General features: G+C 39.3%; 1 protein-coding gene across 6 annotated transcripts; it reads left to right on the top strand.

Annotated features, from left to right (window-relative positions):
* Positions 1-9,265: 9,265 nt before the first annotated feature.
* Positions 9,266-38,651, top strand: LOC121369005. Of its 6 annotated transcripts, XR_005957544.1 has the most exons (4): positions 13,418-13,597; positions 34,540-36,304; positions 36,354-36,420; positions 36,470-37,497. XR_005957544.1 is itself a non-coding variant. In XM_041493832.1 (3 exons), exon 2 carries the CDS (start codon positions 34,618-34,620, stop codon positions 35,830-35,832), a length of 1,215 nt encoding a protein of 404 aa, XP_041349766.1. In that variant the 5' UTR covers positions 13,413-13,597; positions 34,540-34,617; the 3' UTR covers positions 35,833-35,849; positions 38,347-38,651. The 6 variants fall into 6 exon arrangements, 4 of the variants coding, with proteins under 4 accessions (XP_041349742.1, XP_041349766.1, XP_041349733.1 ...); XM_041493832.1 differs by lacking the exons at positions 36,354-36,420; positions 36,470-37,497 and adding an exon at positions 38,347-38,651 and having other exon boundaries at positions 13,413-13,597; positions 34,540-35,849; XR_005957543.1 differs by having other exon boundaries at positions 36,354-37,497.
* Positions 38,652-62,500: the final 23,849 nt, after the last annotated feature.

Raw genomic sequence — 62,500 nt, 5'->3', positions numbered from 1 at the left:
ACTGCATCCTGGCATATATCAACATATACATCATGGATATAAACACTGGATCCTGGCATATATCAACATATACATCATGGAAGTAAATACTGCATCCTGGCATATATCAACATATTCATCATGGATATAAACACTGCATCCTGGCATATATCAACCTGTACATCATGGATATAAACACTGCATCCTGGCATATATCAACATATACATCATGGATATAAACACTGCATCCTGGCATATATCAACATATACATCATGGATATAAACACTGCATCCTGGCATATATCAACATATACATCATGGAAGTAAATACTGCATCCTGGCATATATCAACATATTCATCATGGATATAAACACTGCATCCTGGCATATATCAACATATACATCATGGATATAAACACTGCATCCTGGCATATATCAACATATACATCATGGAAGTAAATACTGCATCCTGGCATATATCAACATATTCATCATGGATATAAACACTGCATCCTGGCATATATCAACATATACATGATGGATATAAACACTGCATCCTGGCATATATCAACATATACATGATGGATATAAAGACTGCATCCTGGCATATATCAACATATACATGATGGATATAAAGACTGCATCCTGGCATATATCAACATATACATCATGGATATAAACACTACATCCTGGCATATATCAACATATACATCATGGATATAAACACTACATCCTGGCATATATCAACATATACATCATGGATGTAAACACTGCATCCTGGCATATATCAACATATTCATCATGGAAGTAAACACTGCATCCTGGCATATATCAACATATTCATCATGGAAGTAAATACTGCATCCTGGCATATATCAACATATTCATCATGGAAGTAAATACTGCATCCTGGCATATATCAACATATACACCATGGAAGTAAACGCATTCTGGCATGTGTTAATATATACATCATGGATATAAACACTGCATCCTGGCATATATATATATATATATATATATTACATACACGTTGGTGAGAACAAGATGCGTTATTTTATGGTTGTTTAAACATGTACAACTGCCATACATCCAATGCAAAACTACACGACGTTGTTTTAAAACTTATCAAACTCGCTTTCGCTCGTTTAAAACAACTCATTGTGACATGAAAGGTATCTAACGGTCACAAATAAATATCCAGGCATATTCCAACATATATATATATATATATATATATATATATATATATATATATATATATATATATATATATATCCAGGCATATACATCACATATACATCATATATATATATATATATATATATATATATATATATATATATATATATATATATATATATATATATACACACACACACACACACACACACACACACACACACACAGTCAGTGTTCTAGCTAGGATTTTGATGGGGCAGGGCGCTAATTTAATTGTAGGGCATTTTTAACGCGAAAATCTTATTTTGGAGGCAAGTTCTGGATATGATCGAATTTTTTACATTCATAAATATCATATATGTAGGAATATCTATGCTGGTTTTAATTTACAAAACGTTTTTGGAGGAAGGGGGACAATAAATTTCTAAACCCAAATTTTTTATTCTTAAATTTGGATGTTTGATGAAACAGTACATTCATCGCCGTATGCAGGGTGTGTACTACCAAATCAAATCCCATAGACGACAATACTAACATATGTGGCTAAAACTCCTACCTGCAACGTATCAATCGACATAAACGCCACGGATATAAATACTACCACCCCTCACCCTTAAAGTGAATCACAAAAAGTGGGTGTCAAGCTGCTCATTTCTGAGATAACGGGTAGCGTCTATGACTACCCTAGTTCCGCACAAAATTTTAGTACTTTTTTTACAGGTACCCCATACATGTTCCAAGCACAAGACTACTTGACACAGTGGTACTAGATGAAATAAAATTGCATATATTTTTAGCCCGGATGAAACTATTTTTTTTACAACCAACACACTCACATTTATAACCAATCACAGGACTTCTCTATCAAAAGTTGAGTGCACCTCGAACTTTGACCCAGCCGGAAGTTATTTGGTTTAGTACTACCTGCAATATTATTGTATTAATGTACTAAATATAGACACTATTACAAAGATATCGTTCCAGCCAGTGCAACACGACTGGAATGCCGTGGTATGTGCTATCTTGTCTGTGGGATGGTGTATATAAACGATGAAACTAATGGAAAAAAGTAGCCGGTTTTTCTCTAAGACTAAATTTAAAAATAACGAAATGTTTGACATCCAATAGCCGATTATTAATAAATCAATATGCTCTAGTGGTGTCGTTAAATAAAATCAAACTTTAACTTTTAAAATGTTTTACAAAAGGTTGGATCACCTAAAAAATCATATTCTTTTTTGATTATATATAGTATTTATACCATTTAATATCATGCCCAAATGTAATTTAAAATAAATAAATGAAATAATTAAAAGAAATCAAGAAATGAAAAAAAGAGAATGATTAGAAATAAATAAAAAGAAATAAAGAAACAAAAAAATTTAAAAAATTGACATAAGGATATATTTGTAACAAGTTGCTCACTGCATTTAAAAACGGCTATTATTGCATGTCAAGGTCTAGATAGATTTCATTAAATAGCTTTTGTAGACATGCTTTTAACAAAACACAGTTATGCCTTCATAGACCAAATAACCAGTGTTGCTAGTTTACTCTGTGCCATATTATAAAGATGCAATCAATGTGTCATTGATAAGGACTACTGACATCAGTTAAAACTATATGTATCTTGGTCTGGGTATTTGCAAAGGCAACAATTACTTTAAAAAATTTACTTATCAAAATAAATTTCGCATTTGACGTTCTGTCGAAGTTTATCATGATGGTCTACTTTCAACTAGGTGTTTGCTAGGTGGTGTGTGATTATGTGCGTGACGGTGTGAGGATTACTTCGCATTCAAGCTTTGTATGCTCGTCTGCAGTCATATCGACTAACAATAGAAACGAAAAAAAACATATCGCGTTACTGCTGTCGGCTTTCACAACTGTGGCCAAACAATGTATTGTGAAACGTTTTTTCGTTGGGAATTCAGACTCGTAACAACACTGTACACGCTTTGAGAGGATGATGGTAACTAGTTTAACGTGCCCATATACCACTAGGGTTTCGAACACGCCCATCCCGAATTCGACCTTCGATAAGATCGGTGGCCTGACTCGGGATGGAGTGGGGGGGGGGGGGAGGAGGGGGGGTTGAAAATGGGCAGAATTTTGAAAATAGCAATTAGTAAAAAAGTTAATAGAATAAATAAAAAAAATAAAAAGGTTACAAGCCAAAAATAAAAAGAATTGACTGCTCGGCCGAATATTTATATAATTTGGAGCATTTTAGAAGGACAGTCCAAAATTAAATAAGAGAAAGAATAGAGGATCGGACTATTTAATAATATTTAAAAATAAAGAAGTAATTTCGACATAAAATGTTGAACGCAGATCTAAAAGTTTAAAGTCCAATCGATATGTCCACGCGAGTGGCCTCGTTAAGGCCGTTTGGGTGCACAGCTTGTAGGGACGAGATGGGTTGCATCCCGTCAAGAAAACCCCTAGATTGACAGTCGATAGACGTTGAAGGTGTAGTGCTGTGCTGAAATACAGATCTTAAGAAGCCGGATCCGTCTGAACGAGAGAGAGTATCAGACTAGGGTATAGTCCAGTCGTCATGGTTTGGTATAGTGGTGCGGACGGGCCCGACTCCGGAGGATACGAGATGGTATCACAATAAAACTAGAAAAGAGTAGTAGGGGCCGACCCCGCTTCCTATTTCTTCTTAGAGTGGGGCGGTCAATCTTCCAGTGCTGCTAGGACAGGCTCGGACATGTAGAGACTAAACGCAAACAACCGTGGCGTTCTGCAGAATGGCCTTTATACGAGTCACGAAAAAACCCAAGTCGACAGTCAGATGGAGAAATGACGTGGAGGCAAGGAATCTCGCTAAAAAAGAATCCAACCTGGTGGTGCAGGCTGTCGAAACGAGAAGCGTTCCAGCGTTCAATCAGTTCCAATGGCCGCATACACCCCAGTACAAAACTTCATTTCGCTGACAAAAACAACGAAATGAAGGACCCCCAAGTCGAGCACACGAAAGCACGTGCAGTGTGCACACGCGAAACAGACACGTCTTACCGCGTGGAGCTCCAGACTGGGAATGGCTTTGAGCGGAAAGCAAGATTTTGTATTTTTGTTTGACAATGAATTAGGGCAGGGCGGCGATATTCAGGGGCGTAATGGTAACAAACTCGGCAGGGCGGCACAAAACGGGGGCAGGGCGCAGCGCCCCTCTATTTATTGCTAGATGGAACACTGAGATATATATATATATATATATATATATATATATATATATATATATATATGCATGTGTGTGTGCGTGCGTGCGTGCGAGCGTGCGTGTGTGTGAATATATACATGTGTGTGTGTGTGTCCGTAATCCGTAATCTGTCTACTCCGGACTCCGGATCAAAAATCAAGAACAAAAGAACCATTTATGTATTAATTACCTCTGTCTACACCGAATTGGGATTTGACTGAACGACGGGCTGCTTAATTAGTTGAACAATGATCGTCAATTGCCAAGTACTCAGGACACCGTCGCAAGATCTAATACAAAATGTAATCGCACTCATGTGAAGTTTACTCTTATTGCGATAGGCCGTTAGATCAATCGGATTAATGTGCGTGTGTGTGTGTGTGTGTGTGTGTGTGTGTGTGTGTGTGTGTGTGTGTGTTATTTCATTTATAATGGCGGAGCGACCCAAAAAACGGCAACGTATCGAACTTTCGTTAGAGACTAAAGAAAGAAATGTTTTATTTAACGACGCACTCAACACATTTTATTTACGGTTATATGGCGTCATACATATGGTTGAGGACCACACAGATTTTGATAGGAAACCCGCTGTCGCCACATAGGCTACTCTGTTATGGCAGGCAGCAAGGGATCTTTTATTTGCGCTTCCCACAGGCAGGATAGCACAAACCATGGCCTTTGTTGAACCAATTATGGATCACTGGTCGGTGCAAGTGGTTTACACCTACCCATTGAGCCTTGCGGAGCACTCACTCAGGGTTTGGAGTCGGTATCTGGATTAAAAATCCCATGCCTCGACTGGGATCCGAACCCAGTACCTACCAGCCTGTAGACCGATGGCCTAACCACGACGCCACCGAGGCCGGTACAACCTCTATAAAGTCGAGATATATGCTAACATTTCGTTATACAAAATTCATCAAGTTCTGTACAAATAATTCCACCACAAGAAAATATAATAGAGAGGTTTCGATCGCACACGGTTAGTATGACGACTACGAATAGGCGCTATGACGTCATTATTTTCTGCGCTTTTGTGACGTTTTCCTCTGAAACGCTAACTGTACACGTGCCATTTTCAGATATCGAGCTTGCTACACGTAAGTAAAAAGCGGATAAACAGTCCCTAAAAAAACCCCCATAATTATGTTAAGTATTTAATATTTCGAAAACCTCAGATCATGAAACTTGTTAATTTATGGTCTGTTTATTCTCTTGGTGTGGATATTTAATATATGTCTGATTGTTTTGATAGCCAACTTTGCCGTTCAACTTGGAACACTAAACGTGTACTCGTGTCAACTTGATGTTACTTGTTACTTTAGGAATAAAAGTTTTATTTATTTATTTATTTATTTATTTATTACTTAATTTAGTTTTATTTTATTTTTTGTTAACATGCTTGAAAATGTTCATTCCCCATCCATTTTTTCTTTTCTGTTTTGTGTGGGGGGGGGGGGGGTGTGTGTGTGTGTGTGTGTGTGTGTGTGTGTGTGTGTGTGCGTGTGTGTGTGCATGGGCGTACGACCCCCCCCCCCCCCCCCCCACCAAAATTCGGGCAAAACAGTGGGGGAAAATTCGGGCAAATTTCGGGAAATCAACCCCTCCAGCCCCCCCCCCCCCCCCCGAAATCAAAGAGTCCCCATACGCCCATGTGTGTGTGTGTGTGTGTTTTCGTTTCCAAAATAAAATACCCGTCTGTACAATTAAAGGGCCTAGTGAACAAAACAAAATATATGTATTTTGTAAATACAATAATTGTCACAGGGGCGTACGCCGTAGCGTGATCTGGAACTGGGGTGGGGGTGTTCGAATATGAACCGAGCGGACCCTTTTTCCTTTGGGCCACAATACATCATAAGTAACTACCCTTGGAATGGATTCATTAGAGAAAAGAATGTACTGTATATATCATGTGAATGTTTTAATTTTCAATTGCGAGACGAAGCAGCTCACCGGACACCGCCATTTTAATTTGCGCCCTCTACTAAACGTAGCCTAACTGTTAATGTCATCGAAACCTCTTACACTAACCGTGTAAACAGTTATGGATACGTCATCATACTTGTAACTAAATGTAGTCGTGATGCTAACCGTGTGTGATCAAAACGTCTCTACTCGCAGTTACGTATAACCCAGGTAACCCCTTTTCAGGTAAGTCTCTCTCTCTCTCCTGACTTGTGTACTGTCCTCTCCTCTGGACTGGACTGGACTGGACTGGACTGGACTAGTGATTAACGTGCCCAGTCAGAGCAAGCTGTTGTAGAGAACGCCTGTCTTGTGTACTGTCCTCTCCTCTCGACTGGACTGGACTGGACTGGACTAGTGATTAACGTGCCCAGTCAGAGCAAGCTGTTGTAGAGAACGCCTATCTTGTGTACTGTCCTCTCCTATCGACTGGACTGGACTGGACTGGACTAGTGATTAACGTGCCCAGTCAGAGCAAGCTGTTGTAGAGAACGCCTATCTTGTGTACTGTCCTCTCCTCTCGACTGGACTGGACTGGACTAGTGATTAACGTGCCCAGTCAGAGCAAGCTGTTGTAGAGAACGCCTATCTTGTGTACTGTCCTCTCCTCTCGACTGGACTGGACTGGACTGGACTAGTGATTAACGTGCACATTCAGAGCAAGCTGTTGTAGAGAACGCCTATCTTGTGTACTGTCCTCTCCTCTCGACTGGACTGGACTGGACTAGTGATTAACGTGCACATTCAGAGCAAGCTGTTGTAGAGAACGCCTATCTTGTGTACTGTCCTCTCCTCTCGACTGGACTGGACTGGACTAGTGATTAACGTGCACATTCAGAGCAAGCTGTTGTAGAGAACGCCTATCTTGTGTACTGTCCTCTCCTCTCGACTGGACTGGACTGGACTAGTGATTAACGTGCACATTCAGAGCAAGCTGTTGTAGAGAACGCCTATCTTGTGTACTGTCCTCTCCTCTCGACTGGACTGGACTGGACTAGTGATTAACGTGCACATTCAGAGCAAGCTGTTGTAGAGAACGCCTATCTTGTGTACTGTCCTCTCCTCTCGACTGGACTGGACTGGACTAGTGATTAACGTGCACATTCAGAGCAAGCTGTTGTAGAGAACGCCTATCTTGGGCACAGGTACCTGCCTCGGCCAGTTTCTTCGTCCAAAACAGGAAAAGGTTGGGGGAGGGTCGAGGAGGGACCGCCTGCACTGGCAGGTGCAAGGGAGCACCAGCAGCCCGACTGTGGTCGGTAGCAGGGTGTGTGGGGGTGCTATGGAATTTGGAATGTGCCGAAGGATTAAGTCCAAAGAGAAAGGGTGCGCGTTTTTGATGGAAGGAAATTAGGTGCAACAGGAACGGGCGATCTAGTGGAAAGGGTTAGGTGCTACGAGTAGATTTGGATATTAGTAGCCCGAGAGTAGCTCACGATTAAGACCTGGCCGGAGTCCTCTCTTCTATTCTGCATGCATCTTTATACCTTGTACTAAACCAACTTTTTTTCCATTGGATAGCTAATATCTGCAATGCAGCAAGAATTCCTCAAACAATACGCACGTGCAACATACCCTTCCTGATTAGTATGCCCATGCTTTAGTGAAATGTACATATTACACACACAGTAAAATAAAGATAGACTTGTCTCTTGTGTAAACATATACTCAACCGCAAATTGAACTAAATATATAATTACCAACCTTGACTTGTGACATATCTGTATTACATTGCATTACAATACAGTAAGTACATTATACTAAAAATTACATATCAAGTACATTTTCTTGTTTAGAATTTCGGAGGCGGAACGTATAGTAGCCCTGTGTTAAAGCGCTTGTCTGATGCCCGTCGGTGGACCCATTGGGCTATCCTTCGTTCCAACCAGTGCTCAGCCACTGGTGTAACAAACATCGTGGTGTGTACTATCCTGTCTGGAATGCTGCATATAAAAGATCCCTTGCTGCTAATCGTAAAGAGTAGGCCATGAAGTGGCGACAGCGGGTTTCCTCCCTCAATATATGTGTGGTCCTTAACCACCATGTCCGACGCAATACAACCATAATGAAATGTGTTGAGTGCATCGTTAAATGACTTAAAACATTTCTTCCTTCCTTCTTTCTGGTTTACAATGTTAGTATCTGCCTACGGTCATCCTAATGCTTGCAGTTGCTTCTAAGTCATTTTATTTGCAGCTAATCTATATTTTTCGTGCATAGTAGTTAGTAGTTAATCTCAAACGTGTTCAGCAATTACTGCCAGACTTGATCCATCTTAGTCAGTAGGGCGATCGCATCATGGGGCCGAATCATCTGCGTGGAGAGAGTCCACCTGCGCACGCGCCTGCATTGCTACTCATGAAAAAAATGTCGCGGGTTTAATCTCTAAGACTATATGTCCAATAACTGATGATTACTAAATAAGTGTGCTCTAGTGGTGTCGCTAAAACTTTTTTTTTTCTTTTTTACTTTTATTAAAACACAAAGGAATAGTGCTTATTAAATGGCAATTATTTCGACTTTTAAGTTTGACCCGGAACTCCGTGATTTAATACACCACAACCATACGGAATGGTTAACTGTGACCGATGTTTACCTCTTGGTGACAGCTGATGCTCTGTCGCTGCAGGTAGGAGAACGTTGCTTCACAACAACGACTGGGAATATGAGCACGCCAGATATCTCGTTAAACAAAGTCCTTTTCTCATACAGGTTTAATCAAATCTTGTTAATTTTCAGACACAATTAGTCGAGGATAGGCGACAAGGTCCGTGGAACGGGCTCTGCATCTGGTTACCAATAAAATCGATACCAATGCAAGCACGTGTCGACTGTAAATGAATTCAGCCCCAGGTTCAGCCTGCAAACGTTTCGCTAACGTTCGCAAACTATTTGGTTTATCGTGAAGCGCAGTCTGGCGGACGTTTTTCCGCTCGGTCTGGCTGAACGCAGCCCGGTTTGATTACATGTGCGCTGACTTACAAACATAGGCATACGTTCATTTTCTCGTTTTATCTTCTCTGACCTGTTACCTGTGCCGAGAGTCCTTAGGAAACACTTGATTACAGGTAAGTGTCCCCATCCATATTTTCCTTTTAAAGTTCATGAAAGTCTGTTGCGTTTAACGACATCACTAGAGCACATTGATTTATTAATCATCGGCTACTGGATGTCAAACATTTGGTAATTTAATCTTACAGAGGAACCCGCTACCTTTTTCCATTAGTAGCAAGATATTTATTTATATGCATCATCCCACAGACAGGATAACACATACCACAGCCTTTTATATGACAGTCGTGTTGCACTGGCTGGAACGAGAAATAGCCCAATAGGCCCACCGACGGGAATCGATCCCAGTTCCTTTTAAATACATAGTTGATTTTCGCTGTAGTACAAGGCGCACATTAAACGAATATCCCACACATTTTTTACGTCCGATTCGGATTAACTTTTGCTCGTTCTGGGAGAATCTTGAAGTAGAAATTTATACGTTCCGATGAGAGTTTCGATTTTGAGGTTGGTGTTTGTGTTCATGTGCACATAAAGAAAACCGATATTAAATAGTTGTTAAATGTAACATTAGCTATCTGTAGTGTACAGATCCCGATGAACGAGATAATAGGTGCATGGTCCTTATTTCATTTTCATTTTAACTTATTTTCGTGCCTATATCCAATTAAGATTCAAACACGCTGTCCTGAACACACACACACCTCAGCTATATGGGCTGTCTGTCCAGGACAGAGGGTTAGTGGTTAGTGAGAGAGAAGAGGGTGTAGTGGTCTTACACCTACCCAATGAATCGTTAAAACTCGCTCTGGGTGACAGCCGGTACCGGGCTGCGAACCCTGTACCTACCAGCCTTATGTCCGATGGCTTAACCACGACACCACCGAGACCGGTACTGGGCTGCGAACCCTGTACCTACCAGCCTTATGTCCGATGGCTTAACCACGACACCACCGAGGCCGGTACTGGGCTGCGAACCCTGTACCTACCAGCCTTATGTCCGATGGCTTAACCACGACACCACCGAGGCCGGTACTGGGCTGCGAACCCTGTACCTACCAGCTTTATGTCCGATGGCTTAAGCACGACACGACCGAGGCCGGTACTGGGCTGCGAACCCTGTACCTACCAGCCTTGTGTCCGATGGCTTAACCACGACACGGCCGACGCCTATGGTCCTTATTATTGCAATCCTTCATATGTTCATATAGTTGTAACCGACTGTGTAATCGAAAGTCGATCGGTTGGTGCCAACCAGTAATGACCGATCATTGATCACGAAATTCCAACCGATTCCCAACACTTTGTTTTCACTATTCGAGTCGTTTATTGATAATTGACATTACTTAGATTTTATTGTTCAGATTATTCATTTTCGTACATGTATCCGAAGTGTTTCTCATCATACTGGTGTTTCTCATCACACTGGTGTTTCTGATGCCACGAAATGTGGTTATGAGACCTACTGACTGCAGTTAGTTAAAGTTTGTTTTGTTTAACGACACCACTCTAGCACATTGATTAATTAATTAATTATCAGCTACAGGATAGCACATACCACAACCTTTGATATACACCAGTGGTAGTGCAATGGATGGAACGAGAAATAGCCCAATGGGCCCACCGACGGGGATCGATATCAAACCGACCGCGCATCAAGCTACCTACTGGGTTACGTCCCGCCTTAACCTGGTGATATATGCACCGTGTACACGTTTGGACTAATCCTATGACGTCATAGCCTGGCGTGTCTACACGTTTGGACTAATGTTATGACGTTATAGGCTGGCGTCGGCAATTAAATGTGCACTGTCTACACGTTTGGACTAATGTTATGACGTCATAGCCTGGCGTGTCTACACGTTTGGACTAATGTTATGACGTTATAGGCTGGCGTCGGCAATTAAATGTGCACTGTCTACACGTTTACACTAATGTTATGACGTTATAGCCTGGCGTGTCTACATGTTTGGACTAATGTTATGACGTTATAGGCTGGCGTCGGCAGTTAAATGTGCACTGTACACGTTTGGACTAATGTCATGACGTTATAGTCTGGCGTCAGCGGTTAACTGTGCACTGTCTACACGTTTGGACTAATGCCATGACGTTATAGTCTGGCGTCGGCGGTTAACTGTGCACTGTCTACACGTTTGGACTAATGTTATGACGTTATAGCCTGGCGTCGGCGGTTAACTGTGCACTGTCTACACGTTACTAATGTTATGACGTTATAGGCTGGCGTCGGCGGTTAACTGTGCACTGTCTACACGTTTGGACTAATGTTATGACGTTATAGCCTGGCGTCAGCGGTTAACTGTGCACTGTCTACACGTTTGGACTAATGTTATGACGTTATAGCCTGGCGTCAGCGGTCAACTGTGCACTGTCTACATGTTTACTCCGTTAGGATGTCACTTTAGTGAAGGAAGGAAATGTTTTTATTTAACGACGCACTCAACATATGTTATTAACGGTTATATGGCGTCAGACATATGGTTAAGAACCACACAGATATTGAGAGAAGAAACCCGCTGTCGCCACTTCATGAGCTACTCTTTTTCGATTAGCAGCAAGGAATCTTTTATATGCACCATGCCACAGATAGGATAACATATACCACGGCCTTTGATATACCAGTCGTGATGCACTGGATGGGGCGATAAATAGTCCAATGGGCCCACCGACGGTGATCGATCCTAGACCGACCGCGAAAACTTTACCACGGGGCTACGCCCCGCCCCCTCAGTTTAGTGATGCATGAAATGAAGTAATTTATACAGTGTATGTTTCACCAGTCTATTCCGCGAACTTTAACACCGGCGTTTGGTGGATATGTGTTGAGAAGCCATTTTCAAGGTTAATGCTTTTTTTTTAAATTTCATGTGAGATACGAGGTGTGGCAAAAAAGAAATGAGACTAATCGTTTAGCTTTGGCACTACCCACTATATGATCAAACTGCTTTTATGTTGTTTTATTACGGTCTTTCCTGGTTCCAAAAAGTGCTCAAGTGCTTGTTTCGGGTAAATATTAATTGTGTTACGTTCATTTTGATAAGACGTGTGTTATCGCCCTTGTCAGAAAATGAGTGAATGAATTTGGAACAGCGCATTAACATTAAATTTTTAGCTAAATCTAACAAAACTGCAACTGAAACATACAGTATGTTAAAAAAAAATTATGGTGATCAATGTCTCGTGCTCGGGTATTTCAGTGGCATAAAAGATTTTTGGATGGTTGAGAAGATGTGCACGATGACCAAAAATCAGGTCGACCAAAAACCACCTAAGCTGATGAAAACATTTTAAAAGTTCAAAAGCTAGTTTGTTCCCAAAACTGAAATGTTTCATGAAAGGAACCCATTTTGACAATGTGGAAGCCATAAAGAGACGTACGACAGAACAGTTAAAGGGCATCCCTGAAGAGGATTTCCAAAAATGTTTTGCTGCATGGAAGAAAAGAATGGAAAAGTGCATAACAGCCAATGGGGATTATTTTGAAGGAGATAATCTTTGATTTCTTCAGTTTTTAAATAACAAATGATTTATTGACATAGTCTCGTTTCTTTTTTGCCATACCTCGTATGTTCGACGGACGGTGAATGTTTGTGGAGCAATACCGTGCCTGTTTGGTTCACAGTATGTGTCGACACCAGCTTTGGAAACGATTTCCGTCTCTACCAATCAATTTGTTATTTTTGCACAGTCTAAGACGGGATTCGAACCCAAATTGCGTTGGGCATGGACGGTGCACTTTTAGTTTTGTACTAGAACAACTATTTGCTACACCAGATAAACGTGCATGTTAATACTCATAAAGTCCGAGTGTTGACGGTATGAAATCGAGATCGACTGAGATCGAGGGCACAAAACAAAGTTTCTAGGGAGCTCGGAAGTATGCTTCCCAGAAACATTTTAAAAATGAGATATCTTGAAGTGCAATTTACTGTATTCTACAAGTAATATAAATTTCTGCCATAAGATTTACGACCAATAATATTTTTGATTCACTATTATGTGAGCGCCTACAGCCCGCCGTGCCTGGTGTTTACATCTACAGAAAATAGTGCGTGACTCGTAACCTAGTTTTCGTCAGCGGATATTAATACTAAGTGTCATTCTTCTACAAACCTGTAACACATCTGGATAAATTTACAACAGAGTGAGACAAGCGTCTGTGATTTTGAAACGGGAAAATCTCTCCTAAAAAAAACTACTAGAGCTTGTCTTAACCGTTACTTCACAGAGGTACGTACGTTCGTTTTTAGAATTATGAAAAACGCCTTTGATGGTGCAGTCCTATTGTATATAAATAGATAAGCCCTTCCTCTCACTCGACTGGGCTTGGTCTAGCCCGAGTACTCTGACTGTAAGAGAGCTAGACGGACATTTGGACATAAACACGCTCTCATTACAGTCAGAGACCAACCTATGTCTTTTTTTTGGCAATTCCTGACTACCAAACGCAACACTCCGTCGCAACAATTACAAAGCTCGGCGATCTATTTCGAGACTGGGCGATTCCGCCTTGTGCAGCAGTTACAGGGGTCGTCTCATAAGAGGAGGCAGTACGTAGCACATACTTTTGCCGTATCCTGTCGATAACACCCCAAATGTATCCTTCAAATTCAAAATGGAATCAATAATGTGTAATTGTTTTGGTTTAATGACGTAATGAAATCCAAATTCATCCAAAACGGCATTAGCCAACTCTTCCATGTTGTAACTTCGCTTGATATGAGACGGCCCCTGTAACTGCTGCACAAGGCGGAATCGCCCAGTGCGCGATCACGTGGTCTACGTCTCGAAATAGATCGCCGAGCTTTGCAATTGTTGCGACGGAGTGTCACGAAGCGTAGCTGAATGTGGGTGCTGTCGGGTTTCTTTCTGTAGTAAGTGTATTAGTGATTAATATGTGGATTTTTATATATCACTTAACTCGAAAATGAGTGATGTAAAGGTATTTGACGTCAAACATAGGATTGTTGTGGTATTAGAGCGGGACTCGTTGCCTACCGTTTGGTAGTCAGGAATTGCCAAAAAAAGACATAGGTTGGTCTCTGACTGTAATGAGAGCGTGTTTATGTCCAAATGTCCGTCTAGCTCTCTTACAGTCAGAGTACTCGGGCTAGGCTTGGTCCAACAAGGTCACCGTTAATCGTCGCATGGTATGCTATTTACTATTCTCTCCACTGTACAAGTCAAAACGTAGCAGAGAAGTAAATTGACAAATCAGCATCGTGTAACCCATGAAGATAGTGCCTTTAAAATGCACCTCTTTTAGAATAAAATAATTTATGAGTTTATAAATAGGTAGGGCATTGGATGTTTGACAGGAATTGCACCTGGCTGAACAGTCGACAATTGTGTTGAATGAGATCTCACATACATTAGTTATTTGTGCATACCGAGTATGAATACATGGCCGGAGTGAAATGACTTCTTAGCAGCCGTGAAGCGACAATTCGGAGGGGGGAGGTGCCTCAAAAAATGAAATATCATTTCCAGATTTAAGCTGACATCACCTAGTTGAGATAATCTTGTTGCACAAAATAAGGACTGGCTATCATCAGTATATGTGTGATTCACATGGGAAAATTCTTTTTTAAATTTATGTTACTATGGGAACAGTGTGTTATTATTTACTATCCTACTACCAAACCCAGCCTCATGTTCACCGACAGCGAGCGACGCTAACGAACTATTTCACTAGTCTCTGGTGTAATCAGCTGTGGGCCCGTTGGGCTATTTCTCGTTCCAACCAGGACACCACGACTGGTGTAACAAAGACCGCTGCTGCTAAGTAGAAAGATTAGCCCATTGTTTGGCGGCAGCGGGTTTCCTCTCTCATTATCTATGCGGTCCCAGGCCCGTTGGAGGTTTTTTCTTTCTTCTGATATACTATAAAATTCAAACATACTTATCAAATAATGTCCATGAAGACACTAGGAACAAACTCAAACCTATTATGAGACAATCTCTAATTGTAATACCACTGTCTCGATTCCGGTCTGTTTTCATGACAACCAGTGTTCCACGACTGGTATATCAAAGTACATATAAAAGACTCCTGAATGTTGTTTTTTCGGTATAGGGGCAAAGGGTTTCCTCTCCTGCGCCGTTAATATAACCAAAACATTGTGTTGATTGGTGCGTCATCAAATCATTTCTTCTCCTAATCGTCGTCAGTATGACCGCGCTAAAGATTAAGCGCAATGCGTAACGACCAAATGACACTAGGAATCTAGTGCCAAGAAACGCTATATTCAGCAGTGTATTCTCTTTCGTTTTGTTGTTGTTTTGTTTGTTTGTTTGTTATTGTGACGGTACATGCTCTTAATTTCTTTTCGCTTGTGGCGATATTAATTGTTTTAGAAGGCCGTGTGCAGTTCCAAATGCACTTAGCCAGGTGGGCAACTTGTTACGTAATACTTCTGCGCGATGGTCGTCTAATACACACCCAGAGCAGGTGTGGAGGCCATGTGGCTAGTAGTTACGTAATATCTCCGGTAGTGCTGTTTATGGCCAGGGGATTTGTCGCGGATTGGCGACAGCCAGACTGACGATCAGAGAGAAATATACCGACTCTGGGAGAGGTGGAATATCAGATGATAGGGGGAGGACCGCCTTGTACCCCCAGGCGATATTCTGATTTTATAATAAATAGCTAGGGTTGAGAGATATCTGGGAGGAACCAAAAAGGAAGGCTTTCCGGGAACGTTGTCCGTTTGGACTTTGGTAAATATTTTATTTCTGCTCTGTTGTATAATCTTGATGTGATTGATGTGACTTTAAATATTTTAATACTGTATTATACCAATATTCTTTAGACAGTGTCTTTGGTCATCTGACGAAGTAAATCGTAGTCTTACTGGTCTATATTTATACGAGTATTTGGTAATATAAAGCTTAGCCAGTCATCCTAGAAGACCTAGGTAAACTGTAGGTTATTGTCTTTATTGTGATAGGTACCAGTATTAATTCTGTGTTACAAGGTTACTGAATGAGTAGTTAAGGGTTAATTAAAAATTAACCAGTTAGGAATAGTGTTGTAATTCCTTTATTAATTAAGTTCCCCTAGAAGTGTTTCTCAATTATCATACGTGTGGGCGTTGTGTCACGGTGAAGTGATTAGCATATTGTGTAAACTAGACACCTAGAGATTAACTAATTAAGTGATCAGTTCTGGGTTGTTATTATTGTTGTTATTAATTAACTACTGCGGCTGTACATTTGTCAGCGTAGGTTAATACAGATTCCAAAGTGTATTTTATTTTTGTTGTGTTTTCTAGTGAACTAAACGTGCTATAATAATATATACTTTATATAAGATCGTATCTCTGATCATACCTAGACGAGCCAAAGCGGTTTTGAACTGCCCGTTACAGAGAGATCTAATAGATATACAGTTAGGAGAGATATTTGGACAATCGTGTTTTATTCAGTTACGGGTATTATAGAATCCCCGTGACAGTTATTTATTATTATTTTGTTTTGTTTTGTATTTTACCAAACCAATAAGTAAATTGCTGTATTTAAAGCCTTTGAATGTTGAATGCGGCAGGTACAATTTAGTGACTAATATTGTACACTATCCCTGTTGGGAAAAATGACCATGTTTATATATAGTTGATGACACGAGGTGCTCGATAACTTGTCTTAATATTACACAATATTATTATATAACATTTAGTGAAATATCTTCAAATATCAGTGAAATAAAAATGTTATCAGTCACTCAGTGACCATAATGTTCACATTTTACAATCTGATTAAAATTAGCTCTACTGGGTCTACCCTGGTAGATCTAACAGCATTGCGTCGACTCCCATGTCCAGGTGGCATTTCATCTATAAATAACAATTCAAATATCGACCAATTACACTTCGCCGTTTATAGCGTTATTCGGGAGCATACAAATTCTAAAAATATCGGGCGAGACTATTTATGCAATAGGCGAACTTGTTGGTCTGTTTCAACATTGAAAAAACAGGGGCAAAAGTGCAGTAATAAACTCTGGATTGTATACTAGTATAAACAGATTTTATGGCTATACCATCACAGTTGTGTTTTTTTCGTCTTGGAACGAATTTTATATTAAATTTTATATTGAAATTAGTTTCCGGCATACCTCGTAATTCACCCGAATAATTTCGTATACCCTCGGCATAATCCCGAATGTTTTCAAATTCTTTTCAAATCACTGGCATGATTTTGCAAGTAACGTTTTGATTGGTCGAATGAAAGGTCAACTGGACATGAGCTCCAACGGGCTACTGTTAGATCCAATGTAATAGTGGAGCTAATTTTAATTAGATTGCACATTTTAGAGTGAAAATTTCAATATTTCACTCTAAAATGTGTTATCGTCACTGTAGAAAGCCGGAACTATTTTGCTGCTGGCATTTTAAAAATAAAGGTAAATTGCCAAAAGTTATATAATAAATAGAAAATTTCATGTTTTTGTCAAATATGATTTATATCTCATCTCGTGAAGTTTGCAATCATATCACACTCGTCGCGCAAGCGCCACTCGTGAGATATGATTGCAAACTTGAGATATAAATCATATTTGACAAAAAACATGAAATATCCTCTATATATAAAAACGTTTCATTGAGGTGAGTTACATCTGTCCAGGCGCGTGTGAAAGATTTTTAGTCGGGGACGGTGAGCGCAGTTTATAGCGAGGGGGAGGATCGAAACATGCTCCCCCCCCCCCCCCCCCCGGAAAATTGTTTGAAAACAAAAACGAAAATTTACTTGAGTATGGGGAGTTCAACCCCACAACCCCCTCCCCTAAACACGCGCCCGCTGTCTCCCTCCAGACGACGTTTCCCTTCCAAGTACAAAAACGTCACAGAAACAAAACGCTTCCAGAGACACCACAGCATCGTAAAGGTCTAAAATTAACGAGCTACTCTCGATTCGCTAATATCAAAACCTATATTAGCTCGGCCATTTACCTTTCGACCGACCGTTCAACATTGCGCCAAATTCCCTCAATCAAAATTGCGCATCCTTTTCTCTTTGGCATTTAACTGCTCCATTCAAATTCCACAGCACCCCCACCCGCCTGCTACCGATTTGATCGGGCTGCTGGTGCTCCCTTGCACCTGCCAGTGCAGGCGGTCCCTCCTCTCCCCTCCCAACACCTTTCCTGTCATGGACGGAGGAGCCGGCTAAGGCCGGCTCTTATGCCCACGACAGCCGTGCGCTACAACAGCTTGTTCTGAATGTGCACGTAAAACCCTATGACATGACATGACATAAAACGCTTCCAGTGAAACACAGCGGTAACCATTCCAGTATTGTGTTCAGTGGCGGCGGTCAGCGCTAAAAATAACAATGGAGCAATTCATATCCATGAGTAACAGTTTCAACTCATCTAAGTAATAATTATTGGCCTTATAAAACTCCAAAACAGCAACTAGTCACTGTCTGAAAACGGGAAGACCCTAATTTCGCTGTTCAGAAGCCAAGAAATCGCGTCTAAGGCTATCTAAATAATAATTTTAAAAAATTCTTCAGTTACAATACTATGCAAAATAATTGTTAAAATAATAAAAAAATATTGTTTAAAGATGGCTAAATTTGCCAAGAAATCACGTTTAAAACCATCGAACAAAAAACATTTCACTCTGACCACTGTCCCATCCCATACTTAACCAGTGATAGTTGGTGCATTTAAGGTAGGCTAAATATAAATAAAATAAAATAAAAATTTGGGTTAAAATACTATGCAAAATAATCCTTAAAATGGTTTTAAAATTGTGGTTTAAAAATTACTAATTTTGCGATTCAGATGCCAAGAAAAGGCATTTAAAGCCATCCAATTTTAAAAGTTTGCTGGGAAGCCCCCCCCCCCCCCCCCCCCCGCCCCAAACGGTCTCGGGTTTTTAAAAGCGACTCTGATCATTACCCCTCTCCACCCTCGACTTAAAAACGCTCCAACGGTATTGGGTCCTTATTCCTTAACCATATGTCCATACGACCGTGTTGAACGAGTCGTTATAAATGTATAAAACATTCATGTATTCTTCCGCGCACAAATCACTTTTATCGAACGGTTTATCCTGCTGGGTCTGGCTGAACTCGGCCGAGGCCAAAGCTCACTGTAATGCGTTACATCGTCATGTTGCAATCAATACGGCTTTCGTGTTTAGCAAAGAAGGATGTACGAGGATGTGTGTGTCTTTTGGTGGAAAATAACCCATGAGCCCACTGGTGGAGGAGGTGGTTGTGGTGGTGAGTAATTGAGTATACAGGCGCGTGAGCAAGGCATTTAGTTGGAGACTCTAGACGGTGGCGAGCGAAACTTATAGGGTGGTCGAGTCATGCTTTTTATATATTGAATAAAAAAGAGGAAAATGTGCTTGAGCAGGGGGTTGGGGAGGGAGGGTCGACCCCCGTACCCCTCCTGCACATGCGTCTGTTAAGCTGCTGGTGCTGCTCCTATTTTAGCTGCTCGTGTCTGCCTTGCTTCTTGAGGTTTAGTTCGTATACTATGTCGTGCCATTTCATTTATTTTCTCAAATTTTAACAGAGATGGATCTTGCAGACACCAATAATCGATTGGCTTCGTTTTCATATCAAGCCTGTAGGAACTGGAGGGGATTGCTGGTTGCGCCCCCCCCCCCCCCCCCCCCCTTCTCCCCACACTCGAGAACGAAAATATATGTTTTTTGTCCAACTTTATATGAATATATATATTTTTAATAAAAGTGGCTTGTGTACTCCACCTCTAGAGACTTTGTCCCTCTCGCTAGAGATCCCCCCCCCCCCCACCTCCCCACCACCATCACCACAATCACCACCACCACCACCACCACCACTCCTCCAGATATCGTTTATACGATCCTGCATATCCGTTGTAAAAGAAAACAAACTGTTGGTATTTTAATAATTTATTTTCAATCTCCTACAATACACTCGTGGGCTAGTGGTAACGTGCTCGGCTGATGTGTGGTCGGTCTGGGATCGATCCCCGTCGGTGGGCCCACTGGAACCACGACCGGTATATATATCAAAGACCGTGGTATATGGCTTTCCAGACGGTTCGACCTCTGGATGTTTCATCCACAGACGATTCGTCCACCGTACAATTCGTCCACTCACCTCGGGACAATTCGTTCACTCCATTACAACATTTAGGCCAATAAATGTAAAATTTGATTTCTTAGCCATTGAAATGGTTAATTATTTTCATTTTGTGTTAAACTACTAGTATATGAAACAAACTAAATTTTACTGGCACTATCAACTTGAAATAAGTCGATTTCTTTTGGGTGAAAACTTAATTCAAACTGTGAAACCGCATTAATAGTGTTGAGCGTGTATTGTTAATTCACATTAGAGGCCAGGTGTAAAGGGAATGGGTAAAAAGAAACAATAGGCTATACCAGACAAGTCGAAACGTCGAGATTATCTTTACTGATAACAAAACATCTTTCAATAAATACCATATACATTATTACAATCTGCACCTAACCTCTACTCAAATTTCTTCAACCCTGTACCTCTTTGTACAGTCATGAATTCTCTCTTCATCTCTTCAGCTATACTCTCCACAAACAATATATGTGTGTGTGTGTGTGTGTGTGTGTGTGTATGTCTGTCTGTCTGTGTGTGTGTGTGTGTGTGTGTGTGTGTGTGTGTGATTAATTTTGAGAGCTCGTTCAAAAATAGCGTCATAAATAAATTTGTGGACGAATCGTCTTGAGTTCAACAGTGGACGAATTTTTAGTGGATGAAACGTCCAGAGGATGAATCATCTGCATGCGGGTATGCACTGTCCTGTCTGTGGGATGGTGCATATAATAGATCCCTTGCTACTAATGGAAAAATGTTGCGGGTTTCCTCTCTAAGACTATATGTCGTATTTCCAAACGTTTAGACATGCAATAGCCTATGATTAATACACCAACGTGCTCTAGTGGTGGCATTAAACAAAGGTCCAACTAGTGCACCACAACTGAATAAAAGCCGTGGTATGTGTTTTCCTGTCTGTGAGATGGTGCATATAACGATCCCTTGCTGCATTAGGAACAATGTAACGAGTTTCCTCTGATGACTATGTGTCAGATTTATCAAATGTTACACATCCAATAGCCGACGATTAATTAATCGATGTGTTCTAGCGATATCGTTAAACAAAACAAACTTAAACAAAGGAAACTTCAACTTACAATTCATCCTGTTTACACACTGAGCGACAACAACAACAACAAAACACTTTATTACTCCATTGGTCATATTATATGACATGACGGAGAAAATATTTGTCATAGAAAAAAAAAATAATAATAATAATAATAATGTAACACTCGAGGGATATGGTAGTTTTCTGCAACACAGTATTTAAATTTTAAGAAGTTATTTTAAAAATGATTGTTACAAATTGAGATAGATTTCTTAATACTGGCAAACGTTAAACAGTTCGAGAACTTTTAAAATATTTGGCCTGAACAAAAAATTTGACTTAATATATTACTTAAAGATAAAAAGATAATGATATTCATCACCTAATTCATTTTGGTTACAAAAGGTACATTTTCTTTCTTCTCGTGGTCAATTTTCCCACCTGCCCTTTTCAACAAGGAGTTGATGCTTACCTAATCTCAGTGTTATAATAGGTATTGATTTTCGCTCAGGTAACAAGAATCACTTTTCCCATTACCACAGTTTTCGATGTATTTTTCGTGTTGGGGTGTCGTTAAACATTCATTCATTCATTCATAGGTAACAAGAGTAGGCACTTTTCTAAATTAATATTACATTTAATAATACGATAAAAGAGAGCTATATGGGGGAATTTGATACTATAGCGTGTCAATTTTGAACAAACTGATCAGATATTATTTGTTTGATAATCGATTTAAGGCGGTTTATATTAGGAACAGATTGAGATAACCATAAATAGTCCGAAATCCTCTTAGGAGGTTTTAATATATTTTAGCCATTCATAATCGTGGTTTTTCGAGTCAGATAAAAGTAAATTATACATAATTACTGACATTTTATGTTGTTTATCAAATACAAGTTAAGCCCAATATATTATAATTAGCTGTCTTATTATACCTGAAATAGGTTGTCTATCAAGTTTTCCATATAACATATAATGGGGTGTACTTCTTTTAACATTCAATATATATTTTAGAAAATCCGTCTGGACCTTTCTGTCATATCTAATTTACTAAAACCCCGTATTTAAGTAAGAATAGGAAGTATTGTTTGATCAGAAAGCAACAACTGGCAATCCAAAGGTAAATTCAAATTTCTTATTCTAACCTTAAGTAAATGTGTTGATTTGTTTGGGGTTTTTTTGTTTGTTTTTTTGCCTCATTCATTACGGCCGTTTTAGCAGTAAGACCTTTTTCTTAAATACAATACCTTAATATTTATACTGGTCGACTATACTGGTCACACTATTAAAGGAGGACATTATTATTATTATTATTATTATATAGTTTTACTTAATGTTAACAATTCATCATCTGGTATCTCTATTCCATTTTTATTTATTTTAAAGTTTACATTACATCTTTTAGATCCAAATACTACAATTTTTGTTTTGTCAACATTCAGTTTCAATTTCCATAATTTACAATACTTATTAAAATAATCTAGGTTTTTCTGTAAATCATCAACATTATCTGCAAATAGTAAGGTGTCATCAGCATAAAGGAGGACAATTATAGTTTTACTTAATGTTAACAATTCATCATCTGGTATCTCTATTCCAGTACATGTTTTTTTCAAACAAATATTTTTCAAAGTCATTTAAATACAGAGAAAAAAAGTATCTGTGATAAATTTTCTCCTTGTCTAACACCAATTTTGCAGTTATCAAACGGGGAATTTTGATAATTAAAATTAACACAGGACTTTATACCTTTATACATATTAAATATAAATTTAAAACATCTACCCATGATATTCAATTTGATTAATTTCTGCCATAATACTATACGCCAGACACAGTCAAATGCTTTAGAAAAATCTATAAAAATACAGTATATTTTATTCTTTGTTGCCTTTAAATACTCAATATGTATATACTGTGATTCTAATAATAAGGTTTTTTGTGTTTTTTGTGGGTGTGTGTTTTTTTTTTTTTTTTTTTTTTTTTTTTATTATTTATTCTATCATTTATTCTGAGGTAAATGTTTTTCCTAAACAACTTAACACTGTGATTGGCCAATCGGATTCAGGTATCATTGCATCACCTTTTTTATAAATAGGTTTGACCATGCTTAATAACCATTTTTCAGATATATTGCCCGTTTCAAAAATAACATTAAAAAGTTTGTGATAAACGGGCAAAAACAATATCTATAAATATTCTTAATATATTCATTAAGACGTACATGCCGGGTTATAGTGATACGATACTGGCAGTCAAACAGCTTTCAACAATAGCAGGTCATCTTACAAGATATGCTGTGACCCCAATTTATCTACGATTTGTTTACATTAGTCTGCATCCTCAATAGACTAGTTAAAGACGCTATGCACAGTTTATTATTGGTATACACGCGTGACGGTAATGTGTCACTGGCGATGACCGGGATCACGCTCACGGCCCACCGCCCACGCCAGGGATTACCACTTTCCCTCCATTTAATTACTTTTCACACCTCGACGGTCAGTGTTGTTTTAGGGCAGAGGTTGGTGCCGGCCACGCTGGAGTTTTAGAGTAAGGTGTTAAGAATGCATCCAGGGAAATATACATGTTCCTTCGCGAATACACTATCACACCCAGTATTTTTTACAGAATGTTTTAATACCTAGGGTGAAACACCCACCCCATCCCTTTCTTGTCCTGGACGGAGGAACCGGCTGAGGCCGACACCTGCGCCCAGAACAGGTGTGCGCTACAACAGCTTGCTCTGAATGTGCACGTTAAACAATCTGACCTGACCTGACCTAGAATTTTTGTTAGATCGGTGATTCACGTCTGGAACGCTCCAGGCAACGCATGTCTACTGAACAAGCTATATTTGTTCAGTTGAACAAGGTAAATACATTTTCACTGCTCTGTTATATGTAACCGTGTACGTATTTTGATTGTGACAACTAATATGTTTTAGTTTTGTGCTATATCCGTATTCATTTAGACAGTGTATCCGGTAATCGTACAACGTAAATTGTAGACTTCACTGTTCTAATGGTTTATAACGAATAATGTGGTAAGCTAATACACAACTGGTATTCTAGAGATCCTGGGTAAAATGTAAGTTATTATATTTATCAAATGATTGTAAAAGTATTAATTACTAAACAGACATGCAACACGGAAGTAAATATGGCGATCTCGCCACAGCGTGTCCCAACACAAAACTAGTAGTATATGTGGTATAGCCCTGTAGTTTTGGCACAAAAACATGCTGATAATGACAGTAGATATATAACTTTGCCTAACGATGAAAACAAGTCCTGGCGAACTCGCCCGGGGCGACTTCGCCAGGGCGTGATCGACACGGGGCGAGATCGCCAGGCTCCAGTTGACTTACCTTGTCAGCGTTTAACCTGTCACACGAGGGCGCGTGCTTGGGGTATCTATTATTATTATATTGCTTTTATTGGATGTAAGCCGTTATATGTTTTAGCGCAATATACCAATTGGACAGTGTATTGTTTTTATTTTTTGTTTAGTAAACTGAACTTGCTAAACATATAAATATAAGATCTTATCCCTGATACCCTTAGAGTCGAGCCAAGTCGGCTAGTAATCTATCCGAGACCGGGAGATATTATAATATGTAAACGTTTAGGAGAGATTTTGATAATCGTGTTCTATCCTGGATCGGTATTTCTATTTCGTATTGCCAGTATAACGAATCCGGGTCGTTTCGCCCTAAAACCATTTCGAACACTGCGTTGTTTCACCCTTAGTCCTATTCATCCAGGGTTGGTTCGCCCTAAATCTCATTCGTACAGAGTCGTTTCACCCCCCAAAATAAATATATTTATTATAGTTTTGAAGTTGGGTTTTTTCTGTTTATTCATAAACAACTATTAGGTAATTTTCTGTCTTTGGATATTAATGCCTTATAAGCTGTTTACTTTCTGTCGGCTGAAGGTAGTCGAAATCAACACACCGTATGAATACACGTAGTCAAAGCTCTTTAGAAAACATTTGCCGAATCACCGAAACCATGTTATCACAATGCTTTGAACGTATACGAAAAACCACCATCGACACTAAGACGCATTTTTTAAAAGTTTAAACATATACACCGTATATTAAACACGAATGCTTTAGATCATTTATTCTTCACCTGTTATCACACAAAAGAGTTGTGGGTAAATTTTAAAACCTGGTTTGTGATCAAAACGTGTACTACCGTGAATTTAGTAACTCAGTTAACCTCCAGCCTTCCCCTTATTGATAAGGATATATAGGGGAATGAATGAATGTTTAACGACACCCCAGCACAAAAATACACATCGGCTATTGGGTAGATATGATGGGAAAGGCTAGAGGAAAGTCTATGTAATGTTTTCGCAATCGTCGACAAGACAACCAAATGGTGGCCAGCTATTGTGTCTAAAATATCAATGTTTTTCTAAATCTGATGCCACAGAGCTATAGTTTGGTTATTGTTGAGTCCAGTCGTCACATTAAACTTAAATGTCGTTAAACAGTACCTGATGCCACAGAGCTATAGTTTGGGTATTGCTGAGTCCAGTCGTCACATTAAACTTAAATGTTGTTAACCAGTACCTGATGCCACAGAGCTATAGTTTGGGTATTGTTGAGTCCAGTCGTCACATTAAACTTAAATGTTGTTAACCAGTACCTGATGCCACAGAGCTATAGTTTGGGTATTGTTGAGTCCAGTCGTCACATTAAAGTTAAATGTTGTTAACCAGTACCTGATGCCACAGAGCTATAGTTTGGGTATTGTTGAGTCCAGTCGTCACATTAAAGTTAAATGTTGTTAACCAGTACCTGATGCCACAGAGCTATAGTTTGGTTATTGTTGAGTCCAGTCGTCACATTAAAGTAATGTTGTTAACCAGTACCTGATGCCACAGAGCTATAGTTTGGGTATTGTTGAGTCCAGTCGTCACATTAAAGTTAAATGTTGTTAACCAGTACCTGATGCCACAGAGCTATAGTTTGGGTATTGTTGAGTCCAGTCGTCACATTAAAGTTAAATGTTGTTAACCAGTACCTGATGCCACAGAGCTATAGTTTGGGTATTGTTGAGTCCAGTCGTCACATTAAAGTTAAATGTTGTTAACCAGTACCTGATGCCACAGAGCTATAGTTTGGGTATTGTTGAGTCCAGTCGTCAAATTAAAGTTAAATGTTGTTAACCAGTACCTGATGCCACAGAGCTATAGTTTGGGTATTGTTGAGTCCAGTCGTCACATTAAAGTTAAATGTTGTTAACCAGTACCTGATGCCACAGAGCTATAGTTTGGGTATTGTTGAGTCCAGTCGTCACATTAAACTTAAATGTTGTTAACCAGTACCTGATGCCACAGAGCTATAGTTTGGGTATTGTTGAGTCCAGTCGTCACATTAAAGTTAAATGTTGTTAACCAGTACCTGATGCCACAGAGCTATAGTTTGGGTATTGTTGAGTCCAGTCGTCACATTAAAGTTAAATGTTGTTAACCAGTACCTGATGCCACAGAGCTATAGTTTGGGTATTGTTGAGTCCAGTCGTCACATTAAAGTTAAATGTTGTTAACCAGTACCTGATGCCACAGAGCTATAGTTTGGTTATTGTTGAGTCCAGTCGTCACATTAAAGTTAAATGTTGTTAACCAGTACCTGATGCCACAGAGCTATAGTTTGGGTATTGTTGAGTCCAGTCGTCACATTAAAGTTAAATGTTGTTAACCAGTACCTGATGCCACAGAGCTATAGTTTGGGTATTGTTGAGTCCAGTCGTCACATTAAAGTTAAATGTTGTTAACCAGTACCTGATGCCACAGAGCTATAGTTTGGGTATTGTTGAGTCCAGTCGTCACATTAAAGTTAAATGTTGTTAACCAGTACCTGATGCCACAGAGCTATAGTTTGGGTATTGTTGAGTCCAGTCGTCACATTAAAGTTAAATGTTGTTAACCAGTACCTGATGCCACAGAGCTATAGTTTGGGTATTGTTGAGTCCAGTCGTCAAATTAAACTTAAATGTTGTTAACCAGTACCTGATGCCACAGAGCTATAGTTTGGGTATTGTTGAGTCCAGTCGTCACATTAAACTTAAATGTTGTTAACCAGTACCTGATGCCACAGAGCTATAGTTTGGGTATTGTTGAGTCCAGTCGTCACATTAAACTTAAATGTTGTTAACCAGTACCTGATGCCACAGAGCTATAGTTTGGGTATTGTTGAGTCCAGTCGTCACATTAAAGTTAAATGTTGTTAACCAGTACCTGATGCCACAGAGCTATAGTTTGGTTATTGTTGAGTCCAGTCGTCACATTAAAGTTAAATGTTGTTAACCAGTACCTGATGCCACAGAGCTATAGTTTGGTTATTGTTGAGTCCAGTCGTCACATTAAAGTTAAATGTTGTTAACCAGTACCTGATGCCACAGAGCTATAGTTTGGGTATTGTTGAGTCCAGTCGTCACATTAAAGTTAAATGTTGTTAACCAGTACCTGATGCCACAGAGCTATAGTTTGGGTATTGTTGAGTCCAGTCGTCACATTAAAGTTAAATGTTGTTAACCAGTACCTGATGCCACAGAGCTATAGTTTGGGTATTGTTGAGTCCAGTCGTCACATTAAAGTTAAATGTTGTTAACCAGTACCTGATGCCACAGAGCTATAGTTTGGGTATTGTTGAGTCCAGTCGTCAAATTAAACTTAAATGTTGTTAACCAGTACCTGATGCCACAGAGCTATAGTTTGGGTATTGTTGAGTCCAGTCGTCACATTAAACTTAAATGTTGTTAACCAGTACCTGATGCCACAGAGCTATAGTTTGGGTATTGTTGAGTCCAGTCGTCACATTAAACTTAAATGTTGTTAACCAGTACCTGATGCCACAGAGCTATAGTTTGGGTATTGTTGAGTCCAGTCGTCACATTAAAGTTAAATGTTGTTAACCAGTACCTGATGCCACAGAGCTATAGTTTGGTATTGTTGAGTCCAGTCGTCACATTAAAGTTAAATGTTGTTAACCAGTACCTGATGCCACAGAGCTATAGTTTGGTTATTGTTGAGTCCAGTCGTCACATTAAAGTTAAATGTTGTTAACCAGTACCTGATGCCACAGAGCTATAGTTTGGGTATTGTTGAGTCCAGTCGTCACATTAAAGTTAAATGTTGTTAACCAGTACCTGATGCCACAGAGCTATAGTTTGGGTATTGTTGAGTCCAGTCGTCACATTAAAGTTAAATGTTGTTAACCAGTACCTGATGCCACAGAGCTATAGTTTGGGTATTGTTGAGTCCAGTCGTCACATTAAAGTTAAATGTTGTTAACCAGTACCTGATGCCACAGAGCTATAGTTTGGGTATTGTTGAGTCCAGTCGTCACATTAAAGTTAAATGTTGTTAACCAGTACCTGATGCCACAGAGCTATAGTTTGGGTATTGTTGAGTCCAGTCGTCACATTAAAGTTAAATGTTGTTAACCAGTACCTGATGCCACAGAGCTATAGTTTGGGTATTGTTGAGTCCAGTCGTCACATTAAAGTTAAATGTTGTTAACCAGTACCTGATGCCACAGAGCTATAGTTTGGGTATTGTTGAGTCCAGTCGTCACATTAAAGTTAAATGTTGTTAACCAGTACCTGATGCCACAGAGCTATAGTTTGGGTATTGTTGAGTCCAGTCGTCACATTAAAGTTAAATGTTGTTAACCAGTACCTGATGCCACAGAGCTATAGTTTGGGTATTGTTGAGTCCAGTCGTCACATTAAAGTTAAATGTTGTTAACCAGTACCTGATGCCACAGAGCTATAGTTTGGGTATTGTTGAGTCCAGTCGTCACATTAAAGTTAAATGTTGTTAACCAGTACCTGATGCCACAGAGCTATAGTTTGGTTATTGTTGAGTCCAGTCGTCACATTAAAGTTAAATGTTGTTAACCAGTACCTGATGCCACAGAGCTATAGTTTGGGTATTGTTGAGTCCAGTCGTCACATTAAAGTTAAATGTTGTTAACCAGTACCTGATGCCACAGAGCTATAGTTTGGGTATTGTTGAGTCCAGTCGTCACATTAAAGTTAAATGTTGTTAACCAGTACCTGATGCCACAGAGCTATAGTTTGGGTATTGTTGAGTCCAGTCGTCACATTAAAGTTAAATGTTGTTAACCAGTACCTGATGCCACAGAGCTATAGTTTGGGTATTGTTGAGTCCAGTCGTCACATTAAACTTAAATGTTGTTAACCAGTACCTGATGCCACAGAGCTATAGTTTGGGTATTGTTGAGTCCAGTCGTCACATTAAAGTTAAATGTTGTTAACCAGTACCTGATGCCACAGAGCTATAGTTTGGGTATTGTTGAGTCCAGTCGTCACATTAAAGTTAAATGTTGTTAACCAGTACCTGATGCCACAGAGCTATAGTTTGGTTATTGTTGAGTCCAGTCGTCACATTAAAGTTAAATGTTGTTAACCAGTACCTGATGCCACAGAGCTATAGTTTGGGTATTGTTGAGTCCAGTCGTCACATTAAAGTTAAATGTTGTTAACCAGTACCTGATGCCACAGAGCTATAGTTTGGGTATTGTTGAGTCCAGTCGTCAAATTAAAGTTAAATGTTGTTAACCAGTACCTGATGCCACAGAGCTATAGTTTGGGTATTGTTGAGTCCAGTCGTCACATTAAAGTTAAATGTTGTTAACCAGTACCTGATGCCACAGAGCTATAGTTTGGGTATTGTTGAGTCCAGTCGTCACATTAAACTTAAATGTTGTTAACCAGTACCTGATGCCACAGAGCTATAGTTTGGGTATTGTTGAGTCCAGTCGTCACATTAAAGTTAAATGTTGTTAACCAGTACCTGATGCCACAGAGCTATAGTTTGGGTATTGTTGAGTCCAGTCGTCACATTAAACTTAAATGTTGTTAACCAGTACCTGATGCCACAGAGCTATAGTTTGGGTATTGTTGAGTCCAGTCGTCACATTAAAGTTAAATGTTGTTAACCAGTACCTGATGCCACAGAGCTATAGTTTGGTTATTGTTGAGTCCAGTCGTCACATTAAAGTTAAATGTTGTTAACCAGTACCTGATGCCACAGAGCTATAGTTTGGTTATTGTTGAGTCCAGTCGTCACATTAAAGTTAAATGTTGTTAACCAGTACCTGATGCCACAGAGCTATAGTTTGGGTATTGTTGAGTCCAGTCGTCACATTAAAGTTAAATGTTGTTAACCAGTACCTGATGCCACAGAGCTATAGTTTGGGTATTGTTGAGTCCAGTCGTCACATTAAAGTTAAATGTTGTTAACCAGTACCTGATGCCACAGAGCTATAGTTTGGGTATTGTTGAGTCCAGTCGTCACATTAAACTTAAATGTTGTTAACCAGTACCTGATGCCACAGAGCTATAGTTTGGGTATTGTTGAGTCCAGTCGTCACATTAAAGTTAAATGTTGTTAACCAGTACCTGATGCCACAGAGCTATAGTTTGGGTATTGTTGAGTCCAGTCGTCACATTAAAGTTAAATGTTGTTAACCAGTACCTGATGCCACAGAGCTATAGTTTGGGTATTGTTGAGTCCAGTCGTCACATTAAAGTTAAATGTTGTTAACCAGTACCTGATGCCACAGAGCTATAGTTTGGGTATTGTTGAGTCCAGTCGTCACATTAAAGTTAAATGTTGTTAACCAGTACCTGATGCCACAGAGCTATAGTTTGGGTATTGTTGAGTCCAGTCGTCACATTAAAGTTAAATGTTGTTAACCAGTACCTGATGCCACAGAGCTATAGTTTGGGTATTGTTGAGTCCAGTCGTCACATTAAACTTAAATGTTGTTAACCAGTACCTGATGCCACAGAGCTATAGTTTGGGTATTGTTGAGTCCAGTCGTCACATTAAACTTAAATGTTGTTAACCAGTACCTGATGCCACAGAGCTATAGTTTGGGTATTGTTGAGTCCAGTCGTCACATTAAAGTTAAATGTTGTTAACCAGTACCTGATGCCACAGAGCTATAGTTTGGTTATTGTTGAGTCCAGTCGTCACATTAAAGTTAAATGTTGTTAACCAGTACCTGATGCCACAGAGCTATAGTTTGGTTATTGTTGAGTCCAGTCGTCACATTAAAGTTAAATGTTGTTAACCAGTACCTGATGCCACAGAGCTATAGTTTGGTTATTGTTGAGTCCAGTCGTCACATTAAAGTTAAATGTTGTTAACCAGTACCTGATGCCACAGAGCTATAGTTTGGTTATTGTTGAGTCCAGTCGTCACATTAAAGTTAAATGTTGTTAACCAGTACCTGATGCCACAGAGCTATAGTTTGGGTATTGTTGAGTCCAGTCGTCACATTAAAGTTAATGTTGTTAACCAGTACCTGATGCCACAGAGCTATAGTTTGTGTATTGTTGAGTCCAGTCGTCACATTAAAGTTAAATGTTGTTAACCAGTACCTGATGCCACAGAGCTATAGTTTGGGTATTGTTGAGTCCAGTCGTCACATTAAAGTTAAATGTTGTTAACCAGTACCTGATGCCACAGAGCTATAGTTTGGGTATTGTTGAGTCCAGTCGTCACATTAAAGTTAAATGTTGTTAACCAGTACCTGATGCCACAGAGCTATAGTTTGGGTATTGTTGAGTCCAGTCGTCACATTAAAGTTAAATGTTGTTAACCAGTACCTGATGCCACAGAGCTATAGTTTGGGTATTGTTGAGTCCAGTCGTCAAATTAAACTTAAATGTTGTTAACCAGTACCTGATGCCACAGAGCTATAGTTTGGGTATTGTTGAGTCCAGTCGTCAAATTAAACTTAAATGTTGTTAACCAGTACCTGATGCCACAGAGCTATAGTTTGGGTATTGTTGAGTCCAGTCGTCACATTAAACTTAAATGTTGTTAACCAGTACCTGATGCCACAGAGCTATAGTTTGGGTATTGTTGAGTCCAGTCGTCACATTAAACTTAAATGTTGTTAACCAGTACCTGATGCCAGCTATAGTTTGGTTATTGTTGAGTCCAGTCGTCACGTTAAAGTTAAATGTTGTTAACCAGTACCTGATGCCACAGAGCTATAGTTTGGTTATTGTTGAGTCCAGTCGTCACATTAAAGTTAAATGTTGTTAACCAGTACCTGATGCCACAGAGCTATAGTTTGGTTATTGTTGAGTCCAGTCGTCACATTAAAGTTAAATGTTGTTAAACAGTACCTGATGCCACAGAGCTATAGTTTGGTTATTGTTGAGTCCAGTCGTCACATTAAAGTTAAATGTTGTTAACCAGTACCTGATGCCACAGAGCTATAGTTTGGTTATTGTTGAGTCCAGTCGTCACATTAAAGTTAAATGTTGTTAACCAGTACCTGATGCCACAGAGCTATAGTTTGGGTATTGTTGAGTCCAGTCGTCAAATTAAACTTAAATGTTGTTAACCAGTACCTGATGCCACAGAGCTATAGTTTGGGTATTGTTGAGTCCAGTCGTCACATTAAAGTTAAATGTTGTTAACCAGTACCTGATGCCACAGAGCTATAGTTTGGGTATTGTTGAGTCCAGTCGTCAAATTAAACTTAAATGTTGTTAACCAGTACCTGATGCCACAGAGCTATAGTTTGGTTATTGTTGAGACCAGTCGTCACATTAAAGTTAAATGTTGTTAACCAGTACCTGATGCCACAGAGCTATAGTTTGGTTATTGTTGAGCCCAGTCGTCACATTAAAGTTAAATGTTGTTAACCAGTACCTGATGCCACAGAGCTATAGTTTGGGTATTGTTGAGTCCAGTCGTCAAATTAAACTTAAATGTTGTTAACCAGTACCTGATGCCACAGAGCTATAGTTTGGTTGTTGTTGAGTCCAGTCGTCACATTAAACTTAAATGTTGTTAACCAGTACCAGCGCTGCACGAAGAAACCTGACGCCTCTATGCAAACTGATCCCGCACTATACTTTCTTGTAAAATGTATAATATTCTTAGCTCCTTACTCCTTATTCCTTCCTCTACCTTTTTTGTTGCTGTCCCCCTGTCCTAATTTTTCTTCTTTTTCTTCTTTTGTCGCAAGAAATGTTGTAATTGTGTGTGCAATTTGAATGATGGATTTGATGTAAATATGCTGGTATTTGGGTTTGTTTTCACATTCACGTAAAGAAAACCAGATGTCAGTGGTAAATCACAGAGGTCGGTGTGTACAGACATTTCATTTTGCCAAACAATTTATATTTTGTAGGCATACTTACATATTTATAAATAAAATAATATAATGTGCACATTGCGAGGAATGGTAAGTAGCAACGGATTACAATTGATAAAGTCAATGATAAATGGGTAATACATGAATAGTAATAGTATATAATATAGTAACACAAGTCATGTCTGTTCTACGAGTGGTAGCAGTGGTCAGATATTTACACAATTAAATGTTGATGGCAATTTGTAAAGAATTTTCTTTTTATTTTACAATAATGTTATTTGGGGTGGTATGGGATTAAAACTTAATAAATTAATGTTTTATATGAATTTTATCTTTATTGATTATGAAGTAACATGCCAATTCATTGGTTCCCTTTTCACGCAAACAGACATTAGTCTCAAAATTAATGTTTAAGTTTAAATGTATTAATATGTATGGGTGTGTTTCTGCACAGTAGTAGGCTAATAAAATAAATATAGAAAGAAAAATAAATATGTGAAGAAATCAAAACAAACATTTTACCAAAATATACAGTGTACTTTTTGTATCATATTACAAAGCATAAAGGCGTACTTATTGTTTATTATAGTAATCTTTGGACGGTGATGTTATCATGCAAGTCTTGGTGTAAAGACTTTAGATCTGTAGTTCGCGCCAACACATTAGATTCAGTTTCAGTGTGTTTCTTTTTTTAACTGGTATCATACTCGCCAGACCCTAAAATCCATGGTCGCCTATCGGACTATCTGTGTTACTTTTATTAGTCGCCTTTAGCCAGTAGAGGTCGCCACGGGCGATCGGGCGACTGCTAATTTTCATCAGTCTTATTAATAGTATTTTACTCACATGGTTTACCTTCTGTGCTCTATATTTTCAGGTCAACAAATTCTGCATTAAAAGAAAGTTGAAGATGAATACATACTCTTCCTGCAGACTCCATATTTAGCCAGACAAGATGCAGAGCAATATGCTTTGTCGCTGTTCGCGAAGAACAAAATGTATAACATTTGTCTTTTGTGTCGTAGTTTCATCATTTACGTTAATATGGAGGTTATTTGGAACCTGGCCGTTGTCCAAACAGCGATTCTATTACGAACCTGTGCGTCAAATTGTTACTAATGAGCCCACGAGTCACGTTATTAGAAATCAATCCAATCCTTACCAATATATGTTTGGTCCCGCGCTAGTGCCTAACATTCCAGAAGAGTATTTCCATTCGCATTTAAATGACAAATACATTATATACAGATGCGACGGCAATGGTTTGTGTGGTGGTTTGGCTGACAGAGAGGAAGGTATCGTGGCCGGGTTTTTAATATCGCAGATGGTGGGAAGAAAGTTTGGAATCAGGTTTACGGTACCCTGTGACATATCAACGTTTCTCCAACCGAATCTCGTCAACTGGACGGTGGACACCGGAAACTTCCGAAGTTTCACGATGAGACGAGTGGAAGTGATTGACCACGATGCGTGGAAGTTAAGAGAACAAATGATCAAGATGGATTTAAATGTGTCCTATCCAGAAGATGTTGTGTATTTTAAAGTCAATCAAGAATTCATACAGTACTTGTTGAAAAACAAACATTTCAAGACTCTGAAATGGGCCGTCAATTTAACAGTTCCAGAAATATACAATGTAATTTATCGAAGATTATTTCAACTAAGACCGCACTTAGACCAACAGTTCCACAAGTTTCAAATCCGCGCCAGAGCGAGGAACCGAAAGCTTGTGTGTACGCAGATCAGAGTTTGGAAGAACCCTACAATACCCAATGACTACGACCCTGGACAAAGGCTGGATCTAAACATCATTTGGGATTTTTTAAAACAATACAACGACAGTAGTAAATATAGTATATTTGTTTCCACAGACTCTGAGGACGTTCGAAAGACTGGCGTGAGACTATTTCCGGACGCCATAGTGGATATTGGCGGGAACATCGTCCATATTGAACGGTCTAGCGGCCAGCAAGTGTGTGGCGGGTTTGCTAAGGTCATACTGGATCAACTGGTTCTCTCCACGTGTGATGTTTTAATACTCACATCTAGTGGCATCGGCAGAATCGCGTCTTTCGTCAGAGGAACCAGCGACGAGCTGTACTGTACGTCCAAGGGCAAAGTAGAACGATGTTCTTTGTCTGATCCTGGATATATCCCATATGGGTGGTAGTTCACGTCATCTGAACTGTAGGTCTATATGTTCATCAGATCCTGGATATATTGTATATGGGTAGTAGTTCACGTCAGCTAAACTGTAGGTCTAAAGCTTCATTAGATCCTGAATATATCCCATATGGGCGGTAGTTCACGCCTGCTGATCTGTACATCTATAGGTTCATTAGATCCTGGCTATTTCCCATATGGGTGGTAGTTCACGTCAGCTAAACTGTATGTCTATATGTTCATTGGATCCTGGCTATATCCCATATGGTTGGTAGTTCACGTCTGTTAAACTGTAGGTCTATAGGTCCATTAGATCCTGGATATATCCCATATGGGTGGTAGTTCACGCCTGCTGAACTGTACGTCTATAGGTCCATTAGATCCTGGATATATCCCATATGGGTGGTAGTTCACGTCTGTTAAACTGTAGGTCTATAGGTCCATTAGATCCTGGGTAGTTCACGTCTGTTAAACTGTAGGTCTATAGGTCCATTAGATCCTGGGTAGTTCACGTCTGTTAAACTGTAGGCCTATAGGTCCATTAGATCCTGGATATATCCCATATGGGTGGTAGTTCACGTCTGCTGAACTGTACGTCTATAGGTTCATTAGATCCTGGGTAGTTCACGCCTGCTGAACTGTAGGTCTATAGGTTCATTAGATCCTGGGTAGTTCACGCCTGCTGAACTGTACGTCTATAGGTTCATTAGATCCTGGGTAGTTCACGCCTGCTGAACTGTAGGTCTATAGGTTCATTAGACCCTGGATATATCTCATATGTGCGGTAGTTCATGCCTGCTGAACTGTGTCTGTAGATTCACTAGATCTTGGATATCTTCCATATGGTTGGTAGTTCACTTCATGTTCTTTTGTTGATGCATTCGGAGCATGTTCGTTTTCTGATTCTGAATGTGTCCTATATGACTGGGAGTCACTTCAGCTATAGTGTACGTATATATTATATAGGTACATGTATATTAGAAACAAAATGGACAATATTTCACAATTACGGGTAATCGAAAATCGATTCATCTTAATTTTCCTCTAGGTAACTAGTTTTTCAGTTACATGAATTTTTATGAACGTAAGCACTGAATTGCCTAATCAGGTACATGAAACTGGCACTGAGCAGTATTCATCAAGTTTCGCGGTTCGTGTTAATTCAAAGATGCGTAACCGACACGTTAACAGAACTACGTTTTGCGTTAAATAGTGTGCCCTGAAACCATGTTCCTTTTCTGTTCCTCTAAGATTTAATGAATAGGGGGTTTCTGACTTTTCTGAATTCTGAATTCTGAATTTATCTAGATGTATGATGGTATAGCAAGTGATATACCAAAGGTCGTGGTGTGTGCTAAAAACTTGTTTTTTATTTGCTTTTTATAATAACCTCAATGGACTCATTCTTTAACTGATCACATCTTATGAGATCAGATTTTGTTAAACAAACAGATCACATCTTGGCCCAGATTCTAATTTAAATAGTTGTTTATCTTGTAATATAAATGCATTAAGAGTAGGTAGGCCTATTCAATAAACTTTAGCACGAGCGGGATGTAGCCCAGTGGTCAAGCGCTTGCTTGATGCGCGGTCGGTCTGGGATCGATTCTCGTCGGTGGGCCCATTGAGCCATTTCTCGTTCTGGCCAGTGAAACAAGAGTGGTATATCAAAGACCGTGGTATGTGCTCTCCTATCTCTTGGATGGTGCGTATGAAAGATCCCTTGCTACTAATGGAACAATGCAGCGGGTTTTCCTCCTTAAAACTATGTCAAAATTACCAAATATTTGATATCCAATAGCAGATGATTAATAAATCAATTTTTTCAAGCATGATACGTTTACCAACTCTAAGATGGCCGCCAACATTAAACATGAACACTCGTGATAACGTATTTAGCATTACACACTATGTTATACTTTCTGTTGTGAATTCAAAAAGTTTGTATAACCCATATTTATAATGACACACACATATATAAATGACATTGCATGTGTGACAACCATTTTGGATATCAAAATGGCCAACATGATAAAATATAGGTACCCGTTATGTCAAAGCAAATACATGCTAATGTTACGTTTTGATAAAATAACAACCATATTATATGAACACACATCATAAGTTATAAGCAACATAGAGATACATCCATCTTACATCCATTTTAAATGAACACTCACCATATATTATATATGGTATCAGCAAACAGAGGTGTGCTTTGTGTGTTGTAGTTTTCATAAGCATTGTACAAACAGATACCTGAACATCAATTGTCATCACCACTATCGCTCGGTGATTGTAGGGATAATTCGTCATTTGTGTTAGCTTTGTTGTTGCAGCTATAACCAGTTTCTGATAATTTGTCATTTGTGTTATCTTTGTTGTTGCAGCTATAACTAGTTTCTGATAATTCGTCATTTGTGTTAGCTTTGTTGTTGCAGCTATAACTAGTTTCTGACAATTCGTCATTTGTGTTAGCTTTGTTGTTGCAGCTATAACCAGTTTCTGATAATGTTTGCAGAAGCCAACCTCATGCTGGGACAAATAATCACAGTCAGGTTTGTGGAACAGACCGAGTTTAAAAAACGCCCTGTAGCCCACACATGCTGATGTATCCTGGAATTAGCCACAAGCTTCAAGGACTATATCGAGTTTCGGTCGGAGTTTAATGCAGTCCTGTAATCGAGTGTCTGGGTCATGGATTGTCACGGGGATTCTAGGATTCTATAATACCCGTAACTGAATAAAACACGATTATCAAAATATCTCTCCTAACTGTATATCTATTAGATCTCTCTGTAACAGGCGGTTAAACCCTAGTATGGCTCGTCTATAGGTATGATCAGAGATACGATCTTATATATTATTATAGCACGTTTAGCTCACTAGAAACACAACAAAACACAATACACTTTGGAATCTGTATTAATCTACACTGACAAATGTACAGCCGTAGTAGTTAATTAATAACAGCAATAATAACAACCCAGAACTGATCACTTAATTAGTTAATCTCTAGGTGTCTAGTTACACAATATGCGAATCACTTCACCGTTACACCACACCCACACGTGTGATAATTGAGAAACGCTTCCAGGAGAAGTTAATTAATAAAGGAATTACAACACCATTCCTAACTGGTTAATTTTTAATTAACCCTTACTACTCGTTCAGTAACGTGTGATAATTTAGGAACGCTTCCAGGGGAACTTAATTAATAAAGGAATTACAGCTCTATTCCTAACGGGTTAATTTAATATTACCCCTAACTACTCATTCAGTAACCTTGTAACACAGAATTAATATTGGTACCGATCACAATAAAGACAATAACCTACAGTGTACCTAGGTCGTCTAGGATGACTGGCTAAGCTTTATATTACCAAATACTCATATAATGTTAGAACAAGAAGTCTACGATTTACTTCGTCAGATGACCGAAGACACTGTCTAAAGAATATTGGTATAATACAGTATTAAAATATTTAAAGTCACATCAATCACATCAAGGTTATACACAGAGCAGAAATGATATTTACCAAAGTCCAAACGGACTAACATTCCCAGGAAGCTTCCTTTTCCGTTTCTCTCGATATCTCTAAATTCTAGCTATTTATTATAATTCAGGATTTTGCCTGGGGGTACAAGGCGGTACCTCACGTATCATCTCATTTTCTAACTCTACTAGAGTCAGTATATTTCTCTCTGATCGTCAGTCTGGCTGTCGCCAACCGCGAGCAATCTCCTGGCCATAAACAGCACTACCGGAGATATTACGTAACTACTAGCCACATGGCCTCCGCAGCTGGACTAAGTGCATATTGGAATGTCCGATCGCGCGAAGTATTACGTAACAAGTTGCCCACCTGGGCTACGGGCAATAAACTGCACACGGCCCTCTAACACAATTAAAATCGCCACAGGCGAAACAAATTTAAGAGAATGTACCGTCACATGGATATTATTTAACTACAATTTGAAATCACGTGGATCTAAAACCTTGTTTGAATGGCCGAATGTCGGATTTGTGTATGTCCTAGGTGGGCAGTTTTGTTTTGTATGTAGTTGTAACTGATGTCTATAAGTTTATGTCCAAATCTGAACCCAAATGACCACTTTTATTTCCTCACATTAACGAAGTGAAAACGTGATTGTCTTCACTGGGGCTACTTCGCTTTGCATGTACACATAGATAATAGTATAGATAGTGACCATTAATTTTGAAACCTTTACAATGACTTTGGTGTGTCAGAAATACTGACCAAGATATGTGTTCTAGTATTGTTTCGTAATCTTGTAGATTTTGAAGGACATTCATCCCACCAGAATTTGAGTTATTTTCGTTCTACTTTGTGCTTTTGTTTTATACCACACTTTCAAATAATTAAACATTTTGAAATAAATCTTGCTTGGTGTTTCTAAAAGGTTTTGTTTTTGTTTTGTTTGTTTGGGTAGGGTTTTTTTTGCATTTAGTACACAGTAAGATACATGGGGGTTGTTAACAATGTTCACACGCAACACTTAAGACAGCAAAGTCAACAACATCATGATCGTGACTGGGAGCTTTCATGGTCAACATAATTCACCTACAAAAAAAGACAACAGATGATTTTGTACGAATCACTAATGATAGTCATACACTCATGTGCCTTCAACATATCCTTGAAACAGTCCTGAATTGGTAGATATAGTATGGGCATTTCAACTGGACAGTGATGGCCTGTCGATAAGTGCTCCTCTATTCGATATATCATGAATTACTCTAAGCCCTCTCGCAAGCCTTTTAAGCTCCGATTTGTCTGGTTATATGCTCTCTGAGATTAACAAGTCTATCATGTTTTCATGATTTCTATGTCAATCCCAAGTGTTGAAGACAGTATTCAAACACATCCCGATCACATGAAAAGCTATCTTTGAATTTACTTTCTTTCACAAGTTGATTCTTTCTCGGTTCACGCGTTTGAGATGGTCCTAGTTTCATAGGCCTCAGCTGGAACATCAACAGGGGTCGTTCATGGGTTACATGGTCTTGTTTCGATTTCCTGATCAAGTGTCCATCTCATACCTCCGCAACTGCATCAAGATCATCCTGCAGTGTATGTACAGACTAAAAATATCAGACATTCGTTCAACCATTGATGACAAATTTCGGTTGTAAGTGAACATATTGACTACAGTAATATTTGCGCCGGTTAAAAGTTAATCTAATACAAGAGTTAATGTTCACGTAATACTTTGGTCGTCATCGTCCACACTTAATGGAAAAACGCTTCTTCCTCAACCGATTTTGATTGTGTCTGGTTTGTTTACTTGAAACAACCATGAGACACATAGTTCTCGACACAGCTTCCTTGAAACTGTTTAAAGTGACACCAATATTATGTAAGGTGTCACCATGACATATCACGTCCGAGTCGTGTGATCGTTTTTTTCCGTTTGCAACGTCAAACAAAACCCACACACCCATATAAAGTATACATTGTCACAAAGCCAACAGAACAGGGTTTCACATAATGCAATTAATATAAATCTAATATGTTCAAACGTTTTTGTTTTCTGTTGGATGAATTTAGTCCCTATGTTTCCACACTGGGTGTTTTTCGTATACATATAATTATATCTCAAACTAAGTCAATGTCTTCATCCACCTCCACCACACGTAGCAGTACAACAGGATCCAAGCTTCATCCACCTCCACCACATGTAGCAGTACAACAGGATCCAAGCTTCATCCACCTCCACCACATGTAGCAGTACAACAGGACCCAAGCTTCATCCACCTCTACCACATGTAGCAGTACAACAGGACCCAAGCTTCATCCACCTCTACCACATGTAGCAGTACAACAGGACCCAAGCTTCATCCACCTCTACCACATGTAGCAGTACAACAGGACCCAAGCTTCATCCACCTCTACCACATGTAGCAGTACAACAGGACCCAAGCTTCATCCACCTCTACCACATGTAGCAGTACAACAGGATCCAAGCTTCATCCACCTCCACCACATGTAGCAGTACAACAGGATCCAAGCTTCATCCACCTCTACCACATGTAGCAGTACAACAGGATCCAAGCTTCATCCACCTCTACCACACGTAGCAGTACAACAGGATCCAAGCTTCATCCACCTCTACCACATGTGGCAGTACAACAGGACCCAAGCTTCATCCACCTCTACCACATGTGGCAGTACAACAGGACCCAAGCTTCATCCACCTCTACCACATGTGGCAGTACAACAGGACCCAAGCTTCATCCACCTCCACCACATGTGGCAGTACAACAGGACCCAAGCTTCATCCACCTCCACCACATGTGGCAGTACAACAGGACCCAAGCTTCATCCACCTCTACCACATGTGGCAGTACAACAGGACCCAAGCTTCATCCACCTCTACCACATGTGGCAGTACAACAGGACCCAAGCTTCATCCACCTCTACCACATGTGGCAGTACAACAGGACCCAAGCTTCATCCACCTCTACCACATGTGGCAGTACAACAGGACCCAAGCTTCATCCACCTCTACCACACGTAGCAGTACAACAGGATCCAAGCTTCATCCACCTCTACCACACGTAGCAGTACAACAGGATCCAAGCTTCATCCACCTCTACCACACGTAGCAGTACAACAGGATCCAAGCTTCATCCACCTCTACCACACGTAGCAGTACAACAGGATCCAAGCTTCATCCACCTCTACCACACGTAGCAGTACAACAGGACCCAAGCTTCATCCACCTCTACCACACGTAGCAGTACAACAGGATCCAAGCTTCATCCACCTCTACCACACGTAGCAGTACAACAGGATCCAAGCTTCATCCACCTCCACCACACGTAGCAGTACAACAGGACCCAAGCTTCATCCACCTCTACCACACGTAGCAGTACAACAGGATCCAAGCTTCATCCACCTCCACCACACGTAGCAGTACAACAGGATCCAAGCTTCATCCACCTCCACCACACGTAGCAGTACAACAGGATCCAAGCTTCATCCACCTCCACCACATGTAGCAGTACAACAGGACCCAAGCTTCATCCACCTCCACCACACGTAGCAGTACAACAGGACCCAAGCTTCATCCACCTCTACCACACGTAGCAGTACAACAGGATCCAAGCTTCATCCACCTCCACCACATGTAGCAGTACAACAGGACCCAAGCTTCATCCACCTCCACCACACGTAGCAGTACAACAGGACCCAAGCTTCATCCACCTCCACCACACGTAACAGGACCCAAGCTTCATCCACCTCCACCACACGTAGCAGTACAACAGGACCCAAGCTTCATCCACCTCTACCACATGTAGCAGTACAACAGGATCCAAGCATTTCCGACAACAACAAAGACACTGATCTATTTTATCCACATAACTAAGCAACGTGGTGATTTATAGAAAATAACTAGTTAATGACGTTGAATATCGGCTTTATCCTGTGAAAGGTAAGAATGGGAAATTCAGCAAGGTTTGCCGAGCGGAATTCCTCATTCGGCCTGAACAGGATGAAGCCCATATCCTACATCATTAAGTAGTTATCTTTATCCTGCAACCCAACAAATAACGGAGTGGGTCATTTTTATGACTATTTTAACTAATAATACGAATAATTATACGTGACGTCAAAACTCATATACTGCTACTATACGTATATGACTTTGCTTTATTCTATCATCAACAGTGGTTGCACGATAAATATGTTTAAAGGCCACTAGTCAAACCCAGGTTTTAGGCTGAACCTGGTTTTGTTGTCTATAATTTAGTTTTTGGCTGATGTAACAAAACTATCTGCTGCTCCTGTTTTGTTTGAAATTTCACAATATGTTTGAAATGTTAAAAGACTGATGATATTAATTGACCGTTGCAAATATGTCCTTGAATTGACATTGACATTACCCATGTAAAAATCACGGTGATTTCAATTAACTGAAACCAAGATTCACGAGATAAATAGAAAATACCACAACCACCTAAAAAATACCCACATTTTGTTGCTGTTATCTGTTATAAAATTTAAAATGTTATATATGTGTTACATACCAGTAAGTAAAATACAACCATACAGTCTACACTATGGTTATAATATTGCTTATATGATTATTTCCATGTTCATGTGTGTGGTGTTTCCAAGCTACAATCACGTGTGAGAGTGTGCATACACTTGCATTATCTAGACAGACTACTAAGACGGCCTACAAGATGGAATGCACAGAACACATTACTGGCCACCCTTAAAGGCACTATAGTACGTGTTTATAGGATCTTATTAATATATATATATGGATTGTAACTGTAAATTACATTAATTTGGGATACCAAACCTCGCTATTGTATCACCCATAACATTTTAACTGAACCATGGTGGAGGGAATCCCACGACAACGTTACTCAAATCTCTACTCTGATTTATGAGGTGTTGCCGTAATTTAATTATTTTTCAAAATTATCAATAATAAGTAGCATATAGTGGTTGTACAGATTGTTAAATAAAGTATTTTTAGGAACAAATCAAATGTTTATATTTGCAGAACTGTAACACTGTTTTGATCGAATAAATATGTCAATGATCCATCATAGTATGCCCTTAAAGATTAACTTTTTGAATAGCCTAGGGGATGGCCTTTTAAGAAATATCCATCAAACATCTGGTCAGTTCAAATAAATAAATAAATGACATCTAGCTCATGGACTATTCTGAAAGACCACTCTATTTCAAAGGGCCCTTTTTGCACTAGATGTCAAACAATGTCAAGGTCACTTAAATTTCGAATTTATTAATCTTTATTATGACCATTATAATTCATATGAAAGGGTTAGAAATCATCCAGTTTCTGATTTGTAAGACTATTTTAAAATAACATTTGGAAATGTTTTCATGGATTTACTGGGTGGGAATGGGGGTTAATGAACCAAAACAGATTGCTCAGGGTAACAAGATGTCGCCAGTCAGTTTCTGGCTTTGTATATCCCCGACATCATACAACAGGAAATAAATAAATGTAGAAGATACATCTTGATTTGTTTTGTTTGTTTTTTGTTTTTGTTTTTTGTTTTTTGTTTGTTTTTATCTCTGTAATGCGCATTGTATGCAGATAATATAAAACAGCGTCATATCGTTCTGGCATAGAAGTTGTTACATCAGGGTTATGTTGTCCAGGGACCTCTGAGGGCATTCAACAAGCTTTATGGTAGACATTTTGAGGCTATATCTACAAATTTTTATGCATCACTGGTTGGCTGATGATATTCCATATTTTGAACTTGTGCATACTTTTTCAGCTCTTTGGCGAAACTCTTGCAAAAATTTTTCTATCGTTTTGGATGAAGTGATGGACATAAATTTTGATCTGTTAATCACGACTTATTTAGAACATAACAGAAGTACATTATAGTGCTAGTTATGTCTAGTTAGTACCTATAGAACATGATATAATGCGAATGTATATTGTATTGTTGTTCTGACCCCAAAACAATCTGAAATAAACACACACACACACACACACACACACACACACACACACACACACACACACACATATATATATATATATATATATATATATATATATATATATATATATATATATATATATATATATATATATATAGTTCGGGAACACCTGATACCATGTTTTGGCAGTGATTCCTGAATGCATGTCATCACAGCTGTGTGCATGTGCGTGTGCGTGTGCGTGTGCGTGTGTGTGTGTGTGAGAGAGAGAGAGAGAGAGAGAGAGAGAGAGAGAGAGAGAGAGAGAGAGAGAGAGAGGAGAGATGAGAGAGAGAGAGAGAGAGAGAGAGAGAGAGAGAGAGAGAGAGAGAGAGAGAGAGAGAGGGGGGAGGAAGAAATGAGGCAGGAAGATATTACACAAATATATCAGTGATAAAAATATATGTGGGTTGAGTAGTGGAAGATACACTAATTGTAAGATAAATGCGACATATAAAGATATTTAAAAGTCAACATTAATTTAACACCAACACTGGGACATAGCCAAATATGCACACGCAAACATATTTACATAACCAGACACACATACAGGCACCCATGAACACACACACATACATGCTTGCATCCATCCATCCGAGGCAGGACGTAGGCCAGTGGTAAATATATCGCCTGATGCGCGGTCAGTCTAGGATCGATCTCCGTCGGTGTACCCATTGGACTATTTATCGTTCCAGCCAATGCGCCACGAATGGTATTTCAAAGAATATGGTATGTGCTATCCAGTCTGTGGGATGGTGCATATAAAAGATCCCTTTCTACTAATGGACAAATGTATCGGATTTCCTCTCTTAAACTTTATGTAAACATTATGAAATGTTTGGCATCCAAAACAGTTCATAATAATAATTATACTAAAAAATCTTCTTTTGTTATTATTATTCATTATTATTATTGATTTATTGTTATTGATTTAGATTTTTATTTTGTTTTATTATTATTATTTTTTTGTTTTTTTTTTTTGTAATTTTTTTTGCACAAACCGCTCATTCCTTGAGAACAAATCACACAGCACCTCTCATTGATTTATAACAGGGTTTTATATTTGCAAACTGAACTCCGTCTGACCCGTATAATTGAAAGGCATTCTAAATATGCGCCCTGTGATACCACATAAAACAGCCTGCCACCGCTTGTGTCTATGCAGGCTACCAGCAGTGAGATTTTCTGGTCAACGCGAGTGTTGTATTCCGACAGCGACACGTCATTTTGTGGGGCCGTGTTTTCGCTCCATCGAACAATTGACGGACAATTACTACCCGCACCCCATATTCCCGTTACAGTTTGTAGATGAGCGTAATTATTTCGTCTACAACTGAATCTGGGCTATTCACCGGCCTGCTAAAGTCGTCCCCTCTCAGTTGTAAGAATACCGCCAACTCGCCGGTGATTAGGAATTGTAGAGAGTTCAGATCTTTTGACACTCTTCATCCTGGTATGACACTGAATATAAATGTGTCCTGCTGCAAGCTCTGACACAAATGATGCCAATCTTGAAACAATGAATGAATGAATGAATGAATGGATGTTTAACGACACCCCAGCACAAACATACACATCGGCTATTGGGTGTCAAACAAGGGAAGTACAACGTTAAAATGAAGACTGTCGTTATGGTCGCGTCTGGGTAGCTCGTTTCGCTCGCGTCGCCCGCGTCGTAGGATACAGCTTTAAGATGCAGCACTTGAAATCAATGGTTTCTATATATAAATAATAATAAAATCGCTCGCGTCGCACGCGTCCGGTTAGAAAACAGCTTAATCAGACACGACAATAACGACTATCTCCATTTTGAAATTGTCATTGAAGATGCCAATTAAAACTTTTCTGATTGATTAATAGTTTGACACTCGTGTCGCGCGAGAGAAATACAAACAATTCCTGTCAGTATTGTGTCGCGTGCTCGACTAAACCAATCTGTCGCGTCGTACGCGTGCGGTTAGGATGCAGCAATTGAAATCAATGAGTTTTAAAATAATCGCTCGCATCGCTCGCGTCGCTCGCGGCCGGTTAGGATACAGCTTTAGGATATAATCCTATGAAAGTGTGGGTGGTCTTTTATTTTTAGCTCTAGGTAAGCTTACGGTAGTATGATTGGGGTGCGGGTGGGGGGAGGGTTTTGTAATATGGGGGGGGGGGGGCTTGTGTAAAATGCTACCATTTTGCAATGAGCCTCGCAGCCACATAATCCGGAACTGTATGGCTGCGAACTCAGTATCTACCAGCCATATGACAGATGGTTTAACCACTAGGCCGGTTTTGAAACTATTCAAGTTGATTCATATAGCAGATCCTCGTTCAGTTGATTCGTGCATTCCGTGACGCTACTAAACGTCCATGACACTGGTTTTTGTTGGGTTTTTCATTGTTTGTTTGTTATTGTGGATTTTTTGTTTTTCTTTGTGTCTTTTTTTTTCTTCTTCTTTTTTTTTTTTTTTGGGGGGGGGTGCACTAAACGTCGTCTGTATGAATGTCAGGACTGCAACCAGTGAAATCGTCTTTGCGTACATGGCGACAAGACAGCACACACCTGGGAATTAATTAAGCGCCGCCTGAAGTGTATGTCGTATGCCATCGAAAACGGCGCCTATAAAGAATTGTCCGTGTCGACAGAGTTTAAACCTTAAAAGTGTTATATATTCTGTATCTCGTCTATCTACTTGGTATTTACCGAGATGGCGACAATATAGTACAAATGAGTCGTACATCAATGTGATTTCAGTTCCTAAGTTAATTACCATACATGTTCATGCATAATTAAGGGTTATTTTTTTCTTTCTCCCTGAAATACATTAAATATTGATTTAATGACAGAGTTACTCGCTTTTTGTCTTGTTCAGCATCCTCTTGGGATAAAGCGCTCGTTTGATGCGCGGTCGGTCTGGGATCGATCCTCGTCCGTGGGCCCATTGGGCTATCTCTCGTTCCAGCCAATGCACTACGACTGGTATACCTGTGCTATCCTGTCTGTGGGATGGTGCATATAAAATATCCCTTGCTACTAATGTATCAGCTGATTTTGGCCATAGGTCTCAGACCTAATTTCCTAATTTCTATTACAAATTCCGCCCACCTCAAAATTATCCCCCCCCCCCCCCCCCCCCGTCCTGGCCCGGAGGTAGTCACTGGCGATGTGACAGGCTACGCCCGTGACAGACGTGTTCAAAACCTTCGTTGTATATGAGCTCGTTAAACTTATACTCGCCTCCATACTGATGACAACATTTAGCATGTTTCATCTCTAAGACTAAAGGTCAAACTTACCAAATGTTTGACATTCAATAGCCGATGATTAATAAATTTATGTGCTCTAGTGGTGTCGTTAAACAAAACAAACGTCTTTTCAGTACCCTCTGTACACACACACACACACACACACACAAACTTAATATCAATGTTTTGTATCCACGAAATATTCACAATTACTTGAGCATTGTAACTGTAAGTCTCATGGTCAAAACTAGGCCGTGCTTAATTAATGTCCAGGTGTCTATATTCTGAATGTAGCCCTGTTCAAATTCTTTCCTGGATGTGCACGTAAAACCGTTAGACCATGACCACAACCTGTTGACGCATTGTTGTTTGTATTCCTGTCGCGACGAGTTGGAGAAAAGCCCATGGATTGTTGTGGACCTTTTCGAACCAATATTGTGGACTTACAACTGGTAATGTATGTACTGCATACATGTGTGGATTAATATTGTGAAATTATAACTGGTAATATATCTACTGCATACATGTGTGACTAATAATGTGAAATTATAGCCTGGTGTCTGTGATAGACTAGGCACTGCTTACATCTCTATTCCCATACAATGTTTACACAGTGTAGCTTCCACCAGTCTATTCCGCGATATTTTAACACCGGCGTCGGGTAGATATGTGTTGAGAAGCATTTTGAAAGCGAATGTGTTTTCTTTATCTCATTTGAGATATTTTCAACGTAAGTTGTATGTTGGGGGAGCAATATCGTGCCTGTTTGGTTCACAATATGTGTCGAAACCAGCTTTGGAAACGATTTCCGTCTCTACCAGTCAATTTGTAATTTTTTGCACAGTCTAAGACGGGATTCGAACCCGATTGCGTTGGGCATGGTGGACTGTAGTTCTCTACTAGTACTAGGACAAGTATTCGCCACACGAGATGAACGTGCATTTTAATACTTACAAAGTCCGATCGTAATCAGTGTTTACAAAAGTTGGAAGTAACACGAGTGTTGACGGAATGAAACGAATGATGTCTCTGGAAATCTAAACGAATTATTCCGAGGAATGTAGAGTTGAAAAGAAAACAAAGTGGCTGTGTTTATATCTACAGCAAATAGAACATATGTCGTCGATTAAGTCGCGTAGTCTCGTTTGCGCCCGTGGAAAATATACTAACTTAGGGTATTGTACAAACCTGTAACACATCTGGATATTTTAGTTACATCAGAGACGAACAAGAGTCTGTGATGTTGAAACAGGGAAATCTCTCCTAAAAACAGACTAGAGCTCTTCTCCATAACCGGGTACTTCTGTGAGGTGCGTGTGTTTGTAGAATTATGAAAAATGCGTTTCGTGGTATTAGAGACACCAGAATGACCACAAACACTTCGGATGTGGATAATCTAAACAACACAATGTAAGTAATGTCCGATTCCAATTATCACAGTCGGCTGTAACTAAAAAATATCAGGGTTTCTAGATTAAGTTAGCCCCACTCCCATGGCTAGTGATATTCCATGTTGGGCTAGTAAATAGCGACTATTGCCATGCCTGCGGGGTCAAATGCTGCAGTTAAGTCTATTTTGTAATTTGTCAAATGCTGCAGTTAAGTCTATTTTGTAAATATATATATATATCCTGCCCCACCACTACCACCACCAAGTGTTAGTGTTTCTAATCTCTATCTCCTTCTTTATGTGACATATCTGATTATTACTATTAATTAGTAAAATTAACTTAAAGTAAAGTAGGGCTAGTGAATTTTTAATGATGGCTAGTAAATTTTTTTAAATCACGGATCCCACAGCTAGTGGATTTTATAAAAATTCTAGAAGCCCTAAAAATATACCGTAGTGTTTAAAAACTAGCATCTGTCACTTAGAAGATATTTGATAAACACTGAAAAACTATGCATGAAGGTGCTATGTCATAGTTAGAAGAGCCATATTTTGCTATTTATAAATACTTACATATTAATCGTCCTCACATAGTATCTTTGCGTCGATAACTCGCGTAGATAAATATCGCAGTTATAATGTATGGACAGTCGCGTTTAGTACGAATAGGTTCCTGTCTTATAAAGTCGTAACACATTTTATGACGAATCCACAAAATGTGCCAAGTTGACTGTTGGAAGTTAAATAGGGCCGTCAGAGTTGCACAAAGATAGCGAACTTGCCGCCAACACAGCCATTTGACTGTTTTCTGTCGTGAACATTGGTTGGCGTCAAATTATGACGTCATGAGGGTGTTGCCTTTACATTACGAACCCCAAAATTTTAATGGACCCTCAAAAGCTCAGAATAAAGATAGGCATTGTTTATTTAGCTTTTTTGCGTGAAGATATACTAGGTAAGTTTTTAAAATCATAACCTTTCAAACGGGTAACATATTAATTAACCAGTTAGATGACATATGAACTTTTGACAAAATCCAAAAATTACTATATTTTCAGTAAGAAATCACAAACTCCACAGAACTTGCAACAATAATGTTCCATTTGGTAAATTTCATCATCTACCAATGCTAAAGTACAAAAGGATATCTGAAAAACATTCTTGACGTTAGCTGACCGTGATGGTCTGATATGGGGTCAAAGGTCATCAAGGCCCTGGTTGTCTCTATTGGTCGCCATCATGTTAACAATGGTCGAAAAGTCAGGATATTCCCTTTAAACCATAGCTGTGACGTCACACTATTCTTCTGACTACAGATTACTGTTCTGTAATCTACAGCAGTGAAATATGCAATTTGAACGTTTTGTACATTCAGGTCAGGGATTCGAACCCACAACTGACAGAACGTGTACATTGTTTAACGACACCACTGAAGTACATTGATTTGTTAATCATCGACTATTGGATATCAAACATTTGATAATTATAACATATTTTCTTAGAGGAAATCAACAACATTTTTCCATTAGCAGCAATGGACCTTTTCAGGCGTGTGTGCAGTGGTCCCCCCCCCCCCACTCCTCCCTCACCCCCCCCACACACGGACGCAGGCACGCACGCACGCACACACATACACCACCATAACCACCATCGCCCAACTCCCTCCCACACCCCCACCCCGTTCAAGCAAACTCTTCTTCTTTTTTTAATACATTCTACCTTCTCTGTTCTATATTTTCAGGTCAACAACTTCTGCATTAAAAGAAATGGAAAGCTGAAGATTAATACATTATCTCTTTTAGACTCAGCGGACAGACAAGAAGAAGAGGAGAAGATAAGACTCCATATTTAGCCAGACAAGATGCAGAGCAATATGCTTTGTCGCTGTTCGCGAAGAACCAATTTATTAACGTTGTTCTTGGGTGTGGTAATTACATTGCTAATAGTGAGGTTATTTGACAAACAGCAATTCCACTACGAGCCCATGCGTCAGAATTTTACAAAGGAGTCCACGAGTCACATTATTACAGATCAGTTCTACCATTACCAATATATGTTCGGTGCCGCGAAAGTACCTCACATTCCAGAAGAGTATTTCCATTCGCATTTAAATGACAAATATATTATATACAGATGCGACGGTAATGGTTTGTGTGGCGGTTTGGCTGACAGACAAAAAGGTATCGTTGCAGGGTTTTTAATATCGCAGATGGCGGGAAGAAAGTTTGGACTCCGGTTTACGGTACCCTGTGACATATCGACGTTTCTCCAGCCGAATCTCGTGAACTGGACGGTGGACACCGGAAACTTCCGAGGTTTGACGACGAGACGGATAGACTTGATTGACAGCGCTGCGTGGAAGTTAAGAGAACAAATGAAAACGATGGATATAAATATGTCCTATCCAGAAGACGTTATGTATTTCAAATCCAATCAAGAATTCTCACAGTACTTGATGAAAAACAAACAGTTCAAGACTCTGAAATGGGCGGTCAATTTAACAGTTCCAGAAATATACAATGTAATTTATCGAAGACTATTTCGACTAAGACCGAACTTAGACCAACAGTTCCACAAGTTTCAAATCCGCGCCAGGGAGAGGAACCGAAAGCTTGTGTGTACGCAGATCAGAGTTTGGAAGAACCCTACAATACCCAATGACCCTGACGCGGCACAAAGGCTGGATCTAAACATCATTTGGGATTTTTTAAAACGATACAACGACAGTAGTAAATATAGTATATTTGTTTCCACGGACTCGGAGGACGTTCGAAAGACTGGCGTGAGACTATTTCCGGACGCCATAGTGGATATTGGCGGGAACATCGTCCATATTGAACGGTCTAGTGGCAAGCACGTGTGTGACGGGTTTGCTAAGGTGATACTGGATCAACTGGTTCTCTCCACGTGTGATGTTTTAGTTCTGACGTCTAGTGGCATCGGCAGAATCGCGTCTTTCGTCAGAGGAACCAGCGACGAGCTGTACTGTACGTCCAAGGGCAAAGTAGCACCATGTTCTTTTTCTGATCCTGGATATATCCCACATGGGTGGTAGTTCACGTCATCTGAACTGTAGATCTATATGTCCATTAGATCCTGGATATATTGTATATGGGTAGTAGTTCACGTCAGCTGAACTGTAGGTCTATAGGTTCATTAGATCCTGGATATATTTATACGTGTGGTATTTCACGTCAGCTGAACTGTGCATCTATAGATTAATTATATCCTGGATATATCGTACATGGGTGGTATTTCACGTCAGGTAAATTGTGTCTATATATTCAATGGATCCTGAATGTATCATATATGGGTGGTATTTCACGCAGGTGAACTGTACGTCTATATGTTCATTAGATCCTGGATTCATTTATATGGGTGATAGTTCATGTTAGATTAAGTGTGTCTGTAGATTCAATATATCCTATCATGTGGATGATGGTTCAAATCACCTGTACTGTTCGTCTACAGGTACAACATCCATGTTCCCTTTCTGATCCCAGATATATCCCATATGGTTAGTAGTTCATGTCAGCTCAGGCGTCCGTGTATAGGTACATTAGAACCATGTTCCTTTCCTGTATCATATGGGTTGTAATTGACATCAACTGAACTGTATGTCGATATGTATATTAGAACCATGTTCCTTTCCTGTATCATATGGGTTGTAATTGACATCAACTGAACTGTATGTCGATATGTACATTAGAACCATGTTCCTTTCCTGTATCATATGGGTTGTAATTGACATCAACTGAACTGTATGTCGATATGTACATTAGAACCATGTTCCTTTCCTGTATCATATGGGTTGTAATTGACATCAACTGAACTGTATGTCGATATGTACATTAAAACCATGTTCCTTTCCTGTATCATATGGGTTGTAATTGACATCAACTGAACTGTATGTCGATATGTACATTAGAACCATGTTCCTTTCCTGTATCATATGGGTTGTAATTGACATCAACTGAACTCTATGTCGATATGTACATTAGAACCATGTTCCTTTCCTGTATCATATGGGTTGTAATTGACATCAACTGAACTGTATGTCGATATGTACATTAGAACCATGTTCCTTTCCTCGTCATATATATAACATATGGGTTGTATTTCACACCATCTCAACTCTATGTCGATATGTATATTAAAACCATGTTCACTTTCGTGATCATGAATATAACATATGGGTTGTAATTGACACCACCTGAACTGTATGTCGATATGTACATTAGACCCATGTTCACTTTCTGCTCTTGGATATATATCGTATATGGCTGGTAGTTATTTTCATCTGAAATTAGAATCGTATTGCATTTCGGATTATTGATATATCATATATGGTGACAGTTCACGTCAACTGAACTGTATGTGGTTATATGTGGATGATAGTTCACATCAGTTGAACTGTATGTCTGTATGTTCATTATATCATGGCTATATGTGGGTGATAGTTCACGTCAGTTGAACTGTATGTCTGTATGTTCATTATATCATGGCTATATGTGGGTGATAGTTCACGTCAGTTGAACTGTATGTCTGTATGTTCATTATATCATGGCTATATGTGGGTGATAGTTCACGTCAGTTGAACTGTATGACTATATGTTCATTATATCATGGCTATATGTGGGTGATAGTTCACATCAGTTGAACTGTATGTCTGTATGTTCATTATATCATGGCTATATGTGGGTGATAGTTCACGTCAGTTGAACTGTATGTCTGTATGTTCATTATATCATGGCTATATCTGGGTGATAGTTCACGTCAGTTGAACTGTATGTCTGTGTATGTTCATTATATCATGACTATATCTGGGTGATAGTTCACGTCAGTTGAACCGTATGTCTGTATGTTCATTATATCATGGCTATATGTGGGTGATAGTTCACGTCAGTTGAACTGTATGTCTGTATGTTCATTATATCATGGCTATATGTGGGTGATAGTTCACGTCAGTTGAACTGTATGTCTGTATGTTCATTATATCATGGCTATATGTGGGTGATAGTTCACGTCAGTTGAACCGTATGTCTGTGTATGTTCATTATATCATGGCTATATGTGGGTGATAGTTCACGTCAGTTGAACTGTATGTCTGTGTATGTTCATTATATCATGGCTATATGTGGGTGATAGTTCACGTCAGTTGAACTGTATGTCTGTATGTTCATTATATCATGGCTATATGTGGGTGATAGTTCACGTCAGTTGAACTGTATGTCTGTATGTTCATTATATCATGGCTATATGTGGGTGATAGTTCACGTCAGTTGAACTGTATGTCTGTATGTTCATTATATCATGGCTATATGTGGGTGATAGTTCACGTCAGTTGAACTGTATGTTGAACATGTATGTGGGTGATGTATGTTCTGTATGTCTGTGTATGTTCATTATATCATGGCTATATGTGGGTGATAGTTCACGTCAGTTGAACTGTATGTCTGTATGTTCATTATATCATGGCTATATGTGGGTGATAGTTCACGTCAGTTGAACTGTATGTCTGTATGTTCATTATATCATGGCTATATGTGGGTGATAGTTCACGTCAGTTGAACTGTATGTCTGTATGTTCATTATATCATGGCTATATGCGGGTGATAGTTCACGTCAGTTGAACTGTATGTCTGTATGTTCATTATATCATGGCTATATGTGGGTGATAGTTCACGTCAGTTGAACTGTATGTCTGTATGTTCATTATATCATGGCTATATGTGGGTGATAGTTCACGTCAGTTGAACTGTATGTCTGTATGTTCATTATATCATGGCTATATGTGGGTGATAGTTCACGTCAGTTGAACTGTATGTCTGTGTATGTTCATTATATCATGGCTATATGTGGGTGATAGTTCACGTCAGTTGAACTGTATGTCTGTATGTTCATTATATCATGGCTATATGTGGGTGATAGTTCACGTCAGTTGAACTGTATGTCTGTATGTTCATTATATCATGGCTATATCTGGGTGATAGTTCACGTCAGTTGAACTGTATGTCTGTGTATGTCTGTGTATGTTCATTATATCATGGCTATATCTGGGTGATAGTTCACGTCAGTTGAACTGTATGTCTGTATGTTCATTATATCATGGCTATATGTGGGTGATAGTTCACGTCAGTTGAACTGTATGTCTGTATGTTCATTATATCATGGCTATATGTGGGTGATAGTTCACGTCAGTTGAACTGTATGCGTGTATGTTCATTATATGTATGTTCATTATATCATGGCTATATGTGGGTGATAGTTCACGTCAGTTGAACTGTATGTCTGTGTATGTTCATTATATCATGGCTATATGTGGGTGATAGTTCACGTCAGTTGAACTGTATGTCTGTATGTTCATTATATCATGGCTATATCTGGGTGATAGTTCACGTCAGTTGAACTGTATGTCTGTATGTTCATTATATCATGGCTATATGTATGGGTGATAGTTCTGGGTGATAGTTCACGTCAGTTGAACTGTATAGTTCTGTATGTTCATTATATCATGGCTATATGTGGGTGATAGTTCACGTCAGTTGAACTGTATGTCTGTATGTTCATTATATCATGGCTATATGTGGGTGATAGTTCACGTCAGTTGAACTGTATGTCTGTATGTTCATTATATCATGGCTATATGTGGGTGATAGTTCACGTCAGTTGAACTGTATGTCTGTATGTTCATTATATCATGACTATATGTGGGTGATAGTTCACGTCAGTTGAACTGTATGTCTGTATGTTCATTATATCATGGCTATATGTGGGTGATAGTTCACGTCAGTTGAACTGTATGTCTGTATGTTCATTATATCATGGCTATATATGGGTGATAGTTCACGTCAGTTGAACTGTATGTCTGTATGTTCATTATATCATGGCTATATGTGGGTGATAGTTCACGTCAGTTGAACTGTATGTCTGTATGTTCATTAGATCCTGAATTTATCATTATATGGGTGGTAGTTCACATCTTCGATATTTTCCATATGGTAGTTCATTGATAGGTGCATTCGGAGCAGGTTCGTGTGTCTGATCCTGAATGTATCCTATATGACTGGGAGTCACTTCAGCTATAGTGTATGTATATAATATGTATGTATATTACAAACAAAAGGAACAATATTTCACTATTACAGGTAATCAAAAGTCGATTCACCTGATTTTCCCTAGGTAACCAATTTTTCGGTTACGTGGACGTATATAAATGATACCTTTGCTGCTAATGAAGGAATGTTTCGGGATTCCTCTTTAAGACTGTATGTCAAATTACCAAATGTTTAATAAATCAATGTACTATAGTGGTGTCATTAAAACGAAACAAAGTGTTTGTTCTTTATTGTCTAAACTTTAATTACACCATAAGAAGAAGAAATTTAATGTCAAAGGATACACGAGGCATCAGCCTTGTCTATACAGGTTAAAAAGGTCTCATACCAGATATATATAAGGAGATTGGTCGTTTTCAGTAGTCATAGTAATTGACAAGAGACAACTGAAAAATGCTTAAAATTCCATTTTACCTTACAAAAATACTGTCTTATAACATTAGGATTACACATATTTAACATATTTATATTTTCTCTGTCAAATCCATCCGAATTGCTATATTAATCTTAAATATTACAACTATGTGAAAATTAACATCTTTTTAAAATCGGAAAAATCGTTTTGAAGGCATTTTCAATGAAAACACACGAAAACAATGTGGGTAGACTGTTAAAATCCCGAAACTTGTCTCATTTTATAGCTAATGTATGTTGTTTATGTGTACTAAATTTGATTATCCATATAGAAATCTTTCTTTGGAATTTTTTTTTAAAACTATGCATGATTATAGTTGACAGAAAAACAAAAAACAATAAAATAAATGTGTGTGATACTGAATGTAAAACAGTGTTGTTTGGTGTCTCAAAAAATGGCTGCTCGTAAGACAAAATGGGATTTTAACTAATGTCACGAGGCCGGCACAAATAAACTGTGATAAACTTTCTGGTATAATCACCGAATTAGTTTGGCTCTTCCCGTCTAGGGAATAGGTGCTTTTTGTGCCCCATAACAAGAACATTAAGAGAAGGTGTGACATTAGCTTATATGACAAATTAGTGGTATATAACTGAAATAAACAACAATAGACCAGGGTGAGTTTTATAAATGGTAACTATTAATATCACAATTACTCACAATGCATATATTACATTTAAATATTAATAACAATATCTTATAAGTATTTTCTTATTTGGAGTTACGTGGCAAGGAATGGATCGTTAAGTTATAAGTTACCGTAACTTATTAGAACTCTATTGAATAAAGGTGCGTTAAGTAATACATTTTAGCTAACAGTAGTTGTAGCCATATATTTATATAATATAGCTACTTAAGCTATTCAATGAGTACAGGCTAAATACTCCAACACCAGACCATAATAGAGAACACATTATAATATCAAGAAACCTGCCTCTAACATTAACACACCTTAGGCATATCAGTAACAATTATATTTACCAAAGTTCGATCCATGAATCCCTGCCACGCAACACCTCTAGCTTAGTTCCCAGTCACAATCGTAATCCCCCTCTGGCTATCCACTCAACCAATTTAAACAAAGATAGAGAGAGAGAGAGAGAGAGAGAGAGAGAGAGAGAGAGAGAGAGAGAGAGAGAGAGAGAGAGAGAGAGAGAGAGAGAGTAGCAGTTTAACGTGCCCATATACCACTAGGGTTTCGAACACGCTCATCCCATGTCCGACCTCCAATAAGATCGGTGGTCTGACTCGGGATGGGGAGGGGGAGTTGGGTAGAGTTGAAAATGGGCAGAATTTTTAAAATAGCAATTAGTAAAAAAGTTAATAGATTTTTTTTTTTTTAATTAAATAGAAAGTTACAAGCCAAAAATAAAAAAAGAATTGACTGCTCGGCCGAATATTTATATAATTTGGAGCAATTTAGAAGGACAGTCCAAAAAAAAAAAAAAAAAAAAAAAAGAGGATCGGACTATTTAATAATATTTTTAAAAAGTAATTTCGACATAAAATTATGAACGAAGGTCTAAAAGTTTCAAGTCCGATCTATATGTTCACGTGAGCGGCCTCGTTAAGGCCGTTAGGGTGCACAGCTTGGAGGGACGTCAAAAAAAAAACCTACGGCGAACGGCGGGGATGAAGTGCTTCCATCTCTGGTCGGCGAGGATGGTGATGACACTCCGGTAGTCGTTGCTGAAAAGGGCCTTGACGATCCTGTGGATGGTGTGGATATCCATCTCTCTAACCAGGACTGCTTGTCGGTAGACTCCTTCTTGGCGCTGAATTAGTACCCACCCCGTCTTGCCGGCTGTAGATTTGATGGTGTGTAGCTCGTAAGCGCTTCCATCAGGCAGTTGTTGAAGCTCTGGTTCCACTAGTCCGCCCACCAGTGATGCCGGATCCGAGGTGTCGCCCTGCACAAACTTCAGGAAGCTGGACCTGATTTTCCCGATCTGAACTTTCCATGCGGCTTCCGGGTTGGAGGGGGGCGGTGCTGGTGAAGGTGGAGGCTTTGCCTTGTCAGGCTGGTCGCTCAGCTGAGCGACGGCCTTCCTCTTCGCAACGGCACCTGCCCGGACTGCCGCTTTCCGAACCGGCAAGACTGGTGACAGTGGCCAGTTACGTGTAGGCAGTGGCGTAGAGGGAGATGGAGGTCCGTCTGCGGGAGTCTCGCACATCGGCACGTTGAGAGCAGCCCTCTGTGTTGACGGCGGATCCGAACGAGCTGGTCCTTTTGTCTTGGGTCGAGTCGGGGGCTGCGACGCAGAAGGGACCGCCGCCAGTTCTATCGGTTCTATGGCGATGCATGCAACTTAGCCACGGTGTGTAAAAACCTGAACATATGACAGAACACTTGCGATCGTACGAAAACAAAAGAAACGGATCCACGATTCTCTTCTTAAATTCTTTTCGTATGCTTTCACGTGTAACATGTCACTAAATACTATTTGGCTACCAGTAATCTGTGACACATTCATGACATTAACATTAATTAATTAATATGCCTACCGATCTTGTTTTATTCAAGTAAGTTAAACTTTAAAAAAATTAAATTTTTACAAACCATTGTTTGATTTTGCCGCGAAAAGTGCTACTGTAATAGTAATTTAAGCGTAATGCAGAACGATAGCCAGTCTTAATGTGGGTACCAGACGTTTCGTCCCCGATTCAGGTAACCATAAATTAGTTCGACCCCACTGATGACATAGTGGCAATGTACCTACATAAAAATAACATTGGTTCCAAGTTTGTCACTTTATTACTAATCTGTAGGTGGGAGTGAAATTGTATTACACTATTTGCTAATAAAGTGGGGCTTTTAGGGGGTTTTTTGGTGGTGATTTTTTATATTTGGTATCTGTGTGTGTGTGTGTGTGTGTGTGTGTGTGTGTGTGTGTGTGTGTGTGTGTGTGTGATAATGCTGTTAATTTCTGTACTAGGTACTGTAGAATACTTTAATGGGTAAAAAAAAAACTAAGAGCTTGACGAAATGCCGTCATAACTAATAAGGATTCTTCAGTTGTTTCTATGTATTCAGTTTAATGACTGAAAGAAACAAACCTGATATATATCAGAACTTCATAATCTTCTAAGTACAATTTCATGTTTCTAGGTACATTATTTTCTGAGATAATGGGACTTCAAATATAGCATGGAAATGATGACTGCCATTTTCGAGCTGAATTTAACACCTACCACGGTTAGCAAACTGAAAAATGACAATTGTTCGACAAGTACTAGGTATACAGAGCCCAAATTTCGGATTTATTCAGGTGGATATTTAGAGACTGGAGTGTGTTGGTCACCCTAAATATCTGCTAATATGACATGGATGTCACATGTCACAAGTCAGCTTGCTTGTATATAGAAAAGAAAGAAATATTTTGTTTAACGACGCACTCAACACATTGTATTTACGGTTATATGGCGTCAGACATATGGTTAAGGACCACACAGATATTGAGAGAAAAACCCCGCTGTCGCCACTTCATGAGCTTTTCGATTAGCAGCAAGGGATATTTTATATGCACCACCCTCACAGACAGGGTAGTACATACCACGGCTTTTGATATACCAGTCGTGGTGCACTGGCTGCAACGAGAAATAGCCTAATGGGCCTACCGACGGAGATCGATCCCACACCGACCGCGCATCGAGCGAGCGCTGTACCACTGGGCTACGTCCTGCCCCATGAAATGAAATGGTCACAAATAGAGCGGGCTTGCTTGTATATAGGTTTTACTCACAGTGGTGCATTACGTTTTAGGTACAATATAATATCCTACTGTTTACTTTGACGTTTTGAGCCACACGTGCAATCCTAGCTCAGTCACCTCCAGCCCTCCCCTCATTGATATTGATATGTAGGGGAAGGCTAGAGGAAAGTTTATGTAATGCTTTGCAATTGTCGACAACCAAATGGTCGCAAGCTACTGTGTCTAAAATACACGTGTTCCTAATCTGATACCACAGAGCTTTAGTTTGATTATTCTCGAGTCCAGTCGTGACATTAAATTTACCAGTACCAACGCTAAATAGTAAAATGTAAAACATATCAGATGATATATATTTATATGTATGTAAATACATACATATAAATATATATCATCTCATATGTGTACACACACGACATTTTAACCTTTTTTACATTATGTAATACAATTGTTTTAGAACAAATGATCATTTTTAATTTCGCTGGGGTTTACTTGGTTTGCTCCTGATTCACATTTAAATAGCTATTCATTGTGTGCAGGTATAGTAGGCCTAAAACTAACCTCTAAACTTTACAATATCGCATTGTGTGCAGGTATAGTAGGTCTAAAACTAACCTCTAAACTTCACAATATCGCATTGTGTGCAGGTACAGTAGGCCTAAAACTAGCCTCTAAACTTTACAATATCGCATTGTTTGCAGGTACAGTAGGCCTAAAACTAGCCTCTAAACTTCACAATATCGCATTGTTTGCAGGTACAGTAGGCCTAAAACTAACCTCTAAACTTCACAATATCGCATTGTGTGCAGGTACAGTAGGCCTAAAACTAGCCTCTAAACTTCACAATATCGCATTGTGTGCAGGTACAGTAGGCCTAAAACTAGCCTCTAAACTTCACAATATCGCATTGTGTGCAGGTACAGTAGGCCTAAAACTAGCCTCTAAACTTCACAATATCGCATTGTGTGCAGGTACAGTAGGCCTAAAACTAACCTCTAAACTTCACAATATCGCATTGTGTGCAGGTATAGTAGGTCTAAAACTAACCTCTAAACTTTACAATATCGCATTGTGTGCAGGTATAGTAGGCCTAAAACTAACCTCTAAACTTTACAATATCGCATTGTGTGCAGGTATAGTAGGCCTAAAACTAACCTCTAAACTTCACAATATCGCATTGTGTGCAGGTATAGTAGGCCTAAAACTAACCTCTAAACTTCACAATATCGCATTGTGTGCAGGTATAGTAGGTCTAAAACTAACCTCTAAACTTTACAATATCGCATTGTGTGCAGGTACAGTAGG

This window comes from Gigantopelta aegis, chromosome 1 (assembly GCF_016097555.1).
Source record: "Gigantopelta aegis isolate Gae_Host chromosome 1, Gae_host_genome, whole genome shotgun sequence".
NCBI lineage: Eukaryota > Metazoa > Mollusca > Gastropoda > Neomphalida > Peltospiridae > Gigantopelta > Gigantopelta aegis.
The sequence above is the reverse complement of the archived record's forward strand: the minus strand, read 5'-3'. Positions and strand labels throughout refer to the sequence as shown.

Bases quoted from the DNA above. Each gene is read 5' to 3' on its own strand.
- LOC121369005 (XM_041493832.1), top strand. From the start codon at position 34,618: ATGCAGAGCAATATGCTTTGTCGCTGTTCGCGAAGAACAAAATGTATA.